General features: G+C 41.3%; 6 protein-coding genes and 1 pseudogene across 6 annotated transcripts; 4 read left to right on the top strand and 3 right to left on the bottom strand.

The window, feature by feature from the left end:
- Nucleotides 1–11,767: 11,767 nt before the first annotated feature.
- On the bottom strand, nucleotides 11,768–14,435 carry LOC145934249 (uncharacterized). The gene is made up of 3 exons (XM_083034617.1): nucleotides 13,342–14,435; nucleotides 13,027–13,255; nucleotides 11,768–11,785 (listed from the first exon to the last, which is right to left on the bottom strand). Exons 1-3 carry the CDS (start codon nucleotides 14,433–14,435, stop codon nucleotides 11,768–11,770), a joined length of 1,341 nt encoding a protein of 446 aa, XP_082890743.1.
- A 10,943-nt stretch (nucleotides 14,436–25,378) lies between these two features.
- Nucleotides 25,379–25,954, top strand: LOC145934492 (uncharacterized). The gene has a single exon (XM_083034948.1). It carries the CDS (start codon nucleotides 25,379–25,381, stop codon nucleotides 25,952–25,954), a length of 576 nt encoding a protein of 191 aa, XP_082891074.1.
- A 9,575-nt stretch (nucleotides 25,955–35,529) lies between these two features.
- Nucleotides 35,530–39,405, top strand: LOC145934248 (uncharacterized). The gene is made up of 4 exons (XM_083034616.1): nucleotides 35,530–35,568; nucleotides 37,614–38,466; nucleotides 38,543–38,906; nucleotides 38,976–39,405. The coding sequence occupies exons 1-4, from the start codon at nucleotides 35,530–35,532 to the stop codon at nucleotides 39,403–39,405; spliced, it is 1,686 nt and encodes a 561-aa protein (XP_082890742.1).
- Nucleotides 39,406–39,443: 38 nt separating this feature from the next.
- LOC145934247 (uncharacterized) lies at nucleotides 39,444–40,076 on the top strand. Its single transcript, XM_083034615.1, has one exon. It carries the CDS (start codon nucleotides 39,444–39,446, stop codon nucleotides 40,074–40,076), a length of 633 nt encoding a protein of 210 aa, XP_082890741.1.
- Nucleotides 40,077–41,858: 1,782 nt separating this feature from the next.
- LOC145934246 (uncharacterized) lies at nucleotides 41,859–42,290 on the top strand. The gene has a single exon (XM_083034614.1). It carries the CDS (start codon nucleotides 41,859–41,861, stop codon nucleotides 42,288–42,290), a length of 432 nt encoding a protein of 143 aa, XP_082890740.1.
- Nucleotides 42,291–45,193: 2,903 nt separating this feature from the next.
- On the bottom strand, nucleotides 45,194–47,881 carry LOC145934245 (uncharacterized). The gene has a single exon (XM_083034613.1). It carries the CDS (start codon nucleotides 47,879–47,881, stop codon nucleotides 45,194–45,196), a length of 2,688 nt encoding a protein of 895 aa, XP_082890739.1.
- Nucleotides 47,882–49,359: 1,478 nt separating this feature from the next.
- Nucleotides 49,360–51,086, bottom strand: LOC145933741 (uncharacterized; annotated as a pseudogene).
- Between the last annotated feature and the right edge of the window lie 21,003 nt (nucleotides 51,087–72,089).

The raw sequence follows: 72,089 nt of genomic DNA, 5'->3' as shown, positions 1-72,089 counted from the left end.
TTTGATTCTGGATTTATAATTGAAGAAAATTTAATCAATAAGGATTGTTTAGAAGAGTTGCCAGTAGTCAATGCACGAGATTTGAAAATAGCTCACAAATTAAGTAGAGCACATTTGGATGCGAAAGGGACACAACGACAAAATGTAAAACTGGCGGCGCAAATCTTTTCCAATCAGAATGCAGCAGCAATTAAATGGTGTGGAGAGAATGATTTGATAAAGTCCAAACAATGGAAAAAGACTGCTGATGTACTTAAATTATTTAATGATTGGTTTGATACCTTTAATAGCAAGATGAAATATGGACATTATAGTAGCACGCATGCGTATGGAATTAATTTACAAGAGCAAAATCAAATTATCAACGATATGAACCAATTTATTACAAAACTTCGAGTTGGACAAAGATCAACGATGTTACCATTTCAAAAAGGAATTTTATTATGTAACAAGTCTCTAGTAGAAATGTTTTTATACATTCAAGAAAAATATTCATCTGAGGAATTCCAAGTGGAATATTTGCTAACAAGCAGATTGAATCAAGACGTACTAGAGAATTTATTCTCAAATTTGAAGATGACGGGTGGAGCAAATGATCATCCAACACCTGTGGAATTACGTAATAGATTAAAATGGTATATATTAGGCAAACATTCAGGACATGCAATTTCGCCAGGTGAAAATACTGCAGGAAATAGCAGTACTACAACCCTAATAGATATTCAAGATACGCGTTGTGATAATTTTACAACACCAACTTGCTCACGTTTCTCAGATGCGGATGAAAGCATTGTTAATGAAGAAGAGGAAATATTTATGGTATTCCTGAATTAGAAGAAACTAGTAGTGATAGTATAAGAGTTCTAACTCAGGGGCAATGAGGGGGGTGAGGGGCAAGGGGAACCTAGGCGAGGGGGAATGACGTCACGCGGGGAGGGGGATGACGTCACGCGGGGAGGGGGAATGACGTCACGCGGGGAGGGGACTAACTTAACCCTAACCTTGATTATCCTAACCTAACTTTGATTATCGTCGATTGTCGAACGAACCGCATGTCGTGGTTATGGTCCGCGAGGGGTCCGCGGGGAGGGGAAAGCGTCCGCGAGGGGTCCGCGGGGAGGGGGAAGCGACTGCGATGTGAGTGCGGTGTCCGCGGGGAGGGGGAGGCGTTCGCTAGTGTCCGCGGGGAGAGGGAGGCGTCCACGATTTAGTTGCCGGGTCCGCGAGGGGTCCGCGGGGAGGGGATCCGCGAAATCTGCGTGCGTGGTCCTTGCGGGGAGGCGTCCGCGATGTTATGGTCCGCGAGGGGTCCGCGGGGAGAAAGGAATCCGCAAAAGACCGCGTGAAGCTTTGCGGGCGAGGGGTCCGCGGGGAGAGAGGAACGCGAAGGAGAGCGCGAGGCGCACGTGAGAAAGATGTCGCGAGAGAGACGTTCGCGAAAGAAAGATAGCGGTCGCGAGATGATGCAGCGAAGGAGAGCGCGAGGTGTTGCAGCGAGGCGTATATGCAAGAGCGAGAGAGATAGAGGTCGCGAGATAGTGCGAGATGGAGAGGTAGCGAGATGACGCGAAGGAGAGCGCGAGGCGTACGTGAGCGAGATATCGCAAGAGAGGCGTATATACAAGAGCGAGAGAGATAGCGGTCGCGAGATGATGCAGCGAAGGAGAGCGCGAGGAGATGACGCGAAGGAGAGCGCGAGAGGCGTACGCAAGAGAGACTTTTTTTTATATTAATATTCTTAATAATAATTTAATATTTCTTATGCTATTATTAATAGTAGGGATGCAAGGAGAGGACCTATTCTAAAATAAACTATATATTTTTAATATTTAAAATAATGTTTATTTTTAAAATGAGTATGTGTAATATTGATAATTGTGTGTGAATTTAAAATTAAAAATTTAAAAATAAAATATAATATAAAATAAGATATAAAAAAAGTATATAAAATTTAAAATATGAAATTTAAGTGGGTGAGAATGGTGGGGCGGCCGAATGCGAGGTGCTGCGAGAAGCGGAGGCGACAGCTGGGCGGGGACTCCTGCATAACAGAAAATTTTTATTAATTATTTTAATAATTTTTAAAAGTAAAAAGAAATACTTACTAGTTCCAATTTTCCACCATAGGTTCAGGTGGATATGGCTCTAGACCAAAGCTCCCGAAGAGCGTACATGTTCTCCCATAGCCCATTGTAAATTTTGTCAATTTCCCGCGCCTCCGCAGTTTCGCACCACATTTCTGCAAATATTCGCCGATTTTCCCACCTAACCATTCTCACCCACTCGTTCAGTTAAGCCTTGCTCAACCATATGTTGCGGCCGTAAATTTTGCACAATGCTATAGATAACCTGAAAAATATGAATATTTAATATATATATTTGTTCATATTGCAATATTCTTTACAATAATTTTAAATAAATTGTACTACTTACTATTTCGGGGAGCGTACGGCGCAGAAACCCTCCAGTCATTTTTTTTCACTATTTTTTACACTTTAACTTTACTATACTTAACTGCACAAACGCTAAAAACTTTATGACGAACATCGCGGATACAGACCCGCTCTTGGTAGAAAAAGTAGGGACACATATAATATAACATTTGATAAAAAGACAAAAGTATGGGATGACATAATATTTGATAAAAAGACAAAAGTCAGCACACACAGATAAGAAAACAAAAAGTTAGCATGTTCCCAGACCATGAGAAAACTAAAGTTGGTATGTTTCCATACAACGAATACGCAAATCAAGTTCGAACCTCGATCGAACTGCAATCGAACATCAATCAAACCTCGATCGAACATCAATCAACTACCTTCGAACATCAATCGAACCACGTTCGTACCTCGATCAACCACCTTCGAACCACTTTCAAACCACGTTCGTACCTCGATCAACCACCTTCGAACCACTTTCGAACCACTTTCGAACCACATTCGTACCTCGATCAACCATCTTCGAACCACTTTCAAACCACGTTCGTACCTCGATCAACCACCTTCGAACCACTTTCGAACCACGTTCGCACCTCGATCAACCACCTTCGAACCACTTTCGAACCACGTTCGTACCTCGATCCAACATCAATCAAACATGTTTGAACCTCAATCAACCTCGATTGAGCCACATTCAAACGTCGATCAACCACCTTCGAACCTCGATCGAACATCAATCAACCATATTCAAACCTCGATCGACTACATTTAAAAATTATAACATAAGAATGCTGTCGCATACTGAAATTATTACGAGCACGTGCGGACATATAATATTTGTATGCGTATGAGGAAAATGAGAGAACAAAGAGAATATTATTTCAATACTAATTTATTCAAAAAAGGGGTGTGGTGATTCATTGCGATGATTCAACCACCAATTAAATGTTTCAAATACATTTTGTAAAGCACAATTTTGTACATGTTTTTCACAACGTAGGCTATATGTAGGATCTAATTCGCTTAAGGCAGGAATATCTTCATAGTTTGCATCCAAGGTCTCAATAGTGAAACCGTTTCTCGCATCGTCCAATATATCGGTCGAACATTCTTACTTTTCATGTCCTTTTACGTACACGAGAGAGGATGACTCTTCTTCTTCTTCTTGTATCATACCAGCGATAGCTGTTGTAATCAAAGGCTGATTGTGAGCCATGCTATATGGAACGTTTCCATCTTCCCATTGCAGTTTATGGTGATTTTTGATCAACCATGAGGCTTGACGTCTCTCCGATTGTGTGAGCACACGCCATGGTACGGGACATGCGAAAAAATAATGTGAAACAATGAATCCTCTTCTCAGAATCGCCGCTTCCTTCACGATAAATCGTTTATTGAGAATAAATCCTTGCAGATCCACAAACGTCGGTACAACCATTTTGTTGCAAGAATGTTGGACCACTGACGTCGATTGTTAAAAATCTCAATCATTTATATTACATCGGAGGAGGGGATAATTGCTAATTAAGTAATTTTACGAACTACGTTGGTCAACGGACAATATTCAACAACACGATCGTGCAAGATGAGACAATAGGCTGTAGTATTTGCTGGTACATCTTCCTTACATTCAAACTCTATTCTCACGTCCACGGTAGAATTTTTGACAGATTCATTTTGTCGCGAGCAATCAATAACTGCTAGAGGACCGCAATGTAGAAATTTTGCGATAGTTAGTACATTCTCAATATCACACCCATAATAAGATTTGCGAAAACGAGAGTACATATCAAACAAGAGGGCGAATCTATTTTTTTCATAATCTAAATTTAAATCATCGTAGGGATAAGATTCCGAGTTTAGATAGAGCTTAACGTTGATTAATTTACAATGATCGAATACAGTAACATCTTTTGCCATGACATTTTTTCTACTAGTCTGCAGTGCAAAGATCACATATCGCGGCTTTTCCAGCTGAGAGGCGGTTTTCACAGTCCACGAATGCTTGGTTGTACTATGTAACAGAGGAAATTCGTACAGATCCCAAGCGCGAAAACTCATGTTTAAGAATCGCCCGCTTTCCAATGCTCGTAGCAAGGACAGTTTATTGACCTCATTCAATAATACATGGGGCATATGCCATTGTATCTTGAGTAATTCAATAGCAGCTTCCACAGGTCCATACAGACAATTGTTGTCGTTGCGCGAACGTATCAAAATTAATTCGTGGCGAGCATTAATCACAACTCGCTTGTAATCTTCGCAAAATCCCAATAGCACGTTGAGCGGCACGCAAAAGTTGAACATAATTTCGTTACATGACCCATTATGTGTCATATCCCATCCAGCATTCTTCAAGATTTTACTTCTCTCGGTTGTTAAAGAAACATAATTTTTCATCGTTGAAGTTATTCCAACGTTTCTGTTGCGATCAATCTCCACACCATCGAGTTCATATCGAATTTCATCAAACATGAACGCAACACAATTATTTGTTAATATCATCGTTTCATTTGCATCTATTTTAGATATCATCAACTTTCCCTCAACATACAAAAGCTTTCGCACGGCAACGTGTACAAATCCTGGTGGTGTATAGGTATCCGTATCTCGTCGCTATGTCCAAGCGATGTTTTGGCATATAGATTGTATGTATGTGTCTCAACCTTGACGATACGATCATCAAAGACTGGCTCACCACCAATATTCAAAATGTCAATCATCTTTTCGTACGATGAATCCCAATGATTTTAAAAATTCGCGATTCAATGCGCTGAGTTTCTTTTTAGTGTAACGAGATCTCTGATTATTATCGCTCACTGCCGCCGCCGCAGCTGCTCTCACAAAAGTATTGTCCCTCGTAATGTCCCTGGTAAAATTATTGTCTCTCACGTGTTCTGTATCATTTAGCACAAGCATCACACGCTAATTTTGTCGACGCCGTACGTAAAATCTTACAGTAATTTCCTCTCCTCGAAAATCCAGCAATCGTCCTTCTTGATCAACAATGCGTATTGTTAGATCAGTAATGCTCCGTACGATGATCGGGAGATAAATGATCTGTGCAGGCGTTTCCGATATCTTATATCCTGGCGGCACGCTCGGTGAAAATTCATGTATCGTGTGTACGCGCTTGTCATTACTGTACGCACCAGTGATGACGCTACATTCTATACGAATAATATTCACACTAATAATATTTATAGGTAAATCTGAATCATGCCATTTTTGAGGTTGCAATATACGATTCGATGAGAATCCCAATAGCGATCCTATATTGTATGGTTTATTAAAGTTTATTCTATAGATGCATTTGATTTCACTCTTTAGCGTATTATGATTGGCGCGAAGCACTATTGCATCATCATTCTGCTCTTTATTGGAAGGATATTGTGAAATTGCACGTCTCAGATACTCATCTATAGCTTGTAATTCATATGATCCCTCGGGTATCGTAATTTCCTTGTCATCGTTATCAAAGTAAAATTTATTATTCTTAGAATTCACATTCGGTATCGTATGATAAGTTTCAAAGTCTGTTAAACCGAGCTCATAATCACAATTCGATAAATCTATAGTTGAAAAGTAGCTTACAGCGAGAACACTACTTTTGCCAGTCAACGTTAGTGTTAGCGACATGTTGTCAAACTGAATCGCGATGATGGATTGACAGGTTTTATATCAGTCGTTTGAAGAAATCGTAGACACAATTGTCCACAATTATTCTGATTATAATTTTGATAGGATGTGTGATTGTATTCTATTTTCATGACATTTAAATATTGCACCAATTCTTTGGGTGGTTGAAGATTACCAAAACTATCGAAATATATTGCTCGATTTCCTCTCTTTACATATGCTACCCAATGGGTACCGGGACCATCAAGGTCGTCCAAATTGACGATACCGCTCTCATTTTGTCGCACACCGTTTATCGGTAAATTATTGCGCATGAAAACACCTCTAAAAAATGGTATACGTATACGTTTTGCCAGTTGTTCTAATTGCACATTAGTTGTTACACCCACAGGCACTTTTAGCGTTTTTTGACGTTTTTTTTTCTTAGTTGAGAATCCCTGTCCACGCTTGTATGGAGCGAGATAAACTCCACGACCTTCCATAGCGCGATTATGACGTTGCATTTCTTCAAGCTGACGTTGCGCGGCCTTGCTATCATTCACAGCCTTTGCGACTCCCCCTGCTCCACCGGCCAACGAACCGAGAACTCCCAACAATGGAAAAATTGGCAAGATACCACCACGCTTCGCCACAGGCAGTATTCGTTTCTTCTTCTTTTTCAAAGATTTTTGCACCTTCATCCCCATACCGAATATTGTCTTTGCTTTCATAGCTGCCCAAACAGTCGTAGCGGCTGCTCTTTCACCAAGAGTCGAATCTCTCGCAGTAATACGTTTTCGCGCTTTCGTAGCGGGTATATTATCAGCAACGTATCGTTCTCTGGGCGTTGCTTCGAGAATACGCAATGTCGGGCTCGCGACACGCGGCATCCAATGGATTAATACCTCGATCACCTCTAGCCAATCGCTTTTCCAAATGAGTCCCCGGACCGCAAAATTGACAGCCGGGGATATGGAATTCGATCGGAAGTGCGTTTATCGCGCGATTAAAGAGACCACTACCTATTTTCGTTGACATTCGCTGCAATCCTTTATCATCGGCGCTGGACCGTCGATGTGCGTTTGCTGCCACGGCCGATTGTAATGTTTGAAACAACGGCGACAGGTCTGAATCTCTGGATCCGCCTTTATGTGTTCCGGCAGCTTGTCCCACACGTAGTGGATGTGATTTTCACATCGCAATAAAACTGCTTTTGACACAAATTGCAACTGTTCGGCGCTTAAACCGTGAATATCGGAAGCACTTGTTAGCATGACAAACATTTTTTCGGTACTGGGCGATTCATGGTTCCGCGCAGCTATAAATAGGCTCTCCATGACTCATTCATTCATTCGAGAGAAAACATGCGGTTCGTTCAGCAATCGACGATAATCAAAGTTACAAATTTCGACGATAAAACGCGGTTAATGTCGGATAAAGAAATACGCAGACATGGAAACATGCTACCAAATACTAAACGCGGTATCATCTGCGGTCCTTCGAATTGTGGTAAAACTAACGCGTTGATTAGTTTGATAGAAAGCCCGTATGGTGTTCGCTTCGAGAACATGTACGTTTACTCGAAATCACTTCAACAACCGAAATATTAATATTTGGAAAATTTGCTATCACCGATAGAAGAAATTGGTTATTTTACATTCTCTAATAATAACGATGTCATTCCACCGAGTGAGGCGCTTCCGAATTCCATTTTTATCTTTGATGACGTGGCATGCGACAAGCAAGATACGATAAGAGAGACTTTGCAATGGGACGACACTCGAGCGTCGACTGTTTCTATCTTTATCAAACGTATGCCCAAGCATCTTATACATGACAATGCAAACTTATTAATTTTATTTAAACAAGATGGGACAAACTTGAAACATGTGTACAACGATCACGTAAATACAGATATGTCTTACGATAATTTTCGCGATTTTTGCCAGAAATGTTGGCAACATAAATATGGATTCGCGGCGATTGACAAGGACAGTCCGCTGACTAATGGACGATATAGAAAATGATTGAATGAATTTGCAATACCGCAAAGCAATTAGTCGCTTTCGACGCATTGATCGAGCAACGTCTAAATTGCAACATGATGAATAACGATCGTGAAAAGATTGTGAGAGAGATTGCGAAAACGAGCGATTCAATCCGTAAAAAATATCATTTCTTAAAAACTGGTAAAATGGAGGAGGACGATGCATTGGAGAGGCATTTTAAACCAATCTCCGAAACTCGGAAACAGCTTGTTGAAAATACAGTCGGTGTTGAGTCTGGTGAAGAAAAGATTGAACCATCGAGTATGCTCGAAGAGAAAAAAGAGTTTAAAACAAAGCGATCAAATATATCATTGAGCGGTATAACTTCTACTCCAAAGCGAATAAAAAGCAGGCGAATGCAACAATTATTGGATGCAACTACTTCTACTCCGATACAAGATGTATAGCCAAGGCAATTATTGCATGATAAGACGTCTATCGAGGAAATTTTCGAGACTTCACCTGAATCGCTTGTGACATCAATTCAACATTCATTACAAACATCTGAGGGTCAAAATTCATTGTGAAATCACTTGGGTCCACTTGCTCAAAAATATGTGGCAGCTATATTGAGTCAAGATAAATATTCCAAGATGGATTATGTAAATGTGTTAAATTTATCGACAAAGGAATGACGCTTGCTAATAAAAATTTCGATGTGGATAAAAATGATAATATAATTATCGATGGATCAAAATACGTTGGAACAGCAGGTCTTTACGAGTTGGTTTTCAAGAGAATTCCCGACGATGAAATATATACTGCGAATGACTTGCAGAACTACAAAAGTATATTAATAAGAACAAATGCGCACAGACGAAATGGTAATGTGAATCAGCCAGTATTAGGTAACAAGGGATACAAATATAAATATATAATCGCACCATTATTCTCTGATAAAAAATCTGGAAAGGGTATACCGCGTGCTATGACCTTAAGCAATAATAAGATTGGTTACGTGTATTGGAATGATCCCAACGAGTTGGTAGATCGTCTGCGATTGCTCGAAGCTTCACGTCAAGCCGGCAACAATGCTCATGGCAATGAAATATTGTCGATTATCGAGACACTTTACGAAGCTGGTATTATTATAAAATAAGCTATACATCCACGATACGAGTCAGTCAATATTAGTGGTATGGAAATGTCGATTAATAAATTTGGATTATCACTTGGAACGTCGAATAATAATTCATATTATCAATGGAATGGATTACTAAGAAATTACGTGCGCGATAACACTCTGTGTCTAACAGCCTCCGGTTATGACGCAAGGTCGCGCAAGATACGACGTGTAGCGCAACCGGAAGATGATAATGATGCAGCCAACAAACGATATGTCGAAGTGAGTGTCAAGCTTTTGAGAGATCAACAGAAAGAAATTGAGAAAAAAATAATCAGGCTTGAAAGGAATATGCAGGCGCTATTATTAACGCTGGATAAAATGGTTGTAACGCAGACTACATCAAAAGATACATAAAGAACTGTACGTGAAATTATATCACATTATTACAAATATGCCTCGATCAAACACCTCTGAAAAGCAGCTACTCGTGGAGGAATTGCACGCTCTGAAGAAATTTTCCGCGTAGACGCGTCATAGTACGTAGATACGACGACCTGTGGCAAGCTGACGTGGTCGAGATGCGTCCAAATGCAAGAGTCAACAAAGGATACAATTACATACTCACCGTTATCGATGTGTTGAGCAAGTATGCATGGGCCGTGCCGCTCAAGAATAAGAGCGGATGCGAAACAGCTGACGCTATCGCCGAGATAATTCGAGATAGCAAGAGATGTCCAAGAAACATACAAACCGATAGAGGAAAAGAATTTTACAATGCGAATGTGCAGAAACTCATGAAAAAACACAACATCAATCATTACTCGACGTATTCTGTTATGAAAGCCTCAGTGGTGGAACGATTTAATCGTACTTTAAGGAACAATATGTGGAAAATGTTTACGCTTAATGGCAATTACAAGTGGATTGACGCGCTGCCCCGACTCGTTGCAGAGTACAACACGCGAAAACATCGCACTATCGGTATGAAACCTATCGATGTTACGCCTGCGATCGCCGAAAAACTTTTAAATACGGTGTATAGTAACGTAAAAATTGCTGCTCCGGCAAGATTCAAAGTAGGCGATTCGGTAAGCGTGAGTAAATTCAAGACCATCTTTGAAAAAGGTTTTACGCCAAATTGGACTACCGAAATATTTAAAATTATCAAAGTACAGAAAACTAATACCGCGACATATATACTTGAAGATTCGCGCGGAAATCCCGTTGCTGGAGGATTCTACGAGTACGAGTTACATCATGTTTCAAATCCCGACGTCTATCTCGTGGAAAAGGTTTTGCGGAAAAAAGGTGATGACGTTTATGTGAAATGGTTGGGACTGGATAAATCACACAACTCATGGATACATAAAAATAATGTATTATAAACATTTATTTAAAATATCTGTACACTGTTTATTTTACAATATATTAAAATATTTATCTAATAATTTTATAAATAAATACAAATATACATATAATATATATAAAATATAGTTTTTACATATATATATCTATTATTTACAATGGTATTTTATAATGTCCCCATGGTAATGTATCAGTGGTTTCAGGCAAGATATACCGCTTGTCGTCGTACGGACTTAGAGCAATTTTTGTCTCGCGAATGGTGTATACTTCGTGCAATTTCGATCTTATACAAGACTGACTACGTGTCATTTCAATATCATCATTCAAACACCGCGTATAATCGTCAAACGTTATCGTTCTCGCGACAACGTTACTCTTGACACCTTTTACTTTTTTGGTATCTTTCTTGCCATCCACTCGCAAGGCATACATTTTTGCTCTAAACCCTACAAATTCGGTCATAATCGCACCGTTGTTTCCATCTTTCATTAGACCGGGTACCTTTTTATTCACGAGCGGTATACCGTATGCATTGTCTTCAGCGTAATCGCTCGTATCAAATTTGCTCACATCGCGCTTCATATTCTCATATACATCTTCGCATTCGATGTGATATATTAGGCTGTCTGTGTCGGTGTACATTACCCGGCTTCTGTCACGATACAGCGGTGACATGTACTCGTGATGAAATTCGTATAAACACGTTTTGGAGATGTCGAGTATGCACATGCCGACATAGATTGGTTTATAAAATTTTACCTCCAGTTTGCGTAATTCAACAGCGATTAGATTTTCAGAAAAGATGCTTCTACTGTGAAAATTTGGTTTCGCAATCATTGCCTCTGTACCCTATCGCCCATCCCAATGTGTAATGAATTTTACATCGACACGATTACGCACATTTTCCATCGTCTTGCCAAATACCGCATTATTCATTAATTTATATAAATTTTTTTCAAAATCATTTTTTGCTTGCGTTCTAAATTGCGTATTAAGTTCGATATAATTTCGAAGCCATGGAGATTGCGCGAATTGTAATATGCGATGTATTTTTGTAACTTGAAGACCGTGACGCGTACATTGCTGCAGGTTGCGGTAGTGTATCACATAACGCTTTTTATCGTATAATGTCGCGAGCAGCTTCTCCTGTCGCGCACCGGGCGGTTTGTCGCGTGTCAGGCAAAACGGTAGATCAGTGTGCTTGTCGTGAAGATGTTGTGGATACTCTAAATCTACTTCGAGGATATAGCCTGTAGGCGAAACAAGCGTGATAGATGATAAATCGAAACTAGACATGTCATCGACCCATCGAAAATCTGCATATGGCAATGGTTGACACATTGCCCATCCATACAAATTATTTACATCGAAATACATTAGATACGAAGATGGTTTCGATGGATCGTACGACTGCATGTACTTGTTATTAGCGTATGCATATCTGTTTGAACATTGACTCAATCCACCGCGTATAGCGCTATATCGATAAACATTACCATGTCAATGTCTGTAAGTAATTCGAACGTAATTTTTGTGTGCTTTAACAAGGCGTCCCACGTATACCCGGGGAGAGTATAGTAATACTCAGGGTCAAGCCCATAACTCTCGATACATTTATCCCGGAAATTTTCAAAAATCTCGGCTAATAACAAGACGTCAGTTTTTAAATACAGCTCGCTATATTCGCTCAGCGTTCGAATGGAGAACCGCTCCCATACGTTTTCGGCGTGCGCGTAATCGTTCTCGGATACAGTGTCGCCGGTCAAGGAACTGTAAAACGAGTCGCGCGGTGGTAGACATGTATCATGCAACCTTTCAAAACAGTTGATGTATTCGTATAAAAAGACACCTTTCCGTGTTAATAAATTGAAATTTTCGGTTGATAAATTTTGAAATTTTGATTTTAAATTTTTGAGTTTATCTTTACTTAGAAATGATGCCAATTTGTCGAGACTAGTATTGAGAACTTTATATGAATCGATAAAACGTAATTTAATATTTTTGGATTTGTCTTCTGCAAATTGAACATTTTATGTAAATGATATATATTTTTCTTTAGTTATTGGAAGTAATTCGATTCCCCCTTCGAACGCTGTAGCTATTTCCTTAATTATGAAATGTGAGTCGTAACGGATAAATTATGAAATACTATTGGAATACAAAAAGAGTTTTTATAATTTAGATTGCAATTTGAATGCGCGGGAACTCGGTACCGGCCAGTCAGATGGCAATGATCGCGTACGCGTGTATCGTCATCTTGCGTGAATGGTTTCTCACATATATGACAATGCGTCGCGCTATGAAATTTTTCCCGCTCGTCTGATGTTAAATTTACCATGGGGACGTTAGTTGCTAAAATATTCTTTACGCGTATCGTTAAATTTTGTAGTTGTTCGGAAAACCACGAAACGCAATCTACACTACGACGTGAATAATACTCGGATAATGAACCGTCATATGAGCAATGTACATAATATGCTGTACTAAATACTTGGTGATGTTGGTATAAATTCTTTTCTTCTTCCTTCTTATCCGTCTTTGTCAGCACACATTCGAGGTCGGCGTATACGACAAAAGGAAGTCTCTCTTTGCGATTAAAGTTGTTGAACGCGAGCCACTTGTCCTTATCGCTCGGTAATCGGATAGCACAGGCATTCATCTTGCGACAGTCGATGGCATGCGATTGCAACTTGTGTTCCGAATGGAAATAGTGTAAGCATCTGTAAAAGATAATAGTATTTATAAACACTTTATAATTATTTTATGATTATTTAATATATAATTTTATTGCAATAAATATACGTACCGCTCGCAGATATATTTTTGACCATTATGTTTGCTCAGTTGTGAGCTCACGAGCCGGGAGAGATTCTTGATCCACGCGAAATGACCTACGCTGTTGCTATCATGCACGTACAGCAAGTTGACGTGTCTGTCTTTCTTTTGCTCTGAGAGACGCATCGGAATGATGCCGTTCTCGATACAATAAACGTTGATGGTGATGTTGTTTGCAAGTTCAAACTTTTTTATTTGATTCAACATCATTGGAAACTCAATGTCTTGGAGATTCAACACTGTCGTATAATGAGGATATGATGATTCCCGTTCCACATTTCTTTCTGCGGGGTATGGAGCAGCGACCACCGCCCACGCAAAACATGCATTGTCTTTTGATTGCACATTCACCACTGCTCTTTTCATCATTATTTCTCGCGGTAATTTAATGTGGCATCCCGCATGCATTGCATTGTATTTGTTTACATTTATAGTCAAATTGTTTATTCGCGACAATGCCCAACCACTATCGCGTTCTTGAAATTCTTCTAGCGATGCTAGCGTGGGATCGATAACGCAACGTTCGTACCACTCGCGTAAATCGGATGTGCAAAAGATTTCATAGTTTCTCGTATTGATGCTTTTATTAGCGCGCTTATCGCCTGACACAAACTCGCCATTAAACACGGTGTTCACTTTTACATTAATGTGTTTTTGCATCACTTTCTGCACGTGCTCGATCACAATGTCTTTGGCATCCTCGAGAAATTGACGAGGTTCGATGTAATTATTGTTTAATACCGCACCGGTCAAGATGCGGCTCTCGAACGCCGTATCAATCTCTCGCCAAACGAGTCTTCCCACGTTATTGTCACCACTGTATTCACCACCACTGGATATAAACTGTTTTTGCAATCGAGTTTTTGCACCCTCGAGTTGGGCGATTCTATCAACCAAAGATTGTCTACATCCAATCGAGAGTCGCGGACGCTTGACACGGCTGCGTTCTTCAAGCTGTTTGATCAATTCCTCGCAGCGCAGCGCCCATGCAAAATATTCACCCAAGGTGGTGACTTGGCGGGACCGCTCCAACAGGTCGCGTTCGTTCTGCTCGATGTTTTCCATTATTTCTTTTATTCACTATTATGCCACTGACACTTCTGACACAAGAAAAGTAGCCACTAAACTTTTCTTTTTCACCGCTGCATCTATGCGCTTTCAAATCGTACTATGGTTTGACGCGCTCTCATCCTCCTTATATATATTTCACCTAATTCTGTTTCCTTTTCTAACATTCCAGGCGTATCTCAAAAGGTAGTTTCCCGAGATATCAGTTTTATGGATAGAGGAGTAAGGACACAAGCTGCCGAACGTTGGCGCCGATACGTTGCATTCTTCCTTAAAAAATATTAAGGAAAATGTTTCGCTCTCGTTTACGACCGATTTTCAGCGTACAAAGCTGCTGAATGTCAACGCTTTTACATTTGCACCTATAAATAATGTTTCAACATGTTCGTTGCAGCGTCGGCCCTAAAATCTTCATTCCTTTCCATAATATCCTAATGATTTTATCGAGCAATTTGGGCGACAAGTGATTGACGAACTCCAATCGCTAATCGTGGACGTTTGATTCGGCTTTGTTCTTGCAGTGATTCGATGTATTCGTCACATCGCTGCTCCCACACAGTGAATTCTTCCGCCGATTTCACTCTTGCGGATTGCTCCAACAAACTTGCTTCCAATTGTGCCATATTTCTTTACTCGAGATGCACTTCTTGAACCTCTGACAAAGATACTGACATAGTATGCCTCTTTACCATCCTTTTTATTTGATCGTAGAGATCATTGGCACTTGAGTATGTTGTACAATTTTGTCACGTGCAGCTCTGATGCATTGAAAATGATACACTTTTACAACTTGATGATAATATTTCATCGCATGATGATTGCAGCCGTACATCGAAAATTGGGGATTTTGTCAGGTACAAATGATTTCATAGCAGCCGCGCATCGGCACTTGAAATTTTGGATATGTTGCATTATTTTACATCTAATATTTCATCTGAAGATGATGTCATAGCAGCCATTCATTGGCGCTTGAAATTTCGGATATGTTGCATTATTTTACATTTAATATTTCGTTGAGGATGATGCCATAGCAGCCGTACATTGGCGCTCGTGATACATATTGCAAATCGGATAATTGTGATTTTGTCACGTACGGATGATGTCATAGCAGCCGTGCATCGGCGCTTGAAATTTTGGATATGTTGCATTATTTTACATCTAATATTTCATCTGAGGATATGATGTCATAGCAGCCATACATTGGCGCTTGAAATTTTGGATATGTTGCATTATTTTACATCTAATTTTTCGTTGAGGATAATGTCATCGCGGCCGTGCAGCTGCGCTTTGATGATTGGTTAAAAATAATATTGCGTCAACAATAATCCCCACCCCAATGCATTGTATCAATAAAAACTTGTAATAATGATTTAGTATTGTATCAATCACTTATGTGAAAGGTTCTTTTAAAAATGTACTCCGCCGGAAGCAGCATGAATTATTACGTTCCAATACAAGAAATTCCTAAGAATACAAGTGACAAGTAAGTTTCGGTTCTTTTTTGTCAAATAATGATTTTTAAATAATGATTTTTAAATAATCACAATTTTTATAGCGCTTCCTCTCATCGTGCGGTCCGTATACTTGGAAGAAGATACGCCCTGACTGCTACGTCATACAAATATTTGGAAATAGGAATTTGTGTTGGAGTCATATCTTATGTGGAATTGGCTATTGGCGATAATCGAGGCAATCAAATAATATTGCCTATTGAAACATGGAAATCGCTAATGCAGAAACAAGCGGATATTGAGCGACTAACTGAAACTCCTCTACGGATTTGTGATCTGATACTTAAAGTGGTTAACATGTCTACTTCAAAAATTATAAAAATCACATTATCTTCTAATACTTTGCATATGAAGCCGTCAACGTTACAATATTTATTCAATTTCGAAAAATGTATAGATCATATGTATTTCTGGCTGTGTGAAAATACGCATAGTGTTAATGAAAAATTTAATTAATTTGTAAATATATTACAACGTGATAATATCCGCGATGCGAGCAATGCTGCAAAGGCGATACGTGAAAGCTCTATGTTTGACAACGAATCACTTATTGATTGTGAATTATTAACATGTGCTGTAAATGATATTCTTCACGATGCTTGTAACAAATAAAGTATTTTTATTGTTAATCTGTGTTTAATTATTTCTTTCCCAATAAGATATAGCTGACAAAACTATTTATTCGTTTTCTGGAGATTTAAAAAGTGATGAGCTAGCCGACACATGATACTCCAGTTAGAACAAGAGAGATGTAGAATTAAAAATCAAGAGGGGAGCAACATTATAACATGTGTCCCATCATAAAGTTTCTGACTGTCACTGAATTAAAAATGGATAGAGAAGATGTGGTGGATGATGATGTGGTGAATGATGATGTGATGGAAGTGGATGAGATGGTTGAAGACGGATCGGACGTTAAAGTGGGCTCGGATGTGGAAATTGAGCCCAATAATGATTCGGGGTGTGATAGTGAGTGCGACGGCGTTACTCGCGATACAAGAGTGCACAACTTATGCACCGCGGACATCATCTCCATGGATGATAGTACGAGAATGTGTATGTTACACATTTATTATCGTCCATGGGGTGGTGTCAAGCTGTGTGCGAGGTGCTTCTATCGATCGCAAGATCTCTACGTAGAGGTTGATGTCGTGCGCACTCACAAAACGGCGCGATTCGACCAACTGTTGGGACAGTGGTGCAGCGGGTGCCAGGCTCCGCTGGACCAATTATACACACGGAATATGTGTCCAGTGTGCAATACTTGTAAGTATTTCTTTTCAATTATAAATTATTAAAATAATAAAATGATTAATAAAATAAATAATAATATATTTCATAAAAAATTTTCTTTTATGCAGGAGTCCTCGCCCAGCCGTCGCCTCCGCTTGCTACTTCAACGCCGCCCTGCCTCCAGCCGTGTTATTTTTATTTTTTATTTTTATTTTATGTATAGATTATATTTTCATTTTTATATTTTAAATTCACACACAAACACACAATTATCAATATTACAAATACTCATTTTAAAAATAAAAACTATTTTAAATATTAAAAATATATAGTTTATTTTAGAATAGGTCCTCTCCTTGCATCCCTACTATTAATAATAGCGTAAGAAATATTAAATTATTATTAAGAATATTATTATAAAAAAAGTCTCTCTTGCGTACGCCTCTCGCGCTCTCCTTCGCTTTATCTCCTCGCGCTCTCCTTCGCTGCATCATCTCGCGACCGCTATCTCACTCGCTCTTGCATATACGCCTCTCTTGCGATATCTCGCTCACGTGCGCCTCGCGCTCTCCTTCGCGTCATCTCGCTACCTCTCCATCTCGCACTATCTCGCGATCGCTATCTCTCTCGCTTTTGCATATACGCCTCGCTGCAACACCTCGCGCTCTCCTTCGCTGCATCATCTCGCGACCGCTATCTCTCTTTCGCGAACGTCTCTCTCGCGACATCTCTCTCACGTGTGCCTCGCGCTCTCCTTCGCGTTCCTCTCTTCCCACGGACCCTTCGCCCGCAAAGCTTCACGCGGTCTTTTGCGGATTCCTTTCTCCCCGCGGACGCCTCGCGGACCATCACACCGCGGACGCCTCCCCGCAAGGACCATGCACGCAGATTTCGCGGATCCCCACCCCGCGGACCCCTCGCGGACAAGGCACCTAAATCGCGGATGCCTCCCCCTCCCCGCGGACACTAGCGAACGCCTCCCCCTCCCCGCGGCCCCCACACCCACGTCGCTGTCGCTTCCCCTTCCCCGCGGACCCCTCGCGGACGCTTCCCCCTCCCCGCGGAACCCTCGCGGACCATTACCACGACATGCGGTTCGTTCGACAATCGACGATAATCAAAGTTAGGTTAGGATAATCAAGGTTAGGGTTAGGTTAGTCCCCTCCCCGCGTGACGTCATTCCCCACTCCCCGCGTGACGTCATTTCCCCTCGCCTAGGTTCCCCTCGCCCCTCACCCCCCCCCTCATTGCCCGAGAGTTAGAACTCTCATACTATCACTACTGAAACTCACACAAGAACTGAAGAGGAAACCATGGAAAAATATAACGATGGACGAGGACGAAAACAGTGAAGGTATTGTTGAAAATTTACAATTTTTTCTTTACTTGATTGATTTTTTATTTTACTTATTTTATTATTGATAATGATGGCAATAATATTTAAAATCATAATTAAATATGACTGCTATCATTTTCATTGTTTATTCAATCTTTACCAAATAACACCAATTAAAATTTATGGAAGCAGAACAGCGAATCACTCTATACTGAGCTCTCACGGATTACCGTAATATATATTGTTACGTTCACGAAACCGATCCGTGAAAGATCTCTATTAACCGCGTCACGTTACGCCGTTCACTCTCGCACCGCGAATTGAATGAACTCTCGTATGGAGGAAAGGACCTTTAATATTGTGAGCCAATACAAGAAGACAATGACATAAGTAGATATACTAGGCCGGTTCTAACTCAGGGGCAATGAGGAGCGGTGAGGGGCGAGGGGAACCCAGGGCGCGGGGGAATGACGTCACGCGGGGAGGGGGCATGACGTCACGCGGGAGGCGTCCGCGATGTACCGCGATGTACCGCGAGGGGTCCGCGGGGAGGGGGAGGCGTCCGCGATTTTGGAGCCGGGTCCGCAGTGAGGGGGAGCGTCCGCGATTTTGGAGCCGGGTCCGCGAAGGGTCCGCGGGGAGGGGGAGCGTCCGCGATTTTTGTGCCGGGTCCGCGAGGGGTCCGCGGGGAGGGGGAGGCGTCCGCGAAAGACCGCATGAAGCTTTTTGGGTAAGGGGTTCGCGAGGTGAGAGGAACGCGAAGGAGAGCGCGAGGCACACGTGAGAGAGATGACGCAAGCGAGACGTATATGCAAGAGCGAGATAGATAGTGCGAGATGGAGAGGTAGCGAGATGACGCGAGGCGTTCGCAAAGGAGAGCGCGAGGCGCACGCGAGCGAGATATCGCAAGAGCGAGAGAGATAGCGCGAGATGACGAGAGGTAGCGAGATGACGCGAAGGAGAGCACGAGAGCTGATGCAGCGAAGGAGAGCACGAGAGGCGGACGCGAGAGACTTTTTTTTTATAATATTTATAGTAATTTTTAATTAATAATAAGATTTTAATAGGAGGAAGGAGAGAGAGGACTTATACTAAAATAAATACATTTATTTAATATTTAAAATAATGTTTATTTATAACTGTGTGTGTGTGTGTGTGTGCAATGATACAATTTCGTGTGTGTGTGTGTGTGTGTGTGTTTAAAAATATAAGAATGAAAATATATAAAATATAAAATATAAATTAATATAAAATGTAAAATATAATAATACAATAATATAAAAATATAAAATATATACAACAGCGCGATGGTGGCTGCGAGGTGGTGGAGCGGTGGCTACGAGGCGGACCTCCTACATGACAGAAATATTTTATTAATTAATTTAATAATTTTTAAATATTTTAATTTATTATTATAAAAATAAAGAGACTTACACAGATTACCAAAACTCGTTTGCAATACAACCAGGATTGAGTTCTGTTACATAGAAATTTTGAACTCGCCAATCAAAAAAGTCGAGTGGAGAATGATACAAATTATGCGTAAAGATGCAATCATACAGGTTTTTCGTGTGACGTTTTTTGAAACCTACTTCGCGCCCGTGTATTGCCTGCACGATTGAATTTACTGGAGTGTTTGTCGATAGTGCTGGAACATTGGTATCTACGCTTAAGTAATGTCTGCGCAGCAATCTTCTTATTTCTTCAAGTCGCGCGATTCGAGCGGTCCGTGACTGCAAATCTCCGATCAATAATTTTGGATTTATTTTTATTTCATAAAATTTCCAAAAAAATCTCCTTGGTTGTGGGTATTGTCCTTTTAGCAAATCGATACATCCATCGCACTCCAACTCCCAGAACAGATAACTCACTTTATCACTTTCAGTCGGACGCACTGCAAAATTTTCTTTTTCCAACGCAGCAGCAATTTCTAACACATCTTTTTCCAGCGATGCAATGTATTCGTCCTGAGTTAGCATCTTCACATCACTCGCCATTTTCACAGCACTTTAAGTGTTTTAATTTTTAAACAGTTTAAAGTGTGCAAATAGGACACACACACTGCACGATAAAATTTGATTTAGGGAGCATCTACAGTTGCAACACGTTTTCCCTTCAATTAGAGTATATCTTACAGTTTCATGCAACCGCACAGCACAAGCATGCGAGTATAAGTCTGCTACTCTATGACACGACACATATATTATAATGTTGCTCCCCTCTTGATTTTAATTCTACATCTCTCTTCATCTCTTCATCTCTCTGTTCTAACTGGAGTATCATCTAGCTTATCATTTTTCTACATCTCCAAAGAGTTTTGCTGATAATGCATGTGCACATCATACTATTCATATACATATAGAACAGGGGCAGGAAAGAAATAATTAAATTCACAGTTTATCAATAAAAATTTATTTATTACAGGAATCATAAAAAACATCATTTACAGCACATGTTAATATTTCACAATCTATGAGTGATTCGCTATCGTACGCATCACTTTCGCGTATCGCTTTTACAGCATCACATACATTAGTAATATTATTGCGTTGTAAAATAGTTGCAAATTGTTTAAATTTTTCATTCACAAGATGAGTATTTTCACATAGCCAGAAATACACATGATCTATACATTTTTCAAACTCAAATAAATGTAATAGAGTCGATGGCTTCATATATAAAAAATTATTGGATAATGTTAATTTTACAATTTTTGAATCCGATATTTTAACAATTTCTATTGTTAGATCTCGAATCCATAATGGAGTTTGAGATGATTGTAAAAATCGTTCAATGTCCGCACGTTTCCGCATTAGTGATAACCATGTTTCAATAGGCAATATTATGTGGTTGCCTCGATTATCACCAAGAGCTAATTCCACATATGATACAGCTCTAACGCTGATTCCTATTTCCAAATATTTATAGGATGTTGCGGTTAGAGCATATCTTCCGCCCAAGTATACGAGTCGCACGTTGAATGCTATAAAAATAATTAGAACAATATTTCAAAAATTATTTAAAAATCATTATTTGACAAAAAAGAATTGAAACTTACTTGTCACATTTCTTCTTGCACAAAACATCACTCTCCTGAATTCTCGAAGCGTAATAATTCATGCTTCCGACAGAGTACATTTTAAAAGAACCTTTCGTAAGTGATTGATACAATATTAAATCATTATTACAAGTTTTTATTGATTCAATGCAATGGGGTGGGGATTATTGCTGACACAATATTATTTTTAACCAACCATCAAAGCGCCGCTGCAAGGCCGCGATGCCATCATCCTAATACAAAAAATTAGATGTAAAATAATGCAACATATCCAAAATTTCAAGCGCCGATGCACGGCTGCTATGACATCATCCGTACGTGACAAAATCACAATTATCCGATTTGCAATATGTATCACGAGCGCCAATGCACGGCTGCTATGACATCATCCTCAGATAAAATATTAGATGTAAAATAATGCAACATATCCAAAATTTCAAGTGCCGATGCGCGGCTGCTATGAAATCATTTGTACGTGACAAAATCCCCAATTTTCGATGTACGACTGCTATGACATCATCCTCAACGAAATATTAAATATAAAATAATGAAACATATCCAAAATTTCAAGCGCCAATGTACGGCTGCTATGATATCATCCTCAGGTGTTCAAAACGTACGTAACAAAATCACAAGAAAATGCAACATATCCAAAATTTCAAGCGCCGATGCACGGCTGCTGTAACCCCCAAGTTTTCAAAATGTACAAGTGACAAAATCACACCGATTTGCAAAAATACATTGTGTGGGAGCAGCAATGTGACCAATCCATCGAATCATTGCAAGAACAAAGCCGAATCAAACTACCACGATTAGCGATTGGAGTTCGACAATCACTTGTCGCCCAAATTGCTCGCCTAGAAGGGTTGACAAATTTGGTACGCCGACGTTTCATACACACAGGTGCCGGATGCAGTACGCAAGAAAACAGATTATTTTGGCGTGAGATTGATACAGCGTTTGAAAGTCGCATATTGACTGGTGCGGTAATAAACTATAATCACATCGAACCTCGTCAATTTCTCGAAGATGCCAAAGACATTGTGATCAGACACATGCAACAAGTTATGCAAAAACATTTTAATGTGAAAGTGAATACTGTGTTTAATGGTGAGTTCGTGTCGGGTGATAAGCGCGCCAATAAATCAATTAATACTAAAAACTATGAAATCTTTCACACGTCCAACCTACCTACGCGAGTGGTACGAACATCGCATTATCGAGCCCACATTGGCATCTCTCGAAGAGTTTCAAGAATAAACAATTTGACTATAAATGTAAACAAATACAATCCAATGCGTGCGGGATGCCACATTAAATTACCGCGAGAAATAATGATGAAAAGAGCGGTGGTGAATGTGCAATCAAAAGACAATGCATGTTTTGCGTGGGCGGTGGTCGCTGCACTGTATCCCGCCGAAAGAAATGTGCAAGTAGAATCTTCATATCCTCATTATACGACAGTACTCAATCTCCAAGACATTGCGTTTCCGATGACATTAAACCAAATTAAAAAGTTTGAACTTGCTAACAACATCACCATCAACGTTTACTGTATTGAGAACGGCATCATCCCGATGCGTCTCTCGGAGCAAAAGAGAGAGAAACACGTCAACTTGCTGTACGTGGAAGACAGCAACGACATTGGATATTTCACATACATCAAGAATCTCTCCCGACTTGTTAGCTCACAATTGACCAAACATGGTCACAAGACATATATCTGCGATCGGTATGTATATTTATTGCAAATTATATATGTATATTTATTGTAAATTATATATGTATATAAAATAAAATTGTTTATAATTGTAATTTTTACAGATGTATGCATTATTTCGGATCTGAAGACAAACTGCAATTATATACGGTAGACTGCGGAGAGATGAACGACTGCACTATCCGGTTACCGAGCGAAAAAGACAAGTGGCTCAGCTTCACCAACTACACCAGGAAAGAGCGGCTTCCATTTGTGGTGTACGCCGACTTGGAATGCGTTTCGGCAAAGACGGAAGAAGAAAAAAACTTTCAACATCATCAAGTATTTAGTATCGGATACTATGTACACTGCTCGTACAACAATTCGTTATCCGCATACAATTCTCGTCGCAGCACCGATTGCGTTTCATGGTTTGCCGAACAACTACAAAATTTGGCGCAACGCGTAAAGACTATTTTAACCACAAATGTTCCTATGGTAAATTTAACATCTGACGAGTGGGAAAAGTTTCACAGCGCAACGCATTGTCACATTTGCGAAAAATCGTTTGCGCAAGATGATACACGCGTACGCGATCATTGCCATCTGACCGGACGATACAGAGGTCCCGCGCACTCAAATTGCAATCTAAATTATAAAGAATCTTTTTGTATTCCGATAGTTTTTCACAATTTATCAGGTTATGACGCACATTTCATTATCGAGGATATAGCTACAGCGTTTGAAAGGAGCATTGAATTACTTCCGATAACTAAAGAAAAATATATATCATTCTCAAAAACTGTCAATAGTACCAACGATGACAAAGATTGGAAAGCTTGCATAAAATTACGATTCATCGATTCATATAAATTTCTCACGACAAGTCTCGATAAATTGGCATCTTTTTTTGGATAAAGACAAACTCAAAATTTTACATTCGGAATTTCAAAATTTACCGATTGAAAATTTCAATCTATTAACACGGAAGGGCGTCTTTCCGTACGAATATGTAGACTGTGTCGACAAGTTGCAAGATACGTGTTTACCGCCGCGCGAATCATTCTACAGTTCCTTGACCGGTGACACAGTATCCGAGAGCGATTACGCGCACGCCGAGAACGTCTGGAACCGAGTCTCCCTTCGAACGCTAGGCGAATATAGCGATCTATATTTAAAAATTGATGTCTTGTTATTAGCAGATATTTTTGAAAATTTTCGCGATAGTTGTATCAAAAGCTATGGACTCGACCGCGCGTATTATTATACTCTTCCCGGGTATACATGGGACGCCATGTTAAAACATACAAATATTACGTTCGAATTGCTTACCGATATCGACATGGTTATGTTTACCGAACGTGGTTTATACGCGGCGGTCTAAGTCAATGTTCCAACAGATACGCTCATGATAATAACAAGTACATGCAGTCGATCCATCGAAACCATCATCATATCTCATGTATTTTGATGTAAATAATTTATACGGATGGGCAATGTGCCAACCATTGCCATATGCCGATTTCCGATGGGTCGACGACGTATCTAATTTCAACATCTCGTCAATAGCGCTCGATTCGTATACAGGCTATATCCTCGAAGTAGATTTAGAGGATCCACAACATCTTCACGACACGCACACTGACCTACCGTTTTGCCCGACACGTGACAAACCGCCCGCCAAGCGGGAAGATAAGCTTCTCGCAACGCTATATGATAAGAAGCGTTATGTCATACACGACCGCAACCTGCAGCAATGTATGCGACACGGCCTTCGCGTTACAAAAAATACATCACGTATTACAATTCACTCAATCTCCATGGCTCCGAAATTATAAATACAAAATTTCGAACTCACGCGAAAAATGATTTTGAAAAAAAAATTTATACAAATTAATGAATAATGCGGTATTTGGCAAGACGATGGAAAATGTGCGTAATCGTGTCGATGTAAAACTCATCACACATTGGGATGGACGATACGGTGCAGAGGCAATGATTGCGAAACCAAATTTTCACAGTAGAAGCATCTTTTCTGAAAATCTAATCGCTGTCGAATTACGCAAACTCGAGGTAAAATTTTATAAACCAATCTATGTCGGCATGTGTATACTCGATATCTCCAAAACGTGTTTATACGAATTTCATCACGAGTACATGTCACCGCTGTATCGTGACAGATGCCGGATAATGTACACCGACACAGACAGCCTAATATATCACATTGAATGCGAAAGTGTATATGAGAATATGAAGCGCGATGTGAGCAAATTTGATACGAGCGATTACGCTGTGGACAATGCGTACGGTATACCGCTCGTGAATAAAAAGGTACCCGGTCTAATGAAAGATGAAAACAACGGCGCGATAATGACCGAATTTGTAGAGCTTAGAGCAAAAATGTATGCCTTGCGAGTGGATGGCAAGAAAGATACCAAAAAAGTAAAAGGTGTCAAGAGTAACGTCGTCGCGAGAACGATAACGTTTGACGATTATACACGGTGTTTGAATGATGATATTGAAATGACACGTAGTCAGTCTTGTATAAGATCGAAATTGCACGAAGTATACACCATTCGCGAGACAAAAATTGCTCTAAGCCCGTACGACGACAAGCGGTATATCATACCTGAAACCACTGATACATTACCGTGGGGACATTATAAAATACTATTGTAAATAATAGATATATATTTGTTGTAAATATGTATATTTTGTAAAATATGTAAAAACTGTATATTATATGTATATTAGTATGTATACCATGTAAAATATAAAATTGTATTATTTATAAAGATTATGTGTTAGATGTTTTTTACAATATATTATTTGTAAAATAGACAGTGTACAGATATTTTAAATAAATGTTTATAATACATTATTTTTATGTATCCATGAGTTGTATGATTTATCCAGTCCCAACCATTTCACATAAACATCATCGCCTTTATCGAGGTACGAACGTGGTTCGAAAGTGGTTCGAAGGTGGTTGATCGAGGTACAAACGTGGTTCGAAGGTGGTTCGAAGGTGGTTGATCGAGGTACGAACGTGGTTCGAAAGTGGTTCGAAGGTGGTTGATCGAGGTACGAACGTGGTTCGAAAGTCGTTCGAAGATGGTTGATCGAGGTATGAACGTGGTTCGAAGGTGGTTGATTGAGGTACGATCGAGGTACGAACATGATTCGAAAGTGGTTCGAAGGTGGTTGATCGAGGTACGAACGTAGTTCGAAAGTGGTTCGAAGGTGGTTGATCGAGGTACGAACGTGGTTCGAAAGTGGTTCGTGAGATACGAGTATGATTCTTGTAATAAATAAATTTTTATTGATAAACTGTGAATTTAATTATTTCTTTCCCGCCCCTGTTCTATATGTATATGAATAGTATGATGTGCACATGCATTATCAGCAAAACTCTTTGGAGATGTAGAAAAATGATGAGCTAGATGATACTCCAGTTAGAACAGAGAGATGAAGAGATGAAGAGAGATGTAGAATTAAAATCAAGAGGGGAGCAACATTATAATATATGTGTCGTGTCATAGAGCAGCAGACTTATACTCGCATGCTCGTGCTGTGCGGTTGCATGAAACTATAAGATATACTCTAATTGAAGGGAAAACGTGTTGCAACTGTAGATGCTCCCTAAACCAAATTTTATCGTGCAGTGTGTGTGTCCTATTTGCACACATTAAATTGTTTAAAAATTAAAACACTTAAAGTGCTGTGAAAATGGCGAGTGATGTGAAGATGCTAACTCAGGACGAATACATTGCATCGCTGGAAAAAGATGTGTTAGAAATTGCTGCTGCGTTGGAAAAAGAAAATTTTGCAGTGCGTCCGACGAAAGTGATAAAGTGAGTTATCTGTTCTGGGAGTTGGAGTGCGATGGATGTATCGATTTGCTAAAAGGACAGTACCCACAACCAAGGAGATTTTTTTGGAAATTTTATGAAATAAAAATAAATCCAAAATTATTGATCGGAGATTTGCAGTCACGGACCGCTCGAATCGCGCGACTTGAAGAAATAAGAAGATTGCTGCGCAGACGTTACTTAAGCGTAGATACCAATGTTCCAGCACTATCGACAAACACTCCAGTAAATTCAATCGTGCAGGCAATACACGGGCGCGAAGTAGGTTTCAAAAAACGTCACACGAAAAACCTGTATGATTGCATCTTTACGCATAATTTGTATCATTCTCCACTCGACTTTTTTGATTGGCGAGTTCAAAATTTCTATGTAACAGAACTCAATCCTGGTTGTATTGCAAACGAGTTTTGGTAATCTGTGTAAGTCTCTTTATTTTTATAATAATAAATTAAAATATTTAAAAATTATTAAATTAATTAATAAAATATTTCTGTCATGTAGGAGGTCCGCCTCGTAGCCACCGCTCCACCACCTCGCAGCCACCATCGCGCTGTTGTATATATTTTATATTTTTATATTATTGTATTATTATATTTTACATTTTATATTAATTTATATTTTATATTTTATATATTTTCATTCTTATATTTTTAAACACACACACACACACACACGAAATTGTATCATTGCACACACACACACACACACACACACAGTTATAAATAAACATTATTTTAAATATTAAATAAATGTATTTATTTTAGTATAAGTCCTCTCTCTCCTTCCTCCTATTAAAATCTTATTATTTAATTAAAAATTACTATAAATATTATAAAAAAAGGTCTCTCGCGTCAGCCTTTCGTGCTCTCCTTCACTGCATCAGCTCTCGCGCTCTCCTTCGCGTCATCTCGCTACCTCTCGTCATCTCGCGCTATCTCTCTCGCTCTTGCGATATCTCGCTCGCGTGCGCCTCGCGCTCTCCTTCGCGAACGCCTTGCGTCATCTCGCTACCTCTCCATCTCGCACTATCTATCTCGCTCTTGCATATACGCCTCGCTTGCGTCATCTCTCTCACGTGTGCCTCGCGCTCTCCTTCGCGTTCCTCTCACCCCGCGAACCCCTTACCCAAAAAGCTTCATGCGGTCTTTCGCGGACGCCTCCCCCTCCCCACGGACCCCTCGCGGACCCGGCACCAAAATCCCGGACGCTCCCCCTCCCCGTGGACACCTCGCGGACCCGGCTCTAAAATCGCGGATGCTCCCCCTCCCCGCGGACCCCTCGCGGACCCGGCACCAAAATCGCGGACGCTCCCCCTCCCCGCGGAACCCTCGCGGTACATCGCGGTTCATCGCGGACGCCTCCCGCGTGACGTCATTCCCCTTCCCCGCGTGACGTCATTCCCCCTCCCCGCGTGACGTCATTCCCCCGCGCCCTGGGTTCCCCTCGCCCCTCACCCCCCCCTCATTGCCCCTGAGTTAGAACCGGCCTAGTATATCTAGTGACATATAATAGAAAGTGTATGTATTATGCGAAAAAGCTCGATAGATCTCAATACGTCCGCTCGTGGCAGCCGCGGAACTCGAACTCTCCGGACGACAGCTGTTTTATCAATAATCCTTAGCGACGCCTTAACAACGCAATGTTCCTTGATCTCACAGAAGACTCGATGTTTATAGACGGATTCAGGGACGCATCGTAATACAGACGTAACACGGACGTAACACTTGCTCCCCTCTTCAAGATTGTCGTCCCAACAGTCAATCCAGTGTCCAGAATAATTCCTCTCAGGAATCTCGTCGCTTACAGTTCCCGATGTGTCTCCATGTCCTCCCTGAACTGCTGTGCTAGGTAATCGAACCGCACACCTTCCTGGGTTCAAACAACTTTCCAATCTTGGGAATCTTCATTTCAATAATCTTCAGGCAAGAGAGGGGTAACATTCCGTGGACTCAACGCCCTTCTAAGAGGACTCCTCTAGCCCTTGCCTCGGCATTTGCTCTTCAACCCACGGAAAACCACGAATCAAAAACCGTGGGTGAGGCAGTCTTCGTTCCTATGACCCTATTCGTCTTTTTTTAAATTTCGTCTTCATTTGCTCTCTGCAACGTTGCCAGGTGGAAGATGGAACTTCTCTGCGTCATTGCCAGATGGAAGATGAAACTTCCCTGAAAAATAACTCACGGCAGGAAATTTGAAGAATATTAGACCCTTAAATTAAGCTAAATGTAATTTATCGCGGGCTCCGATTCCTAACTCAATCTTCTACTAAAAAAGGAGCTAACCTATCTGAATGTATAATTTTACATTTGTGTCTATTTGACTTCCTAATTCCAAAAACTACATCACTAAATCTTTTGATTATTTTATAGGGCCCCTCCCAATTACTCTGTAATTTAGGAGATTTTACCCTACTCTACGAGGATTATACAACCAAACCTCCTGACCAACATTGAAATTAATTCTTCTAGCTCTTCGATCATACCGTATTTTGGAACGAAGAGATTGAAGGTTCAAACGTTGCCTAGCACTTTTGTGAATATTGTCCAACTTCTTCCTCAACTTCTGCATATATCCCTCGGAAGAATTATATTCTTCATCTACTGGAGGACTCCCTCGTAACAAATCCAAGGGTAGTCTTAAATCTCGTGCGAAATATAATTCAGCAGGGGAAGCACCTGTAGCTTCATGCTTTGAAGAACGATACGCCAATAAATACATGGGAATCCAATTATCCCAGTCCCTCTGATCCTCTGAAACAAATTTAGCCAAATAATTTAAAATTGTTTGGTGATGACGTTCCCCTTGCCCATCTGATTGTGGATGTAGAGCAGTCGTCCTCGTTTTCTTAATCCCTAAAAGACGCGTCATCTCTTGAAAGATCTTAGATTCAAAACATTTCCCTTGATCAGTATGAACCTCTAATGGAACTCCTTGTCGAGAAACAAATTGCTTCACGAATATATCGGCTACCGTTTTTGCTTTGAAATTTTTTATCGGAAAAGCCTCAACCAACTTGGTGAAACAATGTATGATCACCAATAAATATCGATTTCCAGCTTTGGTAGTCGGAAGAGGGCCAAGTATATCCATTTGTACCCTCTCGAATGGAAAACCAGCATCAAAAACTTGAAGAGGTGACTTCCCTTTTTCTGACGGACCTCTCCTTGCTACACAAACTTGACAGGATCGACACCAATCTTCCACGTTGTTTTTGCAAGTAGCCCAATAAAAACGTTTTTGGATCTTCTCCAACGTCTTATTTATTCCAAAATGGCCACCAGACGCAGAATCATGTGCCTCCTCCATTACTTGACTGATGAAATCCCTAGGAACGATAATCTGAAAAATTTCTGATTTGAAATTAGGAGATTCCCACTTTTTATATAAGACTCCATCCTTTGAAATCAAAGCATCCCAATAGGACCAATAAATTTTTACGGAAACATCTCTATTAATCTCCTGCAAACAAGGACGTTCATTAATTTCTTTCCCTCGAAGGAACATTGAAATAATGGGATCTCCCATTTGTCTATTACGCCATTCTTCTAAACTATTTTTTCCCAGAATTATTCGAGCAACATAATTTTCCTTCAATTCTATTTTTGCACAATAAACACAACCGAGTTCTGAACGAGGGCGTCTTGACAATCCATCTGCATTTTGATGTAATCGTTCCCTTCGATGAATTATTTCGAACTCTTTTGTCTACGATTTGTAAATTGAGTATAATATGTTTGAGCCAAATGCCCTTCTCCGAAACGTAACTCTAATTTTGATTTTAAATCCGTGAATTCTAAATTTTCGATTTCGAGAATTCCATCTAAAACGGTTCGCGCCTTTCCTCTTAAACAAGCTGCTAGAGCTAACGTTTTCTGGCAGGAATTCCACCCGTTAGCCCGCGCTATAAGGTCGAATTGGATAAGAAATTCGCGCAAGGGAACACTTCCGTCAAAATTCTCCGGTTTGAGCTTATACCCGAGCTCAATATTATTACGCGCGGAATTATCGGCTATTCTAATTCTATGTTGGAGAGGACTTAGCTGGTTTTCTGCTCGGTTTTCTCCTCGCTCTCGCACGAAGAATCTCTCCAAACAGCGCAGCTCCTCGTCCCGCTGTTGCAACATTGTCTCGAAGCGAGTCTGATGCTGGAGTCACTCCTCTCGCAGCTGCCTGATCCCCTCTAATGCCGTTAGCAATGCATCCGCATGCTCCGGAGCCTCTCCGCTGGTCGTTGCTCGAAGCGAAGCCTGAGATCGGGTGATTCTCGGAGAGTGAACCAAGGACATGATGTTCTGTTCATTGTTTCACTCGTTTCACACTACACAATGCTCTTTCACAACGACTCGTCGCCCGTACGATCCCGGACGAGCCCCCAAAATGTTACGTTCGCGAAACCGATCCGTGAAAGATCTCTATTAACCGCGTCACGTTACGCCGTTCACTCACGCACCGCGATTTGAATGAACTCTCGTATGGAGGAAAAGACCTTTAATATTGTGAGCCAATACAAGAAGACAATGACATATAATAGAAAGTGCATGTATTATGCGAAAAAGCTCGATAGATCTCAATACGTCCGCTCGTGGCAGCCGCGGAACTCGAACTCTCCGGACGACAGCTGTTTTATCAATAATTCTTAGCGACGCCTTAACAACGCAATGTTCCTTGATCTCACAGAAGACTCGATGTTTATAGACGGATTCAGGGACGCATCGTAATACGGACGTAACACGGACGTAACAATATATTCCATTGCTGGAAATTAAGTATTTAAATAATTTTAATGATGGCACGAATAATAAAGTTCAAGAATTCTAACATGAGAACTGTTTAATGTATTAAAAATAATTCTATAATGTTGCACAATATATTCTATTTTTCTATATATATAAAGAAACATATATCTTTGTCATATCCATATAAAAATTTTTATATAATATTAGCTCTGCTCTGATGGAAAGGTGTTATATTACTTTAAAAAGGTTCACTTTTTAAAGTCAAAGAAGGATTCAAGTGTGCGCACTTCTGAAATATGAAATAAAAAGTGTACTATATCATAAAATTCAAATGTAAATAAAATAATTACACAAACTAGACAATTAAAATATTTAAATCTTACAAAGCATATTCATAATTTAATTACATTATAATTTTATCATATAAATATATGATTTACCAATGTGCACATATGCATGTGTATGTTGGTTGTCCTGTTAAAATCATAACATAATCAAATCACAAATATGCTTCGTTGCATTTTGAAATAATAAATAAGTTGTACTAGTATGTATAATTTTTTATTTCCATTTGTCTTAATTTTATTATATGAACACTTTTTATGTATCTTTTTTTTTAGAATTGACATCACTTGAATTTGTAATTTTATCGATATTTCCAGCTCTAAATTTAGACAGCTATAAACCTAGTTTCGAAGAAGTGAAGTTGCTAGAAGATTTGGAACAAGTAACAGCCCAAGAAATAATAGAAAAAAACGCCCTTTTATACATTGCCGGTTACGTAGCACACCGATTCCGTAATGAATATGAAGATTTAGGTGTTCACACGAAATTACTTTCTGATGACCTACCTAATGATTGACTTCTTTTCCTATCTCAAGGAAACTGCATTTATCCTTCTGAATCTTTCCAAAGAGCAGCTGAGATAATGAACGAAGAATTTGAAAAATTTCATGGCAATTTTTTTAGTACGGAGAACAAAATATTTGATAAATTAACAGATATCGTTTATGCAAAAGTTAATAATAGGTTCCCCAAAAAAGTTATTGCATGCCTTGTACGTACTAGGCATATATAAGATTAAGAAAAATAAACAAAGAAATCGTCGCAGATAATTTTAATAAGAAAAAAGAAAAAAAAATATATAAACTGTGCAACATGCGATATACATCAAAGCATAAAAGTAATTTATATTTAAAATATTTATTACAAATATTAATTAATAATTATATAATTATAATTAATAATAATATATTATTATTATTGTTGTTTTTTGGTATTATTGCAGTGTGAATTTGTACAAGAGGGATGAAAAATGCCTTTTTCTATTATGTTCATCAAGATTCGGATGATTTTCAAACTTGCCATCGGTATGTACAATGCAGACAAAGATTTTATGATCTACTAAACTTAAACTATGGATCAGGAAGGCATGATTGCAGATTTGAATATGTCTACATGAGTGATGATTGCATGAGTTTTTATTAATTGTTTTATTATTATTTAATTATATTATTGTAGGATATTTTTATCTTTATTGCGATTATATTTTATACGTTGCTTATCGATATTACAATATATTCGGCACATTATCTTTATTTTGACTCGTAAACAAAGTCGGTCAAACGCGCTGTTTTCTAGATGTACTTTAACTGTCGAGCTGGTAATGTTTATCGTCTGTATATTCGTATTGTATTCGTCTTTTGTCTGGCGAGATAGATTTCGACAAGCTAACAGTGCGGCAGTCGTTGAAAGTCATCGAACCGAAAAGAAAGCGAAGCGAGACGGTCGCGCGAGAATTTCGAGAAAGACGCGATCTTTTATCCAGATCCGAGACCTTTTTTGTATTAACTATTTAAACATCTATAATAAAGTAATTATATTATATATCAAAATTAAAATTACTGAATTAAATAAATTCCTACATTATATAATATTCGTTATTTTACAAGTCGCTAGTATATAAAATAATAAATGGTAAAGTATTCGACCAAACTAGCTGTTGAGAAAATGAGTCAAGCGAATGAAGAGTGTGTGCATGCATGGTCTCGGGTGAATGGAGGATGCAACTATGAGGGGGGGGGCTCATCTCCAGCACCCAACGCCGCAGCAGGCTCATAAAATTTAGCGCGAGAGAGCAAAGCCTCTCGCGCCTCTCGGCCCACGCGCCTTTCACGCTCGCGCGCGCGGCTTCGAGATCTCGCGGCGGCGAGAGTCACGCGCTCGCAGCATGACGCACGCAAAGCCGCTGCCGTGCAAATAACCGGCAGAATAAATACGCGATTCGACAACACCGTAGCTCGGCACGTAGTCCTCAAAATTCGCTTGTTCTCGCGATCAAAACAGCTGTTTTCCTTTTTAAGGAAATTTCTGGAAGGTCGAAGGATTAGCGCGTTGCTGCCGTTTCATCGACGTGGAGCAGACTCACTTCTTCGCTACCTTTCGAGTACGCAGCATAGGTTGTCTAATTCGTTCTTCTCATTTTTCGGACTATCGCATTGTTTATCGTTACCGCGCTCGTCGGTTTACACAGTCGGTGCCTGTCGATTAACCGATAATCTCTGGTTTAATTAGAACTGTAAATATTGTAAATGTAGTAAAGTCTTGTGTCTCATTAACGGTCTGACTGCAGTTTCTTTACACGACTCCTATCTCGCCAACCGCGCGAGCTCCGAAATTCGCACACTAGCAATAGTGCTTTATTAAGCTCACGTGAGCTTAATAAAGTACTATTGCTAGTTTGGTCGAATACTTTACCATTTATTATTCCTACATTATGTTTATTAGATGTTTATATAATTTGTGAATCATAAATTTAATGATATTTGTTTATTTTTAGTTTAAATTGGATGATCAAAATAAGCGCATCATTCTCAGCAAAAGTACATGGCGTGGTGTATGCAGCATATTATTAGAATACGCAAGTCACGATTGCAGTAAAAGAAATTCGTGAAGGAAACTTGGACAATGCACGCAGCTTTTTAATGAAGAGATTAAATTATATAGCCAATCGAGACACAAATATGCCAACACGATTGATGATTGCATGGGAGTTTCTATTAATTTTTTATTATTATTTATTTATTATGTTTATATAATTTGTGAATTATAAATTTAATGATATTTGTTTATTTTTAGTTTGAATTTGATAATTAAAATAAGCGTATCATTCTCAGCAAAAGTACATGGCGTGGTGTATGCAGCATATTATTTGAATACGCAAGTCAGGATTGCAGTAAAAGAAATTCGTGAAGGAAACTTGGACAATGCACGCAGCTTTTTAATGAAGAGATTAAATTATATAACCAATTGAGACACAAATATGCCAACACGATTGATGATTGCATGGAAGTTTCTATTAATTTTTTATTATTATTTATTTATTATGTTTATATGATTTGTGAATTATAAATTTAATGATATTTGTTTATTTTTAGTTTGAATTGGATGATTAAAATAAGCGCATCATTCTCAGCAAAGGTACATGGCGTGGTGTATGCAGCATGTTATTTGAATACGCAAGTCAGGATTGCAGTAAAAGAAATGAAGGAAACTTGGGCGATGCAGTCTTTTCGTGAAGAGATTAAATTACATAGCCCATCGAGACATAGAAATATCGTATTTAAAATTATTGCAGTAAGCGAAGATGGATGTTTCAAAATTTTCATATAACAAGTTCCTGGAGGTAAGAAAGAATTAATAAGTGTAACATTTATATATATATAAATCACTCGTGCATCGGGCGCGTCCGCGTACGGTCGTGTGAACGTGCGATGGATGAGTGTGTGAGTAAGAGTGAGCCCCCTTTCGGAAATTCCTCACTATACTCGTCATTAGAGTCCACTTTTGAGTACCTGACATATTATGTCACTTTGTCTATCTAATGGGATATCGATAGGGGGGGCTCACGGCTTTTGCGCTACGTGCAGTAGTATGTAGATTCCCCATTATTATTTATTGTATTAAATTTACTGAAGAAGGTCCAAAGAAAGAACCGAAACGTTTAGATACAATAAATTTGTTATTCCAACAAGTTTGTTTTTAATATTTGCGTACCTACACCCTACGCGTGGCTCCATATAGCCTCCTTTTGAATTTGTAATTTATCAATACAGGGAACCTACATTGTTACTTATTATATATAAATGACATCTATAATTATTGATTATTTTTATACATTTAGGAAGTTTATCAGCTTTGCTAAGATTAAAATGGGAGTCCTTTGAAAGAGAATGAATCGACCATCTCAACAAATATTGGAAGGCCTTAAATATCTTCATGACCAAAAAATAGTTACTAGAGATAAAAGGTACATAATTTATAAGTTTTACACTCGTTCGTTAATATATAGTATATATATAGTATTCTTTTTTTACTTATCTATACATACATTTTACACAAAATTGTATGATTTTTTTTTATAGATGGAGCATTACAAAATATATCCTAAGATACCGTCTGAGAGAATTGTCTGAGAGAGCGAAAATTTTTATATTGTGCTGTTATATTGTGTTTTGAGCCAAATCCTATTATAAGAACAACTGGTACAGAACTGTTGAAGAATCCATTTGATGAGAAAAATAAATAAATAAAATAAACTAATTTAAAACTGTAGTACATATTATTAATAATAATAAAAATATTAAGTATAATTAAAATTATATAATGATTTTTATTTATTTTATATTTATATTTAATTAGAAAAGAAGAGTAGCAGATTAGCCGCACCACCAGATTTTAGTAGAAGTAAATTAGTTTTATTATTGTTGAGAGAAAGAGAGAGAGAGAAATAGAGAGAGAGAAAAGGGATGAATGCCTAGAGTATATGCGTTCGTGGCGAGTGTCAAATTGTCATAATGCCTAACCGCGTAATCAATCATCGCGCACATTTCGAATTTAGCGCGACGATGTGCGTCACGCGGCTCTGCGCCAATCGCGTCGCAACGCGTCCTCGCTGTATAGCGCAATCGTTCTAAACGCTCACGGGCAACAGGCTCGTGAGCAAACAAACGTTGAGGATAAACAGTTTTGCCCTCCGACTCTCGATAGGATCCCGTATCGCACTGAAAACGAAATCAAAAATACGATGATCTCATCGCTGGAATTCTCGAAGGTCGGAAGGGTAAAACCATCCGTCCGGCGCCATTAACACTCACTCTGGTCTTGTCGTCGTTCGCACAGAGAGATCGAGACTTTTAGTTGCAATTATACCGCGCTTTTCACGGAAATTCCATCTCGTTCGCTTTCTTGACCAGCGACGCGCACTTCTCGGAGTCGCACGCATATTTTGTAGCACGATCACTGTTTTGTGAATTCGAATTGACTGAGCAAATACAGTACATGGCTTTGTACTCTGACGTAAACCGGAGCTGTTCTAATATTGCACCTATCACCTCCACGTGTCCTTACGGGAACTCAGTTGCGCTCGCTCCTATCACCGTTGCCTACGCCTTCGAGACCTCGCACATATTTTGGTCCTTCGAGCCGGATCTTTCTTTCGCGGCTTCAGCGCATCCGGCATTCGTGTGTGAAGCATTCGTGAGCGTAGTCGTCGGCAGTGAGTGTACCCTGTGACCAGTGCGCGGAGTAACCTGCAAAAGGAGATGGAGCAATTAATTGACGCTCAACGAGAGGTTCATGCACGCATAACGCGCTGCATCGAAAACTTGCGCAAAATAGGGACAGCTAAATTGTTCTTGGACACTGTCCACGCTGCTATACGCCTCCTAGGCAACAAGAATCAACTGGAACAAATTCGAGGAGCAACATGATCAGCTCCTGAGCGAATTCTGGAAGGAGATCAAGGAACACGCGTACACCAAGGAGGATTTTCCGAGCACTAGAGACAGCGTACCTGAAGCAGCGCGCTGGACTTGCCGAAATGGAACAGAGCATTATCGGTGCGGCTGGAGTGGAGCCCGCCCCCGCGTGCGAGAAGCCGCGCCATCGCAAGGCGCGCCACCACGAAAATCATTGCCGCGGATACAGATCCCCCAGTTCTCCGGCAAGTTCGAGGACTGGCCAGCGTTCCGCGATCTGTTCAACTCCATATTAGTCAGAGAGCCATCCCTGTCCAAGGTCGAACAGCTACACTACCTAAAGACGAACATAAAGGGTGATGCGGAACAGCTAATCAAGAACTTGCCCGCCACGGCAGATAACTTCCAACGCGCTTGGGACACGCTGAGTTCTCACTTCGAAAACAAGAGACTTTTAGTGAGGTCCTACCTGATCGCCCTCACCTCGTTGCCACGGATGAAGGCGCCTTCGGCCGCAGGCCTCCACCGGATATTCTACTGCGTACTCACGACCGTCGGCGCCTTGGAAAGCATCGAGCGACCGATTTCCGACAGTACCGATCTCTTTGTACACCTGGTGGTCGAACTTCTGGACAGCAAGACTCGGCGCGAGTGGGAGAGCTCCCTCGATAAAAGTTTCGAGCCGCCCTCGTACAACGACCTCCGAGAGTTCCTCCAGGAACAGTTGATGACGCAGGAGGTCCTGCAGGCCGTCAACTCCGAGGCATCCTGCGGAAAATCGTCGGAGAAGATCAGTCGCTCCGCTCGTACCAGCCACGTCGGAGGCAAGGGGCCAGATCAGGGCCGCAACTGTCCCCTGTGCAAAAAGGACCACTTCATCGCATACTGCGATATGTACAGAAGGAAGACGGCCCAGGAAAAAAGGGAGGTCGTCGGGACTCACCAGTCCAACCCTGCACGACGCGTTCACCTCCGCTGCCTTGCCCTTCGCCGTACCCAGCTCCTGGCCCGCAGCAGTGCACACGACCAAGTATCCCTGCGCCAACTGCGGGCCAGTGCTGCTCGCGACCGCCCGCGTGTTGGTAGCTGACCGCGACGGAGACCGCCATGTCGTGCGCGCACTCGTCGATCCGGGCTCCGAGACGTCGCTTATTGCTGAGTCGTTGGCTCAGCGACTTCGTCTCCCGCGAACGACGTCATCGGTGGTCATCTTCGGAGTCGGTGGAGTTCATCCGGTAGTGCCCGTGACCGCGTCGTCGTGTCGGTGCGCTCGCGCGCGGAGCGCTATTCATTAACAGTGTCACCACACGTTGCCGCGGCTGTCAATTTACAGCGGCGCGTCGGGCGGAGCGCGTCGCGCGTGGTCGCACATAGACGGACTCAAGCTCGCGGATCCTGAGTTTCACCGCCAGGATCCTGTGGACCTGCTCGGTGCAGATGCATACGCCAGCATCGCCTTACCGGACCTTCGCCACGGCAATCCGTCGGAGCCAATCGCGCAACAGACCTGCCTTGGATGGATACTGCTGGGCCCCATGGGTGCCTGCCACGCCGTGCACCCGGTGATCGCCTTGCAGTGCTCCGCCGGCGCCGAACTCAGTGATTTAGTGCGTCGGTTCGGGGAGGCGGAGGAACCTCCCCGCGCTCCGCTGCCGATGACCGCCGATGAGTCTGAGTGCGAGGAACACTTCTCGCGCACGAGAGGCCTGCTAGCGGGCGCTACCAAGTGCGCCTGCCTCTACGTCAGGGGCTGCCTGACCTGACTCCCACTCGCCGCGCCGCGTCTCGTATGTTGGAGGTCATGGCGCGTCGGTTCACTCGCGACAGTGCCTTCGGCGATCGGTACAGTACCTTTATGAGCGACTACCTTGAGCTCGGACATATGTCGCCGGTCGCTGCCGCACCATCGAGCCAAGGAGCCGCCGTCTGCTACCTACCGCACCACGGTGTACTGCGGGGCACCGGGCCCGAAGCCAAAATTCGGGTAGTCTTCAATGGCTCCTCGCGCACCGCGGGCGGGACGTCACTCAACGCCTCCTTACTTGTCGGACCGAACCTGCTGCCGGCACTGGCGGACATCATAACTCGTTGGCGACGTCACCGCTACGTCTTCGTCACCGACGTGGAGAAGATGTACCGCCAAATCTTGGTACATCCTGCTGACCGGGACCTGCAGCGGATCCTATGGGGGAAACCACGGCCGTTAGAATTCCGTCTCAATACGGTTACTTACGGACTCGCGAGCGCACCTTACATCGCCATGCAAGTACTCCGCCAACTCGCAGAGGACGAGGGAGCGAGATTCCCGCTGGCCGCTGAGACACTGAGGCGGGAAATCTATATGGATGACATCCTTACCGGCACGAACGACTTGGCGACCGAGGTATCGGCTCTGCATGGCGGGCGGCTTCCCACTGCGGAAGTGGGCTTCTAACCATGAGGCAATATTGGAAGGCGTTCTGGCCGAGCACCGCTTGCAGCACACCGCCGACGCCCTGCTGCCGTCAGTCGACCACTCCGTTCTAGATCTTCGATGGAGCCCGACAGGCGACGACTTCGCGCTCGCCATCCAACGGACCACTAACACCATGCCAACGAAGAGGTCGGTGCTTTCGAAGACGGCACGTCCCTTCGATCCTCTGGGCTGGCTGGCGCCAATCGTCATACGAGCGAAACTCCTGGTACAAGCGGCGTGGCTGCAACGCCTAGATTGGGACGCCCCCCTGGCGGAGAAGGACGCCGCTGCCTGGACAAAGTTGGAAGAAGACCTGCCGCTGTTGGAGCGCGTTCGGTTGCCGCGCTGGCTTGGATGTAACAGAGACACTGGTACCCTGGAGCTTCACGGGTTCTCGGACGCTTCCGAGCTCGCCTACGCTGCTGTCGTGTACCTTCGGGCCGGCAGCGCTGAGACGACGACCATCACCCTGATTGCCGCCCGAACCAAGGTCGCGCCGTTGAAGCGTGTCTCGCTCCCTCGCTTGGAGCTATGCGCCGCTGCTTTATTGGCCAAACTAGCGGAACACATTAGAATAATCCTGGACCTGCAGTCCTCGTCAGTGCACATTTGGACCGACTCCACGGTAACGCTCGGCTGGGTACATGCCCACCCTGCAAAATGGAGCACTTTCATTGCAAATCGGGTTAGTGAAATTCAGAGTACTAATCCGGACGCAACCTTTTTTTTGCGCTGTGGAAACCTCATGGTACCACTCACCCCCCGGGTAGGGGATGAGGGTTATGTGGGACTCCTTGTCCCCCACGGTGGGGTCCAAGACCTACCTCACTAAAACCACAGCGGGTGCCTTCGCTGGCGCTTACGGGGGTGGCAAGGAACTGCCGAAACATTACTTCATGCCATCCCCAGGCCTAGCCTTCTCAGGAGAGCATCTTCCCCGAAAGGAAGATACTCTCCCCCGCGAAACCATCGTGCGGTCCATCCCGATTGCGGCGAGGGGGGACACCGCCCCCACGTCGCGCCCTCCCAAAAAGTTTTGGGGGCGGGGTCACAGCTCGAGTATTCCCGCTCGAGCCGCCACCCCCCGCTCCCAGAGCGGGGCTCCCTCTCCCTCCCTAGAGGGACGAGATATTCGGCCGACGCTCCGGGAGCTCTTCACCCGGGAGTTCCCCCCAGAAGGGGGGGAACCCTCGCCGCAGACAGTGTTGCCCTCCCACCGACGCTCTAGGGCACCGGTGAGAGGGCCGCCACTGCCGCGTCCCTTCCCGGGGGGATCACGTGCAATGGGACTCGGTATCTGAGTCCCTATGATCCCCCCGTGCAATCCGGACGCAACCTGGCGCCACGTATCTGGTCGGGAGAATCCAGCCGACTGCGCGTCCCGAGGGACAGCGCTAAGAGAGCTTATGGACCATACACTGTGGTGGCAGGGACCTCGCTACCTACAAGAGACCAAGGCTGTCTGGCCGACGGACCCCGGGCCCGTTGACGAGGGGAACCTACCGGAACGACGACCGATTCGATGCCTCGCTGCCGTTCACGAGCGAGAGCTTGAAGAACTTCTGCGGTTCTCGAGTCTCCGCCGTCTACTTCGCGTGTCTGCCTGGCTCTGGCGCTGGCGGAGTCGTCGGCCTCGCCCTGAGGGCGACGCAGCCCCCCTCCCGTTCCTGAGTCCGGAGGAGTTGAAAGCTGGGCCCACTGCTGTGGAACCTCACATACGATAACGTCGTCCGGACGGCCCTCCCCCCCGGCTGTAGCATGATGTGCTACGCCGATGACACGCTCATCATAGCCGTGGGAAGCAACTGGGGGGACGCGAGAGCGGGAGCAAACCTCGCAGTGGACCGCGTCGTGCGCGCAATTCGGGGACTGGGACTAAAGATGGCGCCCCAAAAAACTGAAACCGTGTATATACACGACGGATCTCACGGGGCGCCACCTAAGGACAACATACAGGTGGAGGAGACCCCTGTCCCAGTGGAGGCTCAGATCAAATATCTGGGCCTCCATTTGGATGGCCGATGGACCTTCCGGGAACACTTCCGTCGATTGGCCCCCAGAGTGGAGAGGGCAGCAATGGCACTGAGCCGCCTGCTGCCCAACCTTGGGGAGCCCGATGGGAGGATTCGCCGATTATATGCCGGCACCGTGCACGCCATGCTGATGTACGGTGCCCTCGTACGGAAAAAGTGATGGCCACCCGCAGTATTAAGGACAGTCTGCACCAGGTGCAGAAACGGGTGGCCGGAAGAGTTTGTAGGGGGTACCGTACGGTTAGCTGGGCGGCAGCGGGCGTGCTGGCCAGCATCCCCCCAGTAGAACTCCTGGCGGAGATGTACGCTAAGTTTATTGGCGTACATCCGAGCTAAGGAGGGATGGGGTGGTGCTGACCGATCGGAGCCGGCAGATACTGAGGATCCACGCTAGAAGGTCCCTCATTGAAAAGTGGGCCCGGAGCCTTGAAGATCCAAGGCTTCCGGGCCAGAGGACCTTGGCGGCCATCCAACCCTGTCTACAAGGGGAGGGCCGGACGGCCGAGTGCGCCGCCTGTATGCGGGCATTGTAAACTCGATGGCCCTGTACGGGGCCCCGGTTTGGGCGGATGCGGCGATGGCCACACGGAAAATCCGGGATACGCTGAGGCGTACCCAAAGGAAAGTGGCCATCCGCTGCATCCGCGGATATCGGACGGTGTCCCATGCGGCGGCAATTACCCTGGCTGGGATGCCTCCCATGGAGCTCACGGCAAAGATGTACGAGGAATCGTACTTGCAAGGAAGGGAGCTCCGTGGGAGGGGTATCAAACTCTCGGCTGGGGTGAGAGAAAAGGTGAGACTTTGGGCCCGGCGACGCATGATAGAGGTGGAAGAATTACCTCTCCAATGTGCCCCCAACGCACTCGGGGGCACGCGTCGTCGGGGCCGTGGGCCCGTTCTTAGAAGAATGGGCGGAGAGGGCACGACGAGACGTCGTTTAGATCCACACAGGTGCTCACAGGCCATGGATGCTTTCAAGAGTACCTGTGTAGGATAGGAAGGGCGCGCACGGCGCATTGTTACCACTGCCTGGAGGAGGAGGACACGGCGCAACACACCCTCGAACATTGTAATGCGTTCGAGGGTGAGCGCCGTGTCCTAATAGAAAAGGTCGGCGAAACTTGTCGCTCTCCAGCATCATTGGAGCGATGCTGGAGAGCGAAGAGAAATGGGATTCCGTCACCTCCTTTTGTAATACTGTTATGCTTACTAAGGAGGTGGCGGAGAGGGAGCGAGAGCGGGAGGAGAGACTTCTCCAAGACGGAGGAGATGGAGGAGGAGCGGGCGGACGCCCCCCAGTTCCGAATAGAAGGAGAAGGAGACGTCTGCCCAGATAAGGAACAAGGAGTAGTCGGGCGAGGGGCGCTGTGCTTCCCTCGCCCGATGATAGTGCAAGGGAGGAGTAGCTGGGCGAGAGGCGCTATGCCCCCCCTTACCCGAAGCAATGACAGGCCCATAAGGGCGTAGTAGTCCTAGGAGGAGGGCGGGGACGGGTGTCGCCCGGCTGGCGGCCGCACGGCGTGGGCCCTGCGGCCGGAAGTCGGGCGGCATCCGTCCCCGCCCCCTGCCGGGTTCCTCCCCTAGGGGAGGGCCTAGGCGGTGCCCCCGGGCCGATGGTTGAATCCCGTAAAGGGAGGGAACCGCGGCCCGGGGGCATGGGGGGATCACAGGAGCCCAGATATACAAGGCTCCATTGCACGTGATCCCCCCGGGAAGGGACGCGGCAGGGGGCGGCCCTTTCACCGGTGCCTTAGAGCGCCAGTGGGCACCACTGTCTGCGGCGAGGGTTCCCCCCCTTTTGGGGGAATCCTCGGGAGAAGAACTCCCGGAGCGCCGGCCAAATCTCCCGTCCCTTTAGGGAGGGAGAGGGAGCCCCGTCCCGGGAGCGGGGGGTGGCGGCTCGAGCGGGAACCCTCGAGTCGTGACCCCGCCCCCAAACTTTTTGGGAGGGCGTGGCGTGGGGGCGGTGCCCCCCTGCGTCACAACCGGGAAGGCCCGCATGATTATTCGCGGGGGGGGAGTATCTTCCTTTCGGGGAAGATGCTCCCCTGAGAAGGTAAGGCCAGGGGATGGCAAGAAGTAATGCTTCGGCAGTTCCTTGTCATCCCCGTAAGCGCCAGCGTAGACACCCGCTGTGGTTTTAGTGCGGTAGGTCTTGGACCCCACCGCCGATCCATACGTGGGTCGGTGATGGGGGACAAGGAGTCCCACATAACCCTCGTCCCTACCCGGGGGCGAGTGGTACCATGAGTTTCCACAGCGCCAAAAAAAAAAAAGCCCTGTCTACAAGAGTGGATGGACAGGGCCAGTGGGGGGTCACCTTCCGGATGACTCAGGTGCTTACCGGACATGGCTGTTTTGGTAGATACCTGAGTCGAATAGGGAAGGAGCGCACGGCGCGGTGCGTGCACTGAGGGAGTGAGGAGGACTGCGCCGAGCACACGCTGGCGGAGTGCCTGTCATGGCAGGAAGAGAGGGAGGGGTTGAAGACAGTGGTCGGCAGAGACTTGTCACTGCCGGCAGTCGTGGGGAGGATGGGCTCGGAAGAGGCATAGAAAGCCTTCTCCTCCTTCTGTGAAGCGGTGATGCTGCAGAAGGAGGAGAGGGAGAGGGAGAGAGAGAGAGAGAGAAAGCGTATATTTGTTTAGGCGCCCTGGGATATAATCCCCTCAAGCGTTCCATACAAAAAGAACCTGGTTCAAGAGAACCATTTACATATTGTTAATAGTTTAGTTACAAGTATGAATTGAGTACATTATTAGACATTAAATACATATTTACAAGATTTGAAAACAGTAAAAGAATAGATTTAAAGAAAAGAAATTGAATAAATAGAATATATAATAATATAAAAATACTTATATAATAATATAAAAATACTTGATTTTAGAGTAGAAGTAACACAATAACACAAAAATACAAAAATGGAAAAATAATATATAGTATATAATATAACAATAAATTGATGCAGACAGAAAAGAAAAACAGAAGAAAAACCACGTAAGTATACGGCTGCGTCTGACGCATTTGAAGCCATAAAAGTTGCCAAAATCATTATCATCACGGATCAAATTTACCAGAATTTAACAACAGTTCATAAAAATTATTCCTAAATTCTTTTATCGTCCTCACCTCACGTAAAACAGGCGGTAGCTCATTCCAAATCTTTGACGCGGTGTATCTAAATGAACGTTTATATATCTCAGTTCTGCAAACCGGCAGAGCAAGAAGATCACTTGCTGCCCTAGTTGTTTTGGAACAATGAGCCGATCTAAACTTAAGATCTTTATAAAGGATTATAGGCTGTTTCGATTTAATAATGTTGCAAATTAGGTTTCCCACAAAATACTTTCTGCGCTCCTCTATCTTGAGCCAGCACAGTTGACGATAGTACGGGGTTATATGGTCATCCCATCTTACATTGCATGCAAATCTTATACACGCATTCAATGCTCTGTAGAGTTTCAAACTGAGTTGACCAGTAATGTCCGTAAAGGCCGCACAGCAATAGTCCACATACGGCACTATAAGCGTTGTAATTAATTTGATCTTTAGTTGGTATGGCAGGAGATGTTTGGATATTTTTAATTGATAGAGTTTTGACCTGATATTTTTTACCATACTCAACACCTGTTTTTCCCACGATAGTGTATTTGTAATCAGGATACCAAGATATTTAACATTCGTCAAAAATTGTACCGTCATACCTCTAATTACTATTTTAGGCAGGTTATCAAAGGCTATTGCATTTATATATCTAGCCGCGCCAAAAAGTATAGCTTGAGTTTTATCTGGATTTAAGATAAGTCCGTTGTTATTAGACCAAGTTATAATAGATTCTATATCTCTATTTACCTCCGTAATACCATTCTGCAAGTTACACGGTTTACAGTGTAAATATATCTGCAGATCATCCGCATACAGACTATACTTACAGTTATGTACTGCCTCTTTGATATCAGACACATATAACACGAAGAGCAGAAAACCAAGAACAGAACCCTGCGGTACTCCAACTGTTGTATTGATCAGGGATGATGTTGTTTCTCCATATTGATCTCTCACAGCCTGAGTTCTATCCGTCAGATAAGATCGTATCCAATTAATAACCATGTGAGAAAAACCCATTTTCTTTAATTTGTTGATAAGTAAGTTGTGCTTAACTCTGTCAAAAGCTTTTGAAAAATCGAAGAAAACAGAGATAATGATTTTTCTTTCATCTGCAGCTTGTCTTATGTCATCCAGCATTCTAATGACGCATGTTTGTGTCGATGAGTTCTTCCTATATGCAGCCTGGTACGGATCCTGCAATTTATTCTCAGTCAGATACTTAACTATCTGATCTGAGACAACCCTCTCAAGTACTTTGGAGATAGTTGGCAGAATTGATATCGGTCTATAGTGCTGCAACAATGTCGGTTGCTTAATCTTTGGTATCGGTCTAACTATTGCAGACTTCCATATTTGAGGAACTATACCATGCATAATAGAAAAATTCAGCAAGTGCTCTATCAGTGACATTAAATACGGCGAGGTCATTCTCATAACCTTTGCAGAAATACCATCAGTGCCCTCTGCATTAGGTTTTATCCTCATTAGTGCTTTCCTTATGACATCCGGTGTTATATACTTGAAGTGCAGTTTCCTGTCATCAAAGGTATCGTCAGTTTGATCAAATAAGTCTTCACTGCTATCAACATCATGCCCCGATCCACCATTTGCAAAGAATACGTTTAACTCCTCTACCGTGTGTGTAAGCTTGCAGTTGCTATTTTTCATTTTTATTAATCCTAGGTGTCTGAGTTTACTCCAGGTTTCTTCCGGTTTGTCCTTACATCTAAATACTGTAAGATAATAATCTTTCTTAGCAGATCTGATAGTGTTTTGCACGTGATTTCTCATAGCCTTAAAATTGTCATAGTTTACTCCACTTCGATGTCTTCGCCATATTCCTCGCAGCTTATTTCTTCTCTTCATAGCATCTCTAATTTCATTCGTCAGCCAAGGAGCTGGCAGATTCCTGTGAACTATGCTTTGCATCGGAGCATGATTATCGAAACAAGCTAGTAGTCTGTCATTAAAGATTTGCACTTTTTCATCAATGCTATTTGAGGACAGGAGGTCAGTCCAATCTAGTGCACCTATTCGGTTCCATATTTCCGCCAGGAAGTCATGCTCCTTAAAATGTTTTAAATTTCTGCATATTATTTGTCTGCTTCTGCGGCGTTCAATACGTATTCCATACTTTATTCGTATGAGATCATGTGCCGATAGAAACGGAACTGCCATCTGTCCATAAGAAGTGATTTTTTCAGCATCATCCACAATACACAGGTCGAGAAATGTGCTTGAGCTTCGCAGATGATGCGTGGGTTCATATGGCATCAGAAACAGACCTGCGGATCCGATGAAACCTTGAAGTTGTGTACTATCATATGTATTGAGTGTCATATCCGTGTTGAAATCTCCGAGTATAACAGAGTGTTTATAATTAACTTGCAGACCCAGAAACACATTCTCAAATTCCTGCAGATATCCGCAATTCGGAGGCCTATACACAACTGATAGAAGAATATTACATGTATTGTTAGTACTAATTTCTGCGATTAGAAATTCTGGCTTTCTGCAACATGCATCAGTGATAGATTGATTTAGAATTACTGCCCTTAGAGAATCCAACAGATAGAAAGCGACTCCACCCCCCTGCCTTACAGTTCTGTCACATCTAAACAAGGTGTATCCTGGCATTTTGACCATACTAACCGGTACCTGAGGCTTCAACCAAGTCTCCGACATACATATAATATGATACCCTGCATTAACAAAGAAGTGATAGAATTCATCAAAATGTGCGACCAGCGACTGACAATTTACATGACAGATGTTTAAGAAATCCGAATCGCTAGAGAAAGAGAGACTATTCATAGTTAATGTTTAACAATCTATCCTTCAATTTATTGCCAAGTATCGGACACTTTTTAATGTCCAGTGCCGCATGCGCCGCTTCAGATCCCTTCGAATTACGCTTACAGTTACAGCACACAGGAGGCCGCCCTCGGTTTTCACATTCTCTCATCTGATGAAATCCCGAGCAATGTCCACATACAGATTCAGATTTACAATTCTTCGCCAAGTGGCCAAATGCCATGCATTTGTAACATTGCAAAACTCTTACATGGTCAGCAAAATTGCAGGCAGAGAAGCGCAAGTAGATATGCTTATTATTAATTAACCGCCTTCGTATTTCCGGCGAGACCTCCGGCACACAGTTTGTATATTGCTTGTTATTTTTAGGTTTGTATATGTAGATTAGTTTAAGATCCACCCCTGCTACATCATTAATGCCATTTAGATTTTGTGCAACAAATTCCTTCTCCAGTTCTTCAGCCGTCATCATAGCTGGCACACCATAGACAATCAAACGAGGATTCATTTTTGTGTTCTCCACTATCCTTAAACCAGCCTCCCTGAATTTTGAGTATGCCTTAATTTTCTCGATGTCTGGATCAATGGCCTCAAATTTAATTCCGTTATTACGAGCATTAGTGACTTTATTGACTCTCAGAGCATAGTCCGATGGCATCAATATTTTGCGCACCGCTTCATTGGTTGCTTGCGATGAGGCATACTTACAAGGACATGTCACAACTGTCCGGAACCGCTTTGATTCTTCTTCAAATATGTTGTTAAATACACAAATCTAAAAGACACGTATTTTTTTATATGTGCGGATATTGAGTTTTAAGGGGTGGAACACCCCTTTAAAGAAAAACGGTATTTTTCTTTAGGATCGAATATCTGGTAAAATATAAGAGGTAGACAAAAAAAGACGTACAACAAATTTTAATGGCTTGAAGAGTACTTTAAAGTTATATGAACAAAATTTTTTTATTTTTATTTTTTTTTAAATACTCCCACCACTTAATTTTTTTTTTCAAAATTAAAAAAATTTTTTTCATATAACTTAAAGCTAATTTAAAGCTTATTTTTTTCCAAATTCAACCATGTGTAATAAAGTTATGTTACGAAATATCATTTTCGAAAATTAATTATAAACGCTCCCGTATATACGCTCATCCGTGCTATGTGCGTAAGTAATTACCGTCGAACAATAAGATATATAAAAAATATTTATGTATAATTTTTATTTATGTTTTCTATGTATTTATAACTGCGTATTGTGTATATTTAGATTTAAAAAAATATATATTTGCACTTTATATTATTCACTCATTATATACATTACAATAATGATATTCGACAAAAAAATGTTTCAAGCATAATGACTTCTTGCACCAAGAACATTTTACTACAGCTATATTATTGCAACCTTCGATTTCACATTTTGTTGACGTTTCGTCTAAACTAAAGTGTACTGGATTTTCAAATTCGTCTGGTCTTTCATTCGTATAACCACTTTTAAACCATGAATATTTAAATAAGTTTTGATATCGTGGGGATGACAATTGATTATGTATCAAAGATTGCAATTTTATTATATTATTTCGTTCATGTAAATTTATATTACTTTCCAACAGTAAAACCGTATCTGAAAATCTTTTAGCAAAATTTTTCCAAATTCTGAATCCATAAACATCTAATGGTTGTATTTTCCCTGTAGTTCCTTTCGGTATTATCATAGTAGTAATATGTGTTCCTGGAGGTGTTAAATCCGAAATAGTATTGGGGCAATGTCCAGTCCATGAATCAATAAGAAGAACGCTATTAGGACCAATGTTTGCAAAATAAGCTTCTTCTAACCACATTTTAAAATGATCTGTATAAAATATAAATGTTAATTTAATAGTTTTTTATGACTCTTATTAAATTGTTAAATGAAATAAGTTTGTTAAAGAAAGTAATTATAAAAGGAAAATACCTGATGTCATTTTACCAGATTTCGATGCTTTTACAATAACATTTTCTGGTTTAAATAAATTTTCTTCTACTCTTGATCCAAATTTACCATTAGCTTCTTTTAATACAATAAATAAAGGTGACAACAAATTGCCATTACAGGATATTATTGGTTGTATCGTATATGAATGGGTTGTTGATGATATGGATTGCACGACACGTTCTACTTTTTTTTCTCCCTGGTTAGACAATGATCTTCCAGAATGAATTTCCAATTGGAAACCACTTTGATCTGAATTGTAAATATTTTCAGACCCAAACTGTTCAATAAGAGGTTTTACTATTTCCAGAAAATCATCAGCTGATTTTTGCAAATCAACAGAATCTTCTAATATTCTTCTAGTGACAAACTTCGTAACTTTTCTTGAAACAATTCGGTGAGACTTCTTGAATCTTGTTATCCAACTGTGAGATGCTTTAAATATAGGATTTAAATTTCCTATTTCTTCTTGAGCTTGTAAAGCCCATCTTTTTAGATCAATATCATGAACCATGAATCCTGATTCAACAGCTGCAGTAAATTTATCATGTGTAAATTTGGAGATGTAAGATAATTTTTCTATACGACTTCCACCTGATTGTATTTGTTCTTCCCATCGCCTTAACTGATGTTCAGATGAAACTCTTCTAAATATTTACTTTGTACTACTTTTAGAGGACGATTCCTTTTTTTGTCATTACTGTTTTCATCAGTGTCCCGATGTCGCCAATACTCAACAGCTCGTCTTTTATAAGAACTATCAAAATTTGTATCATCATTTGAACAATGAGGATGAGAATTTAAATTATCTTCATTCCATGCTTCTTCGTCATCTTCAATTATTTCAAAACTATGTAATTTATAAGGTTCTTCATAATCGAGATATATTTCTTCCGTTACTTCCACCCCATTATAATGAAAAACGCTATCCAGCAATATCTTTTTTATGTTTTCCTTTAATTCCACTTCTGCTTCAGTTACTGGCGTTTCTGTTAGATATATTGAATTTATTGACATCAATAAAAGTCTAACAACATTAAGCGGATTGATAATCATATTCAAAGATGTTAAATTTTGCTTTTTATTGCAATAGAAAAACAGTTTACACAAATATTATTACAACGAAAAGACTACATTGACTGTGAGAATTATGCTGCTACATGAACAATTTATATTAACTTATCAGAAACACGTAATCACATAATCTTATGATTCATTTAACGTAAGATATAAAATTTGTTTATGCCAAATATTGCGACATCTATTTATTTGCAAAGATTTAATTGTAAAAATTATAACTTATCTGGAACACGTACACATAATCTTATCTTATGATTCATTTAACGTAAGATATAAAATTTGTTTATGCCAAATATTGCGACATCTATTTATTTGCAAAGATTCAATTGTAAAATAATTTTATTATAGAATAAAATTGTTTTTAATTTTTATAGAAGAAATTAAATATTAAAGAAATAATAAAAGAACTGGGGGTATATTTAAAATAATTCTTATTAATTATATATAAAAATGTTTTTAAAAATTTAAATATACACAATACGCAGTTATAAATACATAGAAAACATAAATAAAAGTTATACATAAACATTTTTTATATATCTTATTGTTCGACGGTAATTACTTACGCACATAGCACGGATGAGCGTATATACGGGAGCGTTTATAATTAATTTTCGAAAATGATATTTCGTAACATAACTTTATTACACATGGTTGAATTTGGAAAAAAATAAGCTTTAAATTAGGTAAAAAAATTTTTTAATTTTGAAAAAAAAAAAAATTAAGTGGTAAGGGTATTTAAAAAAAATAAAAATAATAAAATTTTGTTCATATAACTTTAAAGTACTCTTCAATCCATTAAAATTTGTTGTACGTCTTTTTTTTCTACCTCTTATAGTTTACCAGATATTCGATCCTAAAGAAAAATATAAAAAAATACGTGTCTTTTAGATTTGTGTATTTAACAATATATTTGAAGAAGAATCAAATCGGTTCCGGACAGTTGTGACATGTCCCTTGTTAGTAAAGTCGAAACGTTTATAGTTTTAATTACATTCGATAAAAGAGATTGACAGAAAAATCACATGTCACTTAATTTCTAATCACCTTTTATTTGCTCGTTAAGTTGGTCATTTAAATTATATTTGCGTTGCATTATACGAGCCACAAACTATTATAATTTTTGTTTTAAAATAAATATATTTATATATTTAAATATAAATAAAACAGTGTTGCCTAATTAACTGACCCAAATCCTGAACGGGAGACGGGGCCAAGGGAATCCTGAACGAGTGATGATGCTGATGAAAGCTGTGACATCCTGGAGGATCCTGAAACAAACAAAAATTAATCTAATTAATAATAAAAGGCGTGCGACGCGAGAATTGCGTCGTTACCGAACAAAGGCGAAGTGACGCCATCTTGGTGCTTCTTGTCGAGAACAAAGGCGACTATGCAGTAGGGAGAGACGACTACGCAGTAGAGAGAGACGACTACGCGGTAGAGAGAGGAGAGGCTGGGGTCATCCAAGACGACCCTGGGCAAAACCATCCTTGTCTGTGGGAGGAAAACAGACTGGCGACCGTAATTAGTAAGGTAAGAGAACCTATAAACCCTAATCCCGAACTCTCAGGACCCATCGTCCGGTCACAACCTAACCTTGCAACCGGCATCACAGGTGACCCCGTTGCAAAATCAACGCTCACCAACACCAGGAAGGGACGTGCAGTTCCAAGTGAGGCTGGAGAGGACCGAACAATTTTCCCAAGGGGAGAAAGGCCGTTCAAGGAAGTCATCCGTTTCGGGATACTCGTCGAAATAAACATTGTATCGGTATTGCTTAGCGAAGCATTAACCGCATTGCTTGAACGCTGTTGATAGCGTATTTTAATATAATTAGATTTATAGCCCTGTATATGCTCAGTTTTGAGTATGTTATATTTTATATTATATGTTTTGTTGACTACGTTTATTAAAACTCTTTTCTAGTTAGCTCTAGTCCTTAGCGTATAGCGAAGTATGTTATGCGAGTCAAGTCCTTTTCAAGCGAGTCTTGTGAGTGAGCGTGCTAAAGGATGTATAATGGGAAATGCTTGGCGGATGATTGATTTTCTTACCATAGTATTATGATAGTAATAAAGTACTTACTTCTGTCCTTACCAATAATAATACTTACCATATATTACCTTACCGTGATCATCCTTACCATGTACTCTTTATTACTGACACTTACCTATATAAGTTTAATATACTTACCTGTTGATACAATTACAGTACTTATTTAATATACTTTAATTATTTTGAGTAACTTACCTTATTAATCTAAATATGTATGATTATTATAAATTAGTCATTTTACACTTAATATAAAGATAGAGTCAAATATTATCTTATATATATATAGTCAAGTCAGTATTATTCCCAGACATTGTAATATAAGCCGCATATATGTTATTAGCTCCTGTTATTTATTAAACTATTTATTGAGTGTTATGCGTACCGATGTTTTAATATAAGGACTATGTATGAGAGTCGAAACGTTGTTTGACCGTTGTAGACTCGCGTGCATGCGTATTGAGCGTATCTGTTTTTCTCGAGACACATGTATGCGAGACTGGATGTATTTGCGATTTTATAATCATCTTTGACAGTTCCAGGATGTTTAAAATGTAAAAGCACGATTTGCCCAGATGAGAGATAACGTTTTACCATAAGGGTCAAGATTCACACAGCAAATATTATATACTTGGTAAATCATGACACGGGTTGAGATTGTCATGGCGTTATTTATTCCGGATATTTTATGCCAAGGTCAAGAATGTCGAATCATTATTTATTCCGGATATTTTGTGTCAAGATCAAGTTTGTTATCGGGTAAATCATGCTTATAGGTAAAATGTGATGCCCTGGGAATGCGAGCGTATGCGAAGTACAAGCCACTCCGTAGCGACCAATGGGAGGAGCTTAACGGAGTATATAAGCGATGACCACGCACTGTTCGAGGTTCAGTCGGCTAGAAGTCCATTCGTGTAACACGTGTACCGTGCGCGTATCGGCGGCCATTGTTCCCGGGCTACGGAAGAATATCGTCGCGTGATTAATTATATCCGCGGGCCGATCGACTCGTTACAACCACAGGGCTTGTTAGTGCTTGCGGGAGTAGTGTTATAGGTATTGTAGTTCCCGTTATCATTATTACTGGTATCTATACCGTGACGCGATTATTACATTTCTTAGCGTAAGCTTCTGGACCAGACGAGTCACTTGTGTGCGTTAATTCCGGGCTAACGACGGAGCGACTAGATATTAACTATTCGTGCGAAACTCGTGTACTCGGGGAGTGAACACGTGATCGGATAGTGCCGTAAAATTTCTACAGTTCTACGGAACGAACCTTGATGCTGTTCGGTGAGCGGATCAAGAAATTCTATAGCGCGCGCGGCTTAGAAAATAACACGTATTCGAGACGTCGCATTCCTTTGTCCATAAGAGGTCAATGTTACCTCGGACACACAAGTAAACATTGCGTGAAGCAAATAGGATCAGAGTATCCATTTTTTCTATATATTCCTGAGGGAACAAATACATGAAATAAATTCATTTCAAATTGTTATTGGAGAGTTGTGTTGGAAGTTATTTACTGCCACGGCGATCCTCTGCGTATATCCAGTCCCACTCTGTCGTGACCTTCAGGCGATCATTGCTGTCGTATTCCTGAGGAACGATTCTAACAAAGAGTTGGAACGATTGAGGACCGACAATCGGAGCGTATGCTGCTTGGCGATCTAGAGGACTTCTCCTAGCTCGGCGGCGAAGGGCGTTCAGCATTCCGAACCAGCGAAGATCTATCCACGCATCATCCCAGGCATTCATTGTAGCTTGAAGGTAAAAGCTACTGGCGACCGTGATCAAGAATCTGAAAACCTAAACTAAGGTGAGTCAAGTACTCGAGACATATAATTATTAAAGGCGAAAGGGCCAATATCTTGCATATCGTTACGTAAAGTCACAATTGACCGATTACAATCTAACCTTGAAACCGGGGGTTTCAGTCACCCTCACTCCGGAGCGCCCGGCAACCCCTAGGTGCTTGATCTCATCAAAGACGTGCGAGGACGGAGGCGACCCGAGAAAGTTGACGGCAGCAAGGAAGGAGCGACGCACAGATCCTGATGGAATCGAGCGTACTGTCCTGATCCTGGAGGAGCTGACAGGATGTCAGTCGCCAGTGACATCAACGGGCAGCGCGGAGCAGCGCTAACTGTAAATATGTTATAGGTTAATAAAAAGGTTAATAAAAATATAGAAGTTTAGATTAAAACCGCGGGAAAAAACAATAAAAGCGCGAAAGTGCACAAGTCTAAGAGCGATCATACGTGCAATACCTGCACTTCGCTACACTTTTCAGTTCAAAGCCTCGTAATGAGCGCGTATCGATCCGAGACACAATATTAGAGATTATTTTTAGTTTGTCGAACGACGCAGGTCTCGCGAGTGTTAATTTTATTTTATTCAACCGCAGTTTATTTGAAAAGAGTTTTGGTTTTCCGCAATGGCGGGCGTATTTTAGTTTAGAAAGGCGAGCCGAGACAAATCGGTAGTTATTTTTAGCATTAGAGCAAACGTAGGTGATGCGTTTGAGAAAATTGTTTATTTTAATAACACTTTGTTCTTGACAATTGTTAGTTTTTTTTAGTATAGCGTCGGTCAAGACGGCAAGAGAAACGCGTAAAGCGAAATCTAGTTTCATTTGTAACGTCCGGGAAGACGTAGGAGTCGCAACGTGCGATATCATTTATTTTTGTAACACTTCACTATTACGACAGAAGTCGTTTTTTGGTTATAACGGGCGCAAGACCGGAAGTAGCGATTTCCCGTTATATATTTTATTTTGTTTTCACTGTCCGAACAAGCGTAGGACAAAATTAATATTTATTTCTTTACCAATAACACACTTCACTCTTGTAACCAAGCGGCGAGGGGCGGCGCTACACACCTGAAGAATCGACCCAGTCGGGATCCAAGGACGCCGACAGATCCGAAGAAGGGGGTATGAAACCGACAGCTGCTGTTCCTGAAACCAAACCACCAACAGAGGTTTCTGGAGTGTACGGGCAGTTACCGGATTCCATGGAGAAGCAACAGATGACTGGAGACCTCTAAATAAAAAGTTAAGATTAGTAATAAGCAATATTTAAACTAATAACATATTCCCATATATATCCACATTAGACAGCTCATATTATTCTAGTTTAACATTATAATTTCAGTTATTTTATGTTTTACGAAATAGCGCGAGAGTTACTTTTATTTTAAAGCATATTTAAGGGTCGGCAGGAGACCCAGGCAAACTCCGAATTGATGTTGAAGACCTCGCGCGGTGACAACGCGAAACTCCGGTTTCAGTGTTACCAACGTTGAAAAACCAATTTCAGGTTCTATGAAGTGGTGTATGTCCGTACACGTACACACCATTGCATTGCTCACGCGAACGCATGGTAGAGAGACAAGGATCGATAATCACGTTATCCTTGTTCCTCTACCGTGCTAATCACGTGACATGCTACACGCGAGATACGGCCTGAAAATGCTTTCTGGCCTTCCGTAGCAGAAGGCAGGAATGTAGCAAGGCTAATAAGCACCCACTTTTTGTAAATTTTATATATGCTTATGCACATATGTGCGTATATATAACAAAATAGTATCAAAAATTTATATATATGTCTCCAAATTGTACAATGATAAATAATAATGATAAAATAATAATTCGCAGAGTGAACTAATATACAACATGTAAGACACGGGCGCTTATTAGACTTGGCAATTTATTGCTTCTTCACTTGTACTTTTTCATCGATATTTTATATGTATCGTCAGCGCGATAGAGAGACAAGGAGAGAATTCTTGTCTAACATGTAGTGGCAATTGTAGATTTATAGGCTAACAAATATGTATTACTTACTTTTTGATTATATTGATGTTACTGTATAAGAATACTTGCTCCATATAAATCGTGTAAAGAACATACGAGTAACATATTATAAATAGCTCAATGCAAGGTGTTCGGTCTGTCACCCTGAAGACTCAAGTTCAAGTCTATCGATATGATTTTTTTTTATAATATATTAGAATATATAAAAATTATTTAAAAAAATATATTTTTAAAGGCGATTAACTTTAAGAATTTTTAAATATTGAAAATATCAATTATTTTACAACTATCATATACATAAAAATGCAAAATAATTCCGTGAATAAATTATAATGTATCCTGTAATAAATCAATAACTAATATATATATATATATATATATATATATATATATATATATTAGTTATTGATTTATTACAGGATACATTATAATTTATTCACGGAATTATTTTGCATTTTTATAGTAATAAATCTATCTCTCTAAATCAGTAATCAATATATATATATATACCTATATATATATATATATATATATATATATATATATATAGAATCTATTATAGAGTGTACATCTACATGTAACAACAGCAACACTTATATATGACAAATACATATATATATATATGTATATATGTATATATATATATATGAGAGAGAGAGAGAAAGAGAGTGCGCGCGCGTGCATGTGTGTGGTTTGATGAATGGTGCGTGTAATATTCAATATTTTACCTTTTTTTAATACCGAGGCAGGTATGCAGATGCGGACATATACTCAAATTGTACGAATCCATTAGCAGGCGGTGCGGGGACGTACGCGTTTGCAGGTGGTGCGGGGACGTACGTATTTGCAGGCGGTACGGGGATGTACGCATTTGCAGGCGGTGCGGGAACGTACGCATTTGCTGGCGGTGCGGGGACGTACGTACTTGCAGGCGGTACGGGGATGTACGCATTTGCAGACGGTGCGGGAACGTACGCATTTGCAGGCGGTGCGGGGACGTACGCGTTTGCAGGCGGTGCGGGGACGTACGCGTTTGCAGGCGGTGCGGGGACGTACGCATTTGCAGGCGGTGCGGGGACGAACGCATTAGCAGGCGGTGCGGGAACGTACGTACTTGCAGGCGATGCGGGGACGTACGCACTTGCAGGCGGTGTGGATACGTAAACAGGGGGAACGGCGTAAAAACGTTTTCTATTTCTAAAACTATTTTTACGCCGTTCCTTGTTCACGGCCCGCCTGACTGCTTCATTTATGCGCTGAAAATGAAAAAAATTAGTAAAAATTATTTTTGCATACATAGGCTGCGTACGGAAATGTCCCCCGAGTGCATTCCTTCTGTTTCTATATTACTGAGATAGGAGTGGTATAGAGAGAGAGGGAATGCACTTGGGGGACGTTTCCGAACGCAGCCGCAGCCGCAGCCACACACACACACACACACACACACACATGTATATATAAACATATATATATACACATATACTGATGACTTGTTCATTATATTATTATTTGCAATTCACATGTTAATTTAATGTGTGATTTGCAAATGATATTAAATATTGAACAACGCATTAAATTAACATGAGAATTGCAAATAATAATATGTTGTGTGCCTCGAACAAGGCACTGGGGTTGCGCCGAATTAAGGATGAGGATTCTCGGGTCGACCGGGACGTCGTAGGGAGTTAAGAGGATTATTCTCTTTGGTTTTTTCTTTAAATATATTTTTATTTCGGATTGAATATGGTTTCACTTTATTTCTCGTCCTTTCTTTAAATATATATTCGCGCAACATTCGATGAGCGTATATTCGTATTCCTCTCAATAATTCAGGTCTTTATTAGTGAGTCTCGTTCTGATGTTCCGGTTTCTTATTAGCGACCACGTCTTGATGTTTAGGAATTGTATTCGAGACTGCCTTCGCGGGCGGGCTCTCCGTCTTATATCTTCTTTTGTTCTCTGATTTTCAACGGGCGAGGCCCTTGGAAACAAGTCCCCGATTGGTTAACAATACTCACGCGTTTTTGGTCTAATTGCAAGCGAAGCAGGTCGAAGTCCCTGGCCTTCGCTTGCAGCTCGCGATTTCCGTGCTTCGTGCGTATTTCGCTGCGTTAGCATTTTCGTTCGACGAGCGTTTGGCGAGAGCGCTCGTTTATAAGTAAAAATGTTTTATAATATTATTATTCCTAATAACTACTGGTTATAGTTCGGGCTATAACATCCCTCCCCCGTAAAAAAAAGAAAAACGGAGGTAAGAAGTTTTTCGCTTCCTTTCTTATCTTACGTTAAAATTATTTCTAATGTTACTTACAATTATAATTCCCGTTTACAATGTAGTTTTATAATCGTTTCTTATTTCTAAAATCTAGTACTTTGGCTTCTTCTTAATATTGATCTTGGTATGCCAAAGTCATCGACTATCCTAACTGATGGTCGTCTTTTGTTTTTATTTCTTTGTCGTATTATTATCCAAAATACTATAATGGTTATTATAATTAATATTATTATTATTCCGCTAGATGTCATCGGATAGATAAATTGTTTCGTTGCGTAGAAGTTTTGTTCGTTGTTTTGTAAGTCGTTATCTATGTCTGTCAATTTGGCTTTGAGGTTTGTTAATTCTAAGCGATGTTGTGAGATGTTTTCTAGCGTGTCTTCGTTATGTCTTGTTATATTTCCGTCTCCTGGAATTGTTATATTGATACTAGGTAGAAAGGTTTCTAGAACGGTTTCGTATGTTTTTTCTTCTGTTTCTATTATTGTGTCTGGTGTTGTCAGTTTACAATTTCCGTTTAGCGTAATTTCGCCGGTATTTCTTATTATTTTATTTTCGAGCTGGCCGTCACATTGTATGGTTATCGTTTGTTCGGCGTCCGTCGAGTATAACCAAGTGTGCTCTTGGTGTAATGCTATCCATAACATGTGGGTTGAGACATAGTGTCTTACATTACATTTGCTCTGATAATGTTGTCGCTGCGTATACATTTGAATTTCGCATGGTGCGTCTAAATCTACGCGGTGTACAGGTGAATTGCGTTTACATACATATTGTGTATTAATTTTATTACAGTTTCGTAATTCGCTTTCCGTCATTGTCGCATACGTTAATTTTTCTTTATTTATAACAATTATTTGATTATCTATTTTGATATAATTGTATACATTATTATAGGATGGTGTGGGGAATTTGATTACTTTTACAATATCATAGGTCGGTTGCGCAATTAAAGGGAAACGCAAAATAGTATATATTGTTGTCGGATCACAGTACGCTGTTATCGCGGTGTTTTTTTTCTATCGCTGACCAGTCGTCTGTGCGGACTTTAAAAGGAAAATATAATCCTTCAGGCAGTTGCGCTGCCGCTTCTTTTAAATGAATTACAATGTCATTAATTGGCATTAATTTAGGGTGCATTTCGCCTTTTCGTATATATGTTAAATATTCCATTATATTTTCTGCGTCCTTTACTAATTCGCTTATAATTGTATCTATGGCCCTGAAATGTTACGTATTTCCTCTAAAGAAATAGATTCGGTTATGGTTTTTCGCAATAGTTGTTCGTTATGTTCAATTATATTTTCTAATTTATCTAAATGCGCTACAGTAGCATTTACTAATTTTAATTGGTTTCTAATCGCGTGTTCTGTTACTTGTCGATTATTTTCTAATAATTCTAGCTGTTCGTTTATGCGTTTTTCGTCATTTGCGTCCATGGTCCCGAATAATGTTTTCGCTATTGAGCCTATTCCGTCTATTAGTCCTCGACGTTTGTTTATAGGTCTTTTGTATATAGTGTTGATTTGATTCATTATGTTATTCAAATATTTTAATTTTCGTTTCGCGATATTATTTGAATTGATACATATGTTCTTATAATAAGGGAGTCGCAAAATAGTTGAAACGCACACTGTTTCTGTTTGTTTTAGATAACTTTTTATTTGTTCCTGTCTGTAGTTTAGGGGTGCTAGGTCTAATTTTACTACTAATTTCCATGTTTTCTTGGAATAGTGTAGTTGACCAATTTGCTCAAAGTATATCCCTGGGCTATGCTTGAATTCCGTTATTTCATACGGTCGATTCTTCTCGCGTTGATTCGCGGATGCTGCAGCGTTGCAGATTAAGAGTGTGAGTGTCCTGTAATAATATATTGAGTGTTTATTTTATCGTTAATGGTATCTCTTTAGTTTGCAACTTTTATCAGGTGAGAAAGGTGTTAGTTTCATGTGTGACTCTTGAGTCCTGGGGTGCTTCTGCATCTCATCGTTTAGTCTTATGACAACCTTTGTGCCGCAAGGTTTAAAGAGAAAGAAAAAAAAATTATAATGAGATCCTCCGATCTTTATTTTAATTGCGTGGTTTGTGCCGATTTCACCCCGTGGTGGGAGCCTCTATGCTCCGGGTGTCGGCGTGCGGTGCGTCGTGCACCGGTGGTGGGACCGGAGCTACCCGCCACCCGCATAGAACGGGCCCGTGCGGCTATCCGCCGGACCGCGGGCACCCCGTTTTCCCTTCGGGTGTCCGTGGACGTCGCGACGGGAGTGCGTACGGTGCAGGAGGTGGTGCCTGTGCCTCCGGAGGAGGCCTTTATGATCCCGGCCATGCGGACCCTTGAGGCCCTTCAGCAGGGGCGGCCTCTACCTTACGGTTTCGCTGGCCGTGACACCGACGAGGAAGATGATTAAGTAAGTATTAATTTTCTATAAATAGCTTTAATCTATTCGTATGCATGCGCACTGCTTTTCTTCCTTTTTTAATTGTGTAGTTTACGTCGGAATTCTTTTCGGTTATTACGTAAGGTCCTGCCCATAGTGCATCTAATTTTTTCGATCGTCCCCGTCGGAGCGTCTCGTCGTATACTAGTACTTTGTCGCCTATCTTAAATTTTGTTTCTTTCGCGGATTTATCGTAGTACCCTTTGGCTTTTATTTTATCTTCTTTAATATTCTCTTTCGCGAGTTGATTTGACGCCCGTATTCTTTCTTTTAATTCTTGCGAGTAGTCGTCGTAACTATACGTTAGTTTAGGCGGTCTCGCTAGGGCTGTCGGTAGGTCCGCTTGATGTCCGTATACTAATTCGAAAGGTGTATGCCCTGTAGCCGTGTGTGGGGTCGTGTTATACGTAAACATTGCGTAGGGAATCCACTCGTCCCAGTCTGTTTGGTCGGCATTTATATAGTGTCTTAAATATTCGGCTAACGTACGGTGTGAACGCTCTAATGCTCCGTTGCTTTCGGGGTGATAAGCTGTTGTCTGAATTTTATCGATTTTAAGTAATTTGCACGTATTAATACTTAAATATTTCACTTACAAAATTTGTTCCTTGGTCGGTTAGAATTTTTTCGGGAATCCCGTATTCGAAAATTATTTTTGTGGCGAATTCTTTCGCGATCGTGTTAGCTTCTTGGTTTGCGATCGGTATCGCTTTGCTAAATTTGGTTAAATTGTCTTGGAAAGTTAGTAAATATTTATTTCCGTTATTAGTAATTGTTAACGGTCCGACTATATCTAACGCGCATTTTTCGAATGGTTTACTCGGCGTGTCCGTAATAATGAGGGGTGCTTTTACTCGTCGCAATAATTTATTTTTCTGGCAGGATTCGCATTTCGAGATATATTTTTCGACTCTTGTTAATCCTGGCCAGTTATGTTTTAATCGAATTCTTTTTATTGTGCGTTCGATTCCCTGATGTCCTCCTGTGGGTGCATTATGATATTCGTAGAGTATTTGTTGTTTCTCCTCTTCGGTATATACTCTAGCGTTATCGGCGAGTTTTTCTTCTCTCTCTTCTTCCTCTTCTTCTACTTTGAAGATTTCTCTCTTTCTTCTCTCGCTTGCATCTCGAGTTACGTGTCGACTTAGCGCGTCGGCGTTCGCGTTTGCTCGTCCGGCCTTGTGAATTATCTCGTAATCGTATTCTTCTAATTTTAATCTCCAGCGGATGAGTCTTGATCCGGGGTCCGTGACGTTAAATAGCCAAATTAGAGGTTTATGGTCGGTTATTATTTTAAATTTTGTTCCATAGACATATGGTCGAAAATGTTTAACTGCCCATACGATTGCTAACAATTCTTTTTCGGTCGTATTATAATTTTGCTCTGCCCGAGATAACACTCGGCTGGCGTAAGCAATAGGTCGGTCATTGCCTACCGGTCCCTGTGACAGCACGGCTCCGATTGCGTAGTCGGAGGCATCGGTGGTCACGTTGAATTCTTCGATGAAGTCCGGATATTTTAACACTGGCGCGGTCATTAATTTTTCTTTTAGGGTGTCGAACGCGATTTGTTGTTCGTTTCCCCATACAAAAACTTCCGTCTTTTTTGTTAGTTTTGTTAACGGTTTCGCGATTCGCGAGAAATCTTCAATGAATTTGCGATAGTAGCCCGCTAGTCCGATAAACGATTGTATGTCTTTTATTTTTTGTGGCGTCGGAAAATTTTTTACCGCGTCTAGTTTCGATGGATCGGGTAATATGCCGTTCTCGGAAATAATATGCCCTAAGTATATTACTTCTTTACGTAAAAATTCGCACTTTTCCGGTTGCAATTTTAAATTATGTTTTCATAATCTCTGTAGTACTTCCACGAGTCTTTTGTTATGATCCTCTAACTGGATCCGTATATTACGATGTCGTCGAGAATAGATTTTTTCCAAATCTCCTTCCTAGAAAGAGGCGTTTTCATAAAACGGGTATAAATACGAGTTTAAGCGTTAGTAAAAATCAATTTCGAGTTTACGCTAACGAATTACTTGTGTTTTCCAACGTGTGCATGAGTGTAAAAAAATTTAATTATGGCAAATCTTAGAAATGTCATCGAGAGCTGTATTTTGCTTTCGTAGAGTCTGTGCGGAAAAAATATGGGAAAATTTTTGTCGGAGTTATCGAACATCGATGATACGAATTACCATATTTTTGGAAAATTCGCGGGTGAGTGTCCTAGCGTAGTGCTCGCGGTTTTATTTCGTCTAGGACATTTTGTCAATATTCGTGAACTTTTGTACAATGCCGGGGAAGTGATAGAAGCGCGACGATATTTTGGTGATAGCGAAGAAGATGTGGGAGGACACATAGAATTTCTTCTCTTGCATCATCTTGAATCAACGTTTTCTTCCGAGGAGCGTTGAAAATGGTAAGTTTTTATTTTTTTCTATTATACAAGTAATTATAGAGCAAATTTAATTATAAAAATTAATAATTTTCTAGACATTGAGCAACGTAACACTCATCTCGGGCTAATCGCTGAAGTTGGACAATTTCGTGCGCCTCCGCGAATAATAGAGAACCGTCGAGTAGATTTACGGTTATCACTAGTTCGTGATAGAAGACATCGAGCGGATACTTCGCCCGAGGCAGGACCCTCTCGTAAGTATTTAATATAAACTTAAACCTCGGTAGAAAGTAAAGTATCATATTCTTATTAAGAAATTTTAAAATATTGGATGTTTCAGGACGAGCGCGTATCATTTCAAATCCGGAGATCGAACATCCGATTATTGATTTAACCGAGGATGAACCGAATAGTGAGGAAAATGTCACGGAAGAACCACGTGAGCAAACTCCTCGTGAAGTAAGTCCCTTCGACGAAGTTACTATTTTTTCACAACAACAAGAAAATGAGCAAGATGCAACTTCTTCTTCTGAGAATGAAAGAGAAGAGGAAGAAGATGAAGAAGAAGAAGAAGAAGAAGAAGAAGAAGATGATGAGGAGGAAGAAGAAGAAGGAGAAGAAGGGAACGACGACGAAGAAGAAGAAGAAGAAGAAGAAGATGAGGAGGAAGAAGGAGAAGAAGGGGGCGAAGAAGAAGAAGAAGAGGAAGTTCAGGAAGGAGAGAAAGAAATAGGAGCGGAAGGTAATGACTTTGCATAATTTAACTAATTATCTCTTTCTTGATTAAATTTTATTTTAATTAAATAAAATTTTATTAGAATTTTCTTACTCTCCAATTATCGATCCGCGTGTTTCGTACTCTCCGGTGTAACCATAAAGACTTATTGGAAAAAGACAGGAAAAACAAAGGATAAGTGTGTGTCATTGTTAGAATTTTAACATCTCTTTATAAAACTTCAATACGAGAGAGTAAAACATTACTTTGTAACGGCCGCTTTCGCGAGCTCGGACAGGTCAGTCGGGATCAGGGTTTGAGAAAGGGTGAGACACGAACGCGGTGTTTGTATAACGAAAACAAAATCCTTTATTGTATAATCGTGTGTGTGCATGCTATTTTACAAGTGTGCGTGGTGTGTGTGTATATTCGCATGTGTGAGTGTGCGGGTGTGTATGTATATGGATAACTGCTCGCTGTGTGTGTATATGTATGTTGAACGCACGGTGCATCGGTCGGCGCGGCGCGCGCAAGCACGAGAGAGCGGCCGCTATCTTCGATATCTCGAAGAGAGCGCAATCGAACGGCGCGCGTAGCAATCGGTCGCTTTGTCGGCAGGATTACGCGGACCGTGATTTAGTAATTGACGCGACGGTCGGCGTGTCACGGCCGTCCGTATGGGGTGCGGAGGGGGGAACGCACTGTGACGGTCGAGAACCCTCGACGAAGGCGGCGGAGCTCCACTCGCTGATGTCAGCGCGCTTTTTGCGGAGCGCGGTTGGAACCCCGGACTCCCGAGAATATCTCGGGGGAGACAGAGGACACTCTACCTCGAAGTCGGGGAACGGTGGAAGCGGAAGCCGGAAGTTCGGAGCACGGAGATTATCTCCGCAGAGGCAGCGTACCCGTCTACCTCGGTCTCTTATGCCGGGCGGAAGGATTCTCTGATACGGCGGAGTCGGAACGGTATCTGAGAGAGCTCTTATCGCGAGCTCTCTTTTTATACGGATCGAGTAACGGGATCGGAGGCTGGATCGAAGGAGAGGGAGTGGGGTGATAAGACTCGGTTTCTTTCGGCGCGCGTCGGGCGTTTTCGGTGAACCGTGTTTAACGGTTTGATTAATTAAAGGTGGCGCTCGGCGCCTGCTGCCCTGCCCGGCCGGTGTTCGCCGGGCGCAGCCTTCCGACGGGTGGACGGTCGGGAACGATGCGGGGGGCGTCGTTACAACTTTATTGAATTTTTATTTTAAATAAATCATTTTTAATCTTTTTCTCAGTGCAAATAGGGGACGGAGCGTGGAACAACGGCAAGAAGCCAACGAGGAATCTCTCAATCTCCCTGTCGCCAATCGTGAAAATTTGAGAGAGGAGGAAGAAGAAGAAGACGACGAGGCAACACAGGAAGCTGAAGAAGAAATAGCTCGTCGGGTAAATTATAATTTTAGATATATTGTATTATTAGTGTAAAACGCGCGACGTTTTAGAAATTTCGGAATAGAGGGAAGAGAGGCGACTTTTCATATACGACCGGTACCCGAGGGCGAGAACGTTTACGAGTGGTTAGAAAGCGCATTTCGCGAACTCCACACATACACAATACAGTCGTGTGAAGTGGGCGATTACATAGGGCTTTTTCTTGACTCCGAGAATTTAATCCATGGTCCAGCCGGTATATCATTCCGACCTTCGTGCGATTTGACACATGAAAATATTTGGGGACTTGTAAGCTCGTTATCGCAGAGCTCCGGTGGACTCGATATGACGCAAGATTTTAACATTCGCGTTTTTCTCCCTGCGGGACGCGGACGAAATGTTAACGCATCTCACCGTGAACTTATTGCTAAGCGTTCTATTTTAACAATTTCTAACGCAGATAATCTATGTCTTCCTCGTGCACTTGTAACTGCGTAAATTTTCAACGAGCGTGGAAATTTACGCATGGGACATTTGCACGAAAAATGGAATGCAGTGAGAAGACAAAACTCCGTGTTACAACGAGAATTAGCGTTGCAACTGAGTGATGCCGGTGTCGCGATTCCGGAGGAAGGCTGTGGAATTCCCGAAATCGAACGCTTTCAGCAATATTTCGCCGCGGATAATATCGCCATTGTAATATATAATGGCGATACTTTTGGTCGGGGTGGTAAACCGTTATACGACGGAGTCGAATTTCTAGCCAATCTTCATCGCGAAACGAACTCTCGCTTAAATATACTATACCATAATAATATTAAACATTATGATGTAATGTTAAATTTAAGAGCCGCCTCTGGGGGTAGAGATTACTGCGTTCCCTGTAACATAAGCTATCGCATCGATAAGGGTGGACATTTGTAGACGTGAATTTTTTAACCGTGCATGCTTGGAGCGTCACCGCACTCAAAAATCGTACGATGGAAAATCGCGATGGAGTATTTGCGAAATTGTACAATTTTGCAACGGCTGCGGTTGCTTAATCCACAAAAATAAACGTCACGAATGCGGCGCGAGTTACTATAACGTGTGTCGTTCTCTCCAACCTTTAAATCACCTTTGTTACATGCTTCCTATCCCTCCTGATAACGATTCCACCTCTTCTAATACCGATCTTATCGATGATAATGGAGAGTTGCAACATTGCGGAAATGAGGGACCGAGTGAACGTACACGTGATAAGAGAAATCGGGTAGCATTTATATTTTACGATTTTGAGACGCGACAAGATCAAACGCTCCAAGGTACTGACAGTGTAAAAATTCATGTGCCTACACTTTGTGTTGCACAACAAATTTGTCTGTCGTGTGCCGATATAAACGAAACGTCGGTGAGATGTCGATGGTGTGGAGTTCGTGAATATATATTTCATCGTAACCCGGCGCAGGAATTCGTAGATTTCGCGACACGCCCGTTGAAATATTTTAAGCGACTAATTTGCATCGCGCATAATGCCAAATCGTTTGACGCACAATTTATTTTGCAATATATCGTTGAAAATCGAACATCATTAGTACCTCAGGTAATTTTAAACGGTACAAAAATAGTTGTACTAACGGTAGGACATACGAAATTGATTGACAGTATTAATTACATGCCGATGCGCCTATCCGATTTACCTAAGGCCTTCAGTCTGACGGACACTTCGGGTAAAGGAGTTTTTCCACATTTATTTAATACTATCGATAATCAATCGTATGTCGGACCACTACCCGTAGTATACTATTATTCGCCCGATTCCATGAGAACAAGAGAACGTGAAAAATTTCTCGCGTGGCATGCCGAGATGACCCGTGAGAACTATGTGTTCGATTTTCAAAGAGAAATATTACAATATTGTCGCAAAGATGTAGAATTTCTTAGGCGAGCTTGTATGGCTTTTAGGAAGATTTTTCTTCTACGCGGAAAGGTGTGTCCCTTCGAAGAATGCACCACTATTGCCTCTACTTGCATGAGAGTTTTTAGAAAAAATTTTCTACGCGATAGAGAGATAGGTATAATTCCTGCAGGGGGTTATAGGAATGTGAATATGCAATCGCGTAAGGCGCTGCAATGGCTGCTGTGGATTGAGCGTGAACTCGGTCATCACATTATTCATGCAGGACGAAGCCGGGAATATCGTCTGCCCGATGGCACTCGCGTCGACGGTTATTACGAGTCAGTGGAAAACGCTATTACCATACATCACGTGTTCCAGTTTCATGGATGTTACTGGCATGAGTGTCCGCGCTGTTTTCAAATTAATCGCGATAAATCGCTTTCGTCGGATCGTGTTGATACAATCGATTTACGATACGAACACACCATCGCAACGACGTTTCGTCTTCGAAGACGGAAATACAGGGTGACGGAGAAATGGGAGTGTGATTTTGATCGCGAAATGCGGGAAAATGTCGAAGTGCGGGGATATTTACAACATCCCGCGGTAGAAAACGAACCGCTCGATCCTCGTCAGGCCTTCTACGGTGGACGCACGGGAAATATTGTAACCCGATATGAGATTACAGAGAGCGAGAAAATACAGTACGTGGATGTGTGTTCATTGTATCCGTATGTATTAAAAACAGGCATCTTCCCGATTGGACATCCAACAGTATACGTTGGCGAGGAATGCATAACAATAATTGTAAAATTGTCTTGTAAAAATAATTAAATTTTTGGAAAGTATAGGATATATTATAGTGCAGAATAGGATAGAATATAAATTATGGATATATCTTAATTACAAAAAATATTTGTAATAACAGAAAAATTTTAATTATAATATATTTAATAAGTGAAAAATTGTAAAATAAAAAATGTGAAATAAAACTTTTTTAATTTTATTATTAGGATTTTAAACGTACAAAGTATTTTTTACAATGTAAGAAGATTAAATAAAATTTTTTCTTAAAATTTGTTTTATTAGAGATTATTTTATCCTTTTTCCTGAAGAACCTTCTTTCCCCGAAAAATTCTCTTAATATATATTTTACTATTGTTAGATAAAATCGAGCAAAATAAATGTAACCAATAAGGAGAAAAGTAAATAAAATGTAAAATTAAAACATTTATATCTTTATAATTTATTTTTTAAACTAAGTAAATTTTTTCCGTGAAATAAAGTCTAATAATAAAAGTCTCACAAAAGTTCTTTTCATCAAAAAATTATTTACCTCTTCTCGAAAACCTACTTGACTAAAAAAATATTTTTCTTTTAAAAAAAATTACGTTTTTAGTAAAAATCAAAGTACGAATTTTCTTCTCGCGAGATTCTCTCAATCACGTACGTAGCCTATCATCGTTGTTAGCGCTCGAGATACACGCTGTCGCGAGCATTCTACGAATACGCTAATTAGCAGCGCACCGCGACGCGCATCGGCTCGTCAGCTGGCATGATGCGCACGAGATCGCTAGTGCGAGCATACGACCGCCGCGGTGGGGCCTCTGCGGGACGCTAATAAGCTTATTTCCGATTCGAGATATATATTAAAAATATTCAATGCGCGTGCGTATTTTTATACGCGAGTTATTGATATTAAGTTACTCTTTACCTTTTTTATTTATGAACTCACGCGTAAAACCGAGTTCATTTCGCGAAATGGACGTGCGCTGGAAACATCCCTGGACGTCGATCGTCTGCGGACCTACGGGATGCGGAAAAACGATTTTTGTAAAAACTTTTCTTCGATATTTATCCGCCATGTGCGAAGTTCGATTCGAGAGAATTTTATTTTATTACGCCGAATGGCAAGATGCGTATCAACGTCTGCAATGTGATACGAGTGAAAATAATGAAGAAGAAAAAAACAATGTACACAAGAGCGGCTATGGTAATACTTTGCTAAAAATAAAGAAAAATACAATCGAATTTCACGAGGGGTTACCGCGACCGGAAGATTATTCCAACGATCCGCTATCTCCAAAATTAGTGATAATTGACGATCTTATGAGGGAATCGTCATCGTGCGACGCTATCGTCGATCTGTTTACCAAAGGAAGTCATCATAAAAATCTCAGCGTTATACTCATCTCGCAAAATCTTTTCCACCAAGGCCGCAGACAACGCGATATATCTCTCAACGCTAATTATATAGTAATTTTCAAAAATCCGCGCGATCGCACTCAAATTCGTCATCTCGCGCGTCAAGTATATCCCGACGATCCAAAATTTCTAGAAGAAGCATACCACGACGCTACTTCGCGGCCTCACGGGTATTTATTGCTCGATCTGAAACAATCGACTCCAGACGAATATCGATTTCGCACGTGTATCTTTCCCGACGATACGATGCATTACGTGTACGTTCCTCGTAGTTCGATCAGTAGAACAGTAGTGAAGGACGTATAAAAGGAGAGCGCTTGCACGCGTATCTTTTCAGTTGCACAATTTTAGCGTAATGGTAACACGCGGGAAAAGACAACAAAAAAAGACATCGACGACGTCAAAAAATTCACCCGACAACGCGATAAACATTGCCAGACGTTCCATCGGCGAGAGAAACGCCTGTCTTTTAAAAACTCTATGTTATCTGAAAAAAAATCAAAGATCATCGTTCTTACATTCTGCCAACAATAATCTCATTAAGTGCATTCAAGAGTGTATTTATAATACGCTTGAGGGTAACGTAGAGCTCAAGAATCACGAAAAAACGCGATTAGCCAAGCATAAATCTATTCTTCGGCGCATCGCTCTAAAACGCGACAACTGGAAAACTAAGAGAAATCTACTAGTACAGCGCGGTGGGTTTTTACCCTATCTTATCGCTCCTTTGCTCGGCGCTTTATTATCCCGGATTATCGGTGAGTGAAAAAAACTTGCAAATATTACATCCGGGGTTCGAAAAGAATAAAACAGACGCGTTTGTTCGCTGTACGGAATAATAGAAAGAACAAAAAAATGGTGCTAATTTCTACGGAAAATCTCGAAAGAATGCGACAAATGCAGCATCAACAGCTACAACCGGAAATAACAAAAACTACAATAACCCTGGATAACTCGCCGAAGAAAAAAAATACGATATCTGACGGGGAAAACGATAATAATAATAACACCGTACGGACTCCAGGAACCCTCTTATCGCGATTCGACGCGGAAATGTGGCATATTCTTAACCTCGCGACTCCTCTAGATGAAGGCGAAAGATGGAAATTGTATAAAGAAGTACTTCAGCGTTATCTTCACGTTGTTCGAGAAGCGAAAAAACGCTTACGCAATGACTCGCGCGAGGATACACGTGGTAACGTCGACAACACAAGTAATGTTGACAGCGACGGTGGCGAAGGCGATCAGAATAAAGATATCGATTTGCCCGTTGATGACGACCTTATGGAAATACAATCTCATAGAAATACTTCAATCAGCAGTGATGGTACCGTTAGCGAGAGTAGTTTCGGGAAGAAACGCGCTCAATCTGCGGAAAAGATCAAAGAAATACTCAGCAGTGTGCCGCAAACTTATCGTTTTAAAGCAAACGCGTTATTGAAATTTTTGTTAAATATTCAGTCATCGAAGATTAGCTGGGATAGACGCGGACTCGTGACTATAAACGGTGATGTTGTAGCGGGGTCGAATATTAGCGATCTTATAAACGACGCGGTACGTGAGAGAAAAACGGTGAAAGCTATCGGGAGAATTCAGTTTGCTCAATTACTGCAAGACATAGATACACCCTCCAGTCTTATAGGGAATCGCGATTTATTGACTACGATCGCTCGTAGATCTCTGCGTATTAAAAAAACTGCCACGTGGAAGCTCCACCCCGAAAACTTCACTGTCGCGTTCAAAGTCATACGGTCGGGAGTTAAACGAAACCGAAGGAGACACGGTGT

Source organism: Prenolepis imparis, unplaced genomic scaffold (assembly GCF_030444845.1).
Source record: "Prenolepis imparis isolate NDT839.2.m4 unplaced genomic scaffold, iyPreImpa1.0 SCAF_3, whole genome shotgun sequence".
NCBI classification, from domain to species: Eukaryota; Metazoa; Arthropoda; class Insecta; order Hymenoptera; family Formicidae; genus Prenolepis; species Prenolepis imparis.
The sequence above is the reverse complement of the archived record's forward strand: the minus strand, read 5'-3'. Positions and strand labels throughout refer to the sequence as shown.

Coding starts and splice junctions, on each gene's coding strand:
- LOC145934249 (XM_083034617.1), bottom strand. CDS start 14,435: ATGGAAAACATCGAGCAGAACGAACGCGACCTGTTGGAGCGGTCCCGC. Junction 13,256..13,341: donor CAAAAATATATCTGCGAGCG/GTACGTATATTT, acceptor TATCTTTTACAG/ATGCTTACACTATTTCCATT.
- LOC145934492 (XM_083034948.1), top strand. CDS start 25,379: ATGTGTATACTCGATATCTCCAAAACGTGTTTATACGAATTTCATCAC.
- LOC145934248 (XM_083034616.1), top strand. CDS start 35,530: ATGGATGTTTCAAAATTTTCATATAACAAGTTCCTGGAG. Junction 35,569..37,613: donor CATATAACAAGTTCCTGGAG/GTAAGAAAGAAT, acceptor TACGCCTCCTAG/GCAACAAGAATCAACTGGAA. Junction 38,907..38,975: donor GTGACCGCGTCGTCGTGTCG/GTGCGCTCGCGC, acceptor GTCAATTTACAG/CGGCGCGTCGGGCGGAGCGC.
- LOC145934247 (XM_083034615.1), top strand. CDS start 39,444: ATGGCGCGTCGGTTCACTCGCGACAGTGCCTTCGGCGATCGGTACAGT.
- LOC145934246 (XM_083034614.1), top strand. CDS start 41,859: ATGTGCTACGCCGATGACACGCTCATCATAGCCGTGGGAAGCAACTGG.
- LOC145934245 (XM_083034613.1), bottom strand. CDS start 47,881: ATGCCAGGATACACCTTGTTTAGATGTGACAGAACTGTAAGGCAGGGG.